The following is a 71,798-nucleotide window of genomic DNA, read 5'->3' as shown; positions in this document are numbered from 1 at the left end:
TTGCTGATGTAACAAATCATCATATACTTTATGGCTTAAACCAACACACATTTATTATCTTGTAATGAATGTTCAGAAACTCAGAAATCCAGTATGGATTGGTGGGGCTGTGTTCCCTTCTGGAGGCTGTATGGGAGAATCAGGGGTGGTTCTGTTTGTTTGTTTGTTTGTTTGTTGCCTTTTCCAGCTTCTAGAGGCATCCTCATTCCTTGACTGGCGGCCTCTTCCTCCATCTTTGAAGCCAGCAGCAAAGCATCTTCACATCTCTCTCTGACTCTGAATCTGCTTCTCTCATCACATCTCTCTTCCTGACTCACTGCCTCCCTCTTACAATTACACTGAGCCCATCCAGATAATCCAGGATTATCTCCCTATCTCCAGATCCTTAAGTTAGTCACCTGCACATATTGTCAGGGCCCAGGGATCAGAATGTGGACATTTGGGGGTGGGGGGAATTAGTGCCTACTATGACATGGCTCTAGAGGCTCAAAACTGCCCAAGAGCTCCCTGTCAAAGAGCAGCGAACGCCCCGACAAGACCTGTACAATCAGGCTCCCAGTTATCTCTTTGATGTCAAGATCTACTACTCTCCTTTGCACACTTGATTGCAGCCACACGAGCTTACTTAGGATTCCTCAGGCATGTCAGGTTTCTGCTCATCTCAGGAGCAATGCTTGGAAAACCCTTCTCTCACATGCGCCTGCTACTCCCTCGCCTTCAAGGCTTTGAATATCATATTCTCAGTAAGAACTTTCCTGCCCACCCTTTTTAACCTTGCCACTTCCTCCCTCCCCACCTTTGCCCTAGCATTTCCTACACCCCCCATTTTATTGCCCTTATCACCCTCCAGCATACTATATATTCTCCTTTTTCATTTCTTTGCAGTCCATCTCCTCTGACTAATAAGCTCCACAAAGGATCTTTTGTCTATCTTAGTCAAATTAACCCCAGAGCCTACCATGGTCCCTAAAAATGAACAGGCACTCAATAAGCATCTGTAGAATTCCATCATTCATGCAAAATAGTTTTTTAAGCACGTACTATCAGGGCCCCTGCATTACACGGTTCCTGAGGGACCATCCACATCAGAGTCTATGTACCAGGCTCTCTGGTGGGAAAGGCCCTGGGCACTGTGCTTAAGGCAGGAAACATGGAGATAAAGGACAATCTCTGCCCTCAAGGAACAGGACATCTAGTGGGGGTTGATACAAAAGCAAATAATAACAATGTGGTGAGGTAGGCACTCATCCAAGAATGTACAAAGCATCATGAGATGACACTTCATCTCATGTACATGGTGGCATCATGAGCCACCGTGCATGTCCTCAGCCCTGACAGCCACATGCAGTTAACTGCGGGCCTCCTCCACAAGAACCAGAAAGCAGGTGTGTGATGCTTCAGAGGGGCTTTTCCAATAGCAGTTCCAATAGCAGGGGGTTTCATAAAGCAGCCCAGCATTGCCTTGTCACAGAGGGTCAGCCCATCACAAGCTGTCAGTCACATGTCACATCAACTAGGAGCTGAAGCCCCATGTTCCCTTATCCCAGCTCACCAGGAGCCAGTAGAAGAGAGCCAGAGCCTGAGCCTGGTGGTGGCTGCCACCAGTGTAACTGAGCAGACCCAGCTTGATGAGAAGAAGGCTATTTATCACTTTTTATGAGGGTGTATCTCCTCTTGTCTTCAACACCAACATTCCCTCTCTCTTATCTCCTTCAGGAGATGCAGTAAACAGCTAAAATGAAAACAATTAATCGAGACTTTTTACTAACACCAAAGCTTTTTTCTCTGTATAGTATCAAGTTAATTATTTCATGGCATGGAAAGCAGACCAGCTACACCAGCTTCCTCTTAATGACCCCTCAAAGGTCAAACACTCTGGATCAGGCTGCCGTTGCCATTGGAAGTCCAGAAGCCAAGTCCAAAACTGTAGATGCATGTGCCTCTGCCTCTGTACTGCCAAGGAGGGCTGTTATCTCTGCCTGAAATAACTGTCCACTTTTCCCTCCACTACATGGACTAGTCAGGACTTCTCCCTCCTTAATTCAGGAGAACACACTGGGCTCTGCTCCTTCTGATCCTGCCCTAAATGGATTGCTTTTGGGGGCACTAGTGAGAGAAAAATGCAGAGCCAATATCAAGCTTGTGACGTTTTCAGACCCCTAGTCCCCGTGCCTACGAGGAATGCATTAGACAAAATTCACAGAGTACTTATGATCATGCCGTATTCTGCAGGGTCAAGAAGGAATCTAAATAGAATTCATACACTCAAGAATATATGGACATAGTCCCACTCATGTATTTAGCTTTTACTTTCCTTGCCTTTGAGGTCTATATCAAACTTAAAAGCTTCTACACAGCAAAAGAAACCATCGACAAAATAAAGAGGCAACCAAGGGAATGAGAGAAAAATTTTGCAAACCACACCTTTAATAAGGGGCTAATATCCAAAATATATAAGAAACTCATACAACTCAACAACAACAAAACAAAAATAAACAATCCAATTAAAAACTGGGCAGAGGAAACAAACAATCCAATTAAAAACTGGGCAGAGGACTTGAAGAGACATTTTTCTAAAAAGGACATACGGATGGCAAACAGACATATGAAGAAATGCTCAACCTCACTAACCATCAGAGAAATGCATATAAAAACCACAATGAGCTACCACCTTACCCCAGTCAAAATGGCTATCATCAATAAATCAACAAACAACAAGTGCTGGCGCAGATGTGGAGAAAAGGGAACGCTTGTGCACTATTGGTGGCATTGCAGATTGGTGCAGCCACTATGGAAAACAGTATGGAGGTATCTCAAAAATCTGAAAATGGAACTACCCTACGATCCAATAGTTCCACTCCTAGGTATCTATCTGGAGAAACCCAAAACTCCAATTCAAAAATCTTTATGGACTCCTATGTTTATTGCAGCACTATACACAATAGCCAAGAAATGGAAACAACCGAAATGCCCATCGGTAGATGACTGGATTAAGAAACTGTGGTACATTTATACAATGGAGTATTATGCAGCTATAAAGAAGAAAGAAATCTTACCATTTGCAATAACATGGATGGACCTAGAGAACATTATGTTAAGTGAAATAAGACAGAGAAAGACAAGTACATATGATCTCACTTATATGCGGAATCTAAAGAAGAGAATAAGTGAATGAACTAATCAGAAACAGTTTTGGAGACAAAGAGGAAAAACTGAGGGTTGTTAGATGGTCAGGGGGCTGGGGATAAGGGGGAAGGTGAGGGGATTAGAAAACAGTTGGTAACCACAAGATGGCCACGGAGTTTCCAACTATAATTTTATATGTGTGTGTGTGTGTGTGTGTGTGTGTGTGTATTTTTATATATTTCCAACTATATATATATATATGTAGTTATGGGGATGTTGGGTATAGCATAAAGAATATAATCAATAATATTGTAATAAATATGTATGGTGTCAGAGGGATACTAGATTTGTTGGGGTAAAAGATGGGAGAGGGGCTAGCGGCAGGGTGAAAAAGGTGAAGGGATTAAGAAGTACAAATTTGTAGTTACAAAATAGTTATGGGGATGAAGGGTATAGCATAAGGAATATAGTTAGTAATATTGTAATAACTATATATGGTATCAGATGGGTACTAGATTTATTGGGGTGATCAATTCATAAGTTATACAAATATCTAATTACTGTTATACACCTGAAACTAATATACTATTGTATATCAACTGTAATTGAAAAATAAAACAATTATTTAATTTAAAAAAACTTAGAAAAAATACTCCAGTCCCACTCAACTAAGAAGCCAGTTCTATAATCACTGCTAAAAAGGCTTCTTTTCCCCAGGAACAAACTAGAAATACCATTTCTCCTATCCTGTAAAAGTGAGGCTTTTAGTGTCTAGTTAGATGTGACATAGGCTTTAGAGTGTTAAATCTCTTTTGAAGATGATTAGTCACTGTATTTCAAAGGCACTATACTTTTATTTTTCTAATGAACTGGGATAGAAATTATTCTGTATCAAAAATAATAAATTTGGGGGTGATAGATGAGGGTAAAGGGGATCAAATATATGGTGATGAAAGGAGAACTGACTCTGGGTGGTGAACACACAATGGGATTTATAGATGATGTAATACAGAATTGTACACCTGAAATCTATGTAATTTTACTAACAATTGCCACCCCAATAAACTTTAATTGATTAAAAAAAAAACTGGGCAGAGGACCTGAATAAACATTTCTCCAAAACGGACATACAGATGGCCAATAGACATATGAAAAGATGCTCCACATCACTAATCATCAGAGAAATGCAAATAAAAACCACAATGAGACATCACCTCACCCCAGTCAGAATGGCTATCATCAACAAGACAATTAATAACAAGTGTTGGAGAGGCTGTGGAGAAACAGGGACCCTCATACACTGTTGGTGGGAATGCAGACTGGTGCCGCCTCTATGGAAGGCAGTGTGGAGGATCCTCAAAAAATTAAGAATAGAATTTAGAATTACCATATGACCCAGCAATCCCTCTCCTGAGTATCCCAAAAAATCTGAAGACATTTATCCATAAAAATATATGTGCTCCGATGTTCATTGCAGCTTTATTTACAGTGGCCAAGACATGGGAACGGTGTTCTTCGACAGATGATTGGATAAAGAAGTTGTGGTATATATACACAATGGAATACTATTTGGCAGTAAGAAAAGACGAAACAGTGCCATTTGGATGGACCTTGAGATTATTATGCTAAGTGAAATAAGTCACACAGAAAAAGTCAAGAACCATATGATTTCACTGATATGTGGGATATAAAACTGAAAGCAACAAAGGAATAAGACAAACAAATAAAGAAACAAAAACTCATAGACACAGACAATAGTTTAGTTGTTACCAGAAGGTAAGGGGGGTGGGGTGGTAGATGAGGGTAAGGGGATCAAATACATGGTGATGGAAGGAGAACTGACTCTGGGTGGTGAACACACAATGTGATATATAGATAGCATATTACAGAATCATACACTTGAAACCTGTGTAATTTTACTAACCATTGTCACCCCAATAAACTTTAATTTTAAAAAAAGAATATATAGACAAACTAATCGGGAAAACAAGCCCTACTCATGTGAACACATACTCAAGTCTGGGTATCACATCCAAATACCAAGTGGGCGTTTCAAAGAGTGAGTCCTTGAGGACGAGAAGACACAGAGGCCATGGTGAGCTGAGGTGGTCAGACGAGGCCTCCCGGGGGAAATGGCAACGGGGATGGGTTTGCTGGATAATCAGGATTTGGCAAAGCACTCCAGTGTGTGGATGGAGAGGCATGACATGTGCATAGGTGGGACACAAATGTGGTATGTCAAGGGGACGACCAGCAGACCCCTCTGCCTAGGACAGCAGACTCATGCAAGCAAAATACAGGAGGCACATTTAGAACAAACCAGAAGGTCAGCCGATCATCATTCCAACCCAGACCATCCCCTCCAACATCAGTGTGCCCACAATACCCTACTATCTCCATACCTAACCACTCTGGAAGATTAACTGTGTCCATGCACTGCCTAGTACTTTCCAGTCCTAAGTCATTTATTCAAACCAACAACCGCATGTAGTAGGTACTATTTTATACCTATTTTACAAATGAGAAAACTAAAACCAAGAAAGGGTAAGTGACTGGGCCAAGGTCATACAGACAATAACTACTGGAGCTCGGTTTTGAACTCAGGGAGCCTGGTTCCAGAACCCACCAGATTGTTTTTATTGTCAGTGCCTTTATTTCTTCACAAGTGTTGTTTTGTTGTTGTTGTTTTATTTTGTTTACAGTACATGGCAGCAACATCAAAAGGTCTTTAACAGAAAACAACCACCCATAAATCAAAAACCACCCAAACAACCACCCAAACCCCATAAATCAAAATGGTAGGTCCTGCTTCCTATTTCCTTCTAGTCCTTATCACTGAATTGGCATGCTTCCATACTGGTTGGATAATAGCTGCCGCTGAAGCCTGACTACTCTGCCCATCCTAGCACCTCCCTAGGATCCCAAGACTTGCCTCCCGCTTCAGCAACCAGAACATTAATACCTGACAGCCCACATTTGTAACTGCTGTGATGTATTGCCTCTGGCAGACAAGGGCTGATCATGTCCAGAGGGAGTGATTACTTATCCCTTTTGAGTAAACTAAGCAGGAGGCAACCTCAAGCTCCAGGTGGTTCCCAGGAGAAAATGGGCCTAAGCAATGCCCATGTGGGATCAGACCTGAGAGAGGACATCTTCCAAAGTTCCAGCTCAGCACCCTCCACTTCCCGGTGCCTGTTAACTCCTACCACAGGCAGTACTATCATGGGCACTATAAATATGGAACTTTAAGGACCGATGACAATTTTGATGGGCTGCACTAAAAAATCTGTAAAGATGGTTAAGAGTTAACATGACTGGCTGCTTAAATCCTTTTTTTCATATGTCTATAAAAGTGATATTATCAAAGCCCAGCCTTGGGACGATTAATCTGCCTGCAGTCTACAGAGAGACCAGGCAGGGATTATGGGCTGGGCCTGGAGGTGCTGGGTCAGGACCGTAGACCTGGCAGCAAGGATGTGGGCAGGAAGTGAGAAGGAAGTGTCAGCAGGACATGGAGACTGTGTGGGGTTTGAGATGTAATCAGGAGAATGGAGAGGCCAGAAATCAATGGGAAAGTTAGAAGACAATGGGTTTTATTTTGAATATGATGAGATGAAGGTATAGGCCAGTCCGGAATTTAGCAGAGAAAGAAGCTTAGCGTCTGACGTTAGTTTCAGAGTGGGGTCATGCCTTGTTCACTGTGGTATTCTCAGTGCACGAGGCTCCGTGCTAAGGAAAGGGGTCTTTGAAGTGCAGAGTAAGGGATGAGCTCTCTGTGGGAATATACATAGAAAAGAGAAGGGCAGGAAGGAGAGGTTTGCTGGGGCTCCTCACCCCGGGAAGACAGAAAGGAAAAGGAAGCCAAAGAGAGAAGTACCCAGGGAACCAAGATCTGCAGCAAGCTCCAAATTCCATGAGCTCCTCAAAGGACAAACCCAGCCCCACCTGAGCACTGCTGGTGGATTTCCGACCTGCCAACTCTGCAGAGGCATCAGGTATGCCCCAACACAGAAGCAATCCTTTCAAGGCAGATATAAATGGATTAACTCATTCTTTCTCTCTGATTCTCCACCCAAGGGTGGGAAGATGGGCAGTGGACCTGTGGGCTGCCCAGAAACTAGAACAGGGTTGGGGCCTGTGCTCTCTCTGGGCAACTTTATCATCTACGCTCAGGCCCTGGGTCTTTCCTCTTCTGTGGACTGTGATGGGGTCTGCCTGTGGGGTATACTTTCTCTGTTTCTTTCTTAAATTCATCCTCAGGGCAGACAAATCTGTCATCACTCCTCCGCATACCTCTTAGAAAGAAAAGCAAGAGTGGCTGGCAAACCATGGAGCTGGGAAGGGTGCTGGTGGGTGTGGGGAAGCCCACCTGGATAGTCACTCATTTCTGTATCACAAGGGCTTAAACGTTTCCTGACTGTGCCCATTGAGTCCGATCTTGAGATTCATCCAGGTTTGCGAGGACGAGGGACAGAAAGCCGTGACTCTTAGGACCCATCCAGACAACTGTGCAGCTTTCCGTTCTCAGATCATGAATATGAGCTGTCTAATGTAATGCCTGGAGTACGGGGGCTGAAAGCACATACAGTCTCATCAGGAATTTTCCTGAAGTTTACAACATGTCCCCTCCACCCATTACCTCCCTATAGATGGCTCCATCAGAGGGCAGACCTCTGGAGTCACAGCCGTTTAAAGAGGAGCTTTGGTACTCACTCATGCAGCTTTGGTGCTATAGCAGAGCAGCAGAAGCCTCAGGGAAAATGCAGACAGAGATTATTAGATCCAGGCTTTCTTATCTCTGGGTGATTTCAGAAGCCTGCTGTTACCCAGAGGACTGGCTCACAGTCAAAACTTTAAATTCCCAGAACTGCAGAATCTGGATCTCTCTAGCCAAATGCATGCAGAGAAATCCTCTGACTTACTGGGTGTGATTGTGGAGACACTGCTTCCCATCCAGATGCACAATGCAGTGCCCAGCCTGTCCCAATCGCCAAAGGCAGGGTTCTATATTTTACATTCTCTCAGCATCACAGAAGTGGTTCAGAAGGTACAAGACAGAAACGTCATTCCAGAGGCTACACTGACTTCTCCAGAACCAGTGGAGTGCCCCACTCACTAACTGGGAAGAAGGCACCCATTCAGTGATGTCAGTGCTCTGGGAAGATGTCCTATACACCTCCAGGCTGCATGACCCATCAGGGAAAGAGGCTGCAGAGGGCTTCACCCAAGTTACCTGACTGGACCCTCAAACTCTGCTCTCATTTAATAGGTAAGGAAACTGAACCTCAGAGAGGTTGAATGAGTTGTCCAGGAAATAAGGGGCAAGCCCATGTTCTCAGCCAGATTTGTGTGCCCCTAAAGTCTGAGGAAAAGGGGAAGATCTAGGAATAAAGAAAGGGGGAGTCCCAGCCAAAGGGATCCAGAAAAGTTAGCCCTGACTCAGAACCATGACAGAGGCTACAGACTTCTATCCCCACAGAAATGGCCCTTCCCAGGCAGTTCCCCATCAGGATGGAGGAAAGTCCAGACCCCTTACCATAAACCCAGCTCAGGAATCATCCTGGCATACCCAACAAAGAATAGGGATCCATGTTCCGTCTGGACCTCCCAGAGTCTTACCTGACCCAAAATGGACGTATGTGATTCATTTCTCTCTCCACAATGGTGGGTTTGATAAAAGGAGGAATTGTGTGGGCTGAGAAACCCAATTCCATCCCACCCACTGCCTTAGGGCTTGCTTTCTTATTTAATCAGAAGAATCTCCCTCTACTTCTCTCTTGCATTCTCCCATCATCTGGCGACTGCTGTTTCCTATTCTCACCTGTCCCAACAACCCTGAGTCCCTTTTCTGAGTGGCCCTGGATCTACCCCAGGTCCTTTACAACTTAGTCACCCAACAACGCTGTCTGCCAGAACAGCATAACCCAAACCTATTACAGGAGGGTTTCCTCAGACCCAGGACAGGCGGTGGGCTGGGACCACCCCAGAGGCACCTGTGCCACCTCACTTTTGCCTATGACCAGGCACACAGCCAAGGGTCCATGCAGCAAGGATGGAGAAGAAAGCCTGGGAGACTTTGTCCCTACAGAATCTGTTCTTAGAGAGGCGGGGCTCTGTATGGGTATGATGCCTCAGCAACTTTGTAAGATAATTATCTCTGTGCCATGCTTTTCTCTGATAGTTATTGGGATCAAAAGAACAGCTTTACTCGTGGGGGGAAAAAACAAGGGACAGAAATTGTCAGGATAAATACAGCTAGTCGGACAGAGTGGCTCTGCTGAGCTGGAGTTTTGAGGGTTTGTTTTGTTTTTCCTTTTTCTTTGTTAAGATGCTTAGTGGAACTGCTGTGGGGCACAGACCGCTCCTATCACTAAGACGCTCTGCAGGAGAAAGGAGAGAAGAATCACGGGCTTCTAAAAGTGTCTGTATAAACCACTTACGTTGATATCAGACCCGGAGCTCAGACCCCTGTCTTAACCGGCAAGTCAGAAGAGTTGAATTGGGATTCCCAACTGGTACCCTGTTCTATGGGCCCTAGAATTGTTTAGGCATTTTGATCGTTCTTCTAATCCTGTCTCCACAGTCCACAGTTGAATGTGTCATACAGACAAGCTGGAAGCAGACCCAGACATCTGCTCCTGCCACCTGAGGCTGTGGCAAGGCAGGGCATGATGGGATTGAATGGAAGTCGTGTTTCCTGTGGGGGAGCTTCATAAAAGCACCTCGCCTGGGGGCAGCAGCTGAACACTAATAAGAAGACCCTTCCCCGGATGCAGACAAGAGTTGGGTTTCAATTTGACTGCCTTATTTACTGGCCCCTCTGAATAGGAACAGTTCCAAAAGAAAGTTCTCCTACCCACGAAGGAGAGGGATATGGATCAAACACATATCTCTTTTTGACAGACTTCTGTCTGCTCTGGCAGTATTGACTAACAATGTTAATAATAAAGTTATCAATATATATACAGTCACGTGCCGCAGAATGAGGTTCTGGTCAACAACAAACTGCATATTCAACCATGACCCAATAAGATAATGGAGCTGAATTTCCTATAAGAAATGGAAGGATATGTGGATAGGAACTTTTTTTTTCTCTGACAGGAGCAATATCTGTGGGGCTTGGCAACAGATTTCCTCTCACTCACAGCACCTTAATTTTGAGTGTACAAGTTACATCTCAGTCAGCCACTGACCTGTTTCAGCACAGAGGATCCTATCCCCCCAGTGCTACATATTCAGAGAGTGCTACAGCTCTCCCAGATCTAGCTTGATGGTCTTCAGAGTACACTGCTGTAAATTATTTCTTGAGGACCTGAGACACTGCACAAGGACACAGATCCACAGGAGCTACTTAACAAGTACTAAGTGCCACTGCCATTTTAGTAAATGCTTTCTGGGAGTCTGGAACCAGTCTGTCCTGTACTTCAGAAATATTTTCAAGTTTAATGATGTAAAGCATAGATAAGTTTTACTTCTTCCATCATTTCAATGCCAGAGAGAGCCCTGTATGCCAGATAGGGTCAATGGAACCAAAAACAAATTTACAAAGTCAAAAGTATTGATTCCTCATTTCTACATCCTCTCTACATTAAACTCCCTCATTTTCTTTTCTTGTCTTTTCTTTTATTTTTTTTTTGTGAATACCACAATGTTCCTTAATCTGACCACTGCTCAAATATGCGATAGTCAAAACCACATTGCCATAACAATCCTATGTTCCTTTATCTCTCCATCTTGATTTCTTTTTTTTTTAATTTATCGGGGTGACAATTGTTAGTAAAGCTGCATAGCTTTCAGGTGTACAATTCTGTATTACATCATCTATAAATCCCATTGTGTGTTCACCACCCAGAGTCAGTTCTCCTTCCATCACCATATATTTGATCCCCCTTACCCTCATCTCCCACCCCCCTCCCCCTTTACCCTCTGGTAACCACTAAACTATTGTCTGTGTCTACCATCTTGATTTTCTTATTCTCAGGCCACCTTTCATTCCCTCCTGACAGTCACTATGGTGATATACACCTTACCCAGCCAGTTTCTCCTCAAAATTTCCAATCAATCCAGCCCACATACCTGTTCCTGGAACAGCATCGACAGCTCTGATGTTCTATTTCTAACCCAGGACACAGGGAGAAGGCTTGTGGGACAGTTTTTATAAAGTCTATAGTAGTGCACAGTATGTCCTCGGCCTTCACATTTACCCACCCCTTGCTCCCTGATTCAACCAGAGCAACTTCCAGTCCTATAAAGTCCATTCATGGTAAGTGCCCTGTACAGGCATACCATTTTTCATCTTTTATACCATATTTTTACTGTACCTTTTCTTTGTTAGATACGTTTAGATGCAACCACTGTATTACAGCTTCAGTCCTGCTTGTATTCCTTCAGCAGGACTGAAGCAGGAATTACACTGTATTACACTTACCACTGTATTATAGCTGCCTGCAGTATTTAGTACAGTCACATGCTGTACAGGCTTGTTGCCCAAGAGCAATAGGCTATAGCATATAGCCTAGGTGTCTAGTAGGCGATACCATCTAGGTTTGCGTAAGTGCACTCTGATGTTCACACAATGACAGAACTATGAATTTCTCAGAACATATCCCATCATTAATCGATGCATGACTGTATTGCAATTAATAAAGCATTTCATACTCATTAAAAACCTGTTATATACATAGTGCTTTCTATGCAACATGAAAAAAAAACATAACACAGCCAACCTATAACACAAAACAAAACTGTCCTCTAAACACTCTGAACTCATTTCCATTTATTCACTCAGCATTTAATCACATCGCCCATTTAGGCTCCAGCACTGAGGTAGGCACCTCAGGAAATGCTAGGGTAAGTCAGATATAGTTTCTGGCCTTATAGGGAATCGATTGTTGTGGATAAAAATGAATTATGATTCACAAAAGCCAGAGAGGAAGGCAAGGGCTGGGTGACTTTAAGCTGGGCCTGGGAGTATTCAGGAGGAGTTCAACAGATGGGAAAGGGAATGGATCTCCTTCTCAGTAAAGAGAACAGTATTACACAATGTGGAGGAGAGTCGCAAACACAGTCACGAATAACTGCCAATAAAGGGCAGAATGTAATAATGTCAAATGAGTGTTTCTGACTGTAAATGCCAGACAAGCTAGAGAAAAACATCTGTTCGAATTGGGGTGGTCAGGAAAGACTGTACAGAGAAGTATGGTTTATAATAGTATCTAACAAAATGATTAGGCTTTCCTTGAGCAGCTGGAGAGAAAGAAGTACATTCCAGATAGGGGCCAACGTCAAGTAGGGCCACATTTCAGGACATTGGAAAACCGTGGTCTCTGAGTTGGGAGTTTGTTCTTGGAAACATGCAGTGGTGAAATGTTAGACCAGAGGAGGGGCTTGAGGAGAGGTGTGCTTTCCCCATTTAGAAGCAGAAGATCCCAAAGCTGTCGTGGTATAACTTCTGGAGCAAGCTCAGAGGGGCAGAGGGAAGGCCAGACAAGCACCTGTTTCCGCAGGAAGTGCTCCTTGACCTTCAGCTACTTAGAAATCACCCTCCTTCACACAGTCCTCCAACATCACTCACACCATATGGGGAACTGTAGTCTTTATTCAGAGAGAGGATTTTCTATCAAAAACAAAATGGAAACATTAAGGTCTCCTGAACAAAGCTTATCTCAAAAATATAATTTCCCACTTTCTCTCTGTAGGTGGTGAGGGTTCTCTTCTTCTTCCCTTATTGCTCTGGGCATTTTCCTAACAAGATACGCCATTCATTTCTCTTCAAACCTTTGGAGCCCAGATGGCCACCGCTTGTGCTCTGTGTTACCACCGCAGCCTAGTAGCTAAGCCTGAGGACTTACCAGTGGTCACTGGGAAGGATAAAGCAGTGTTCAAACAATCTGTGGCCTGACTTCTGTATAAAGGACTGAAGCAGGAAACAAAGATCACATATAACCCAACCAGCCACTGCTAACATTTCAGTGTACTTTCTACTGCTATGATTTTACAGATTTTTATACCACTGATATCACGTTATATGTATAATGGTATACTATGCCTTTTTGTTAGGCACTTCCCGATGTCTGTTTGTAACACTATTCTCTTCCAATCTCTTGATCTGGTTAAGTGCCTCCCATCCATTCTTTGTGACCCACCTTAAATGGCATTTCTTCCAGGAAGATTTCTCTGACCACTGGCCACTCACATCTCAGGTAATAACGTCTCTTAGGGGAGCCCTTAGATTTGTACTTCTTCTACCGGGGTCCTTATCAATAATGTTATCATTTCCTGGTAATATGGGAGCCATGAGGGCAGAAAATGTATTTATTTTGACAATTGTATTCTCTATACTTAGCATAGTTCCTGGTGCATATTAGGTATTCAAAGATATTTGTTGGATGGATGGATAGATGATGTCAATACTTATAGACATCACATTTAATGGTACATAAAATTTTATTGTAAGGATATATCATACTATACGATAATTGTTGAACAGTTCCTTCTTTTCCTTTTTTTCCAGTTTTATTGAGAAACAATTGACATATAACATTGTGTTGGTTTTAGGTGTACAACATAGTGATTTGATATATGCATATATTTTGAAAAGATTACCACAATAAGTTTAGTCAACATTCATCACCTCACAAGTACATTTTTTTCTTGTGATGATGAACGTTAATTGTTAACTTCTTTTCTTCCCCAGTAAATTATAAGTTTCACAAAGTGCATCCACCATGTACTTTCTATTCATCAACATGTCCCCAATATCTAATACAGTATTTAGAACATAACAGATCTTTATATTTGTTGATTAAATGATTTAAAGAATGAATGGCCATTTTGGGTTGAGATTCTAATAAACAACACTGTGATGAACACCCTTATCATTAAACTCAAACACAAAGGAGAATTATTTAATCAAATTGTTTGAACATATGTATATAAAGAGTTCTATTACATGTATTCATACTGTTTTAGGTTAAGGTAGTACCATTTATTCTCCCATCAGCAATCAGCATATGAGAAGTCTACTAGTAGTATGCCTTCACCTCCTTGAAGTACATCAAAAGTATTTTTGAAATCTTCGCTAATTTGGTAGGTAAAATTAATACATCATTTTTGTTAATTTTCATTTATCTGATTCCTAGGAGAATTAACATTTTTATATGTTTTAGTCATTGGTATTTCAACCGACTCATTTATGATCTTTATCTATTTTCTTATTGAGGTTTTAATATTTTTTCTTACAAATATATGCATGGGCTCTTCAGATAACTCATTCTTTGTTTTTTATAGCCATAACTTTTTTTTTCTACATTTGCCTTTTTGTTATAGAATACTTTTGATATACAGAATTGTTTAATATAATGACATCAATTGTTATTTATCCCATCACACTTATGCCTAAAATACAAGTGCAGACTTAAATTTTCTTCTAATTTCAATATGGTTTGATTTTTTACATTAACATATATCCATTTTTAATATATTTGTATAAAGTGAGGTTCTAAACTGCTTATTTTTCCCAAATAGTAAGCCATTTTTCCCAAGAGTATTTATTTATTCTATTACCCACCCCTTCCCACACTGAGATGCCATACCTTCTATATTATATTAAGGGCCCTCATCTGGGTTATCTTGTGCTGTAAATCTTTCTTCTCTTCCTTAACTACTACTTGATTAATAATGATTTGTGATATGTTCTAATTTATAGTTAAACAAACCCCCTCATTCTACATCTTTATTATAATTCTTAGCTAGTTTCACCTGTAAGTTCCAAATGAACTTAAAAATTATTTTGTCAAGTCTTCCCCTCCCCCTGGAAAAAAATCAGAGTTTGAGGAAAACTTGAACCTATGAGTTAAATGTGGGAATAACTGATATCTTTATGATACCCAGTTTTCTCATTTTCTGTTTTTATTAAGGCTCTTCCTGTACGTGCTGTTTTGTTTGGTAGGACAGGAGGGCAGACAAGGGTGTGTGCTACCACTCCAGGGAGCACGCAACATTCCTGATGGGACCCTCTCCCCTGGAGGCAGAGGGCTCAGGGCAGGTTTCTTCCCATGCTGGCTTTAAGGGCTCTCTGTAGCTGAGGGGCTCTCTGAATGAGAACCACACAGCAATTATTCAGCTAATTTACAGCCCAAATGAACATTTCGATCTGAAATACTTTGGTAAATTGGCCAAAATGAAGATGAGAAATAAGATGTAGAAAGTAGCAACATCATGGCATAATTGAAAAAAAAAGCACCCGTAAACATGAATCCAATCTCAGTTCTGCTGCTTACCAGCTGCATAACCAGAGATATCCATCACTTCCCCCCTCCATGAGCCTTGGTTTTTGCATCTGTGCAGTGAATAGGTTGGATGAGGTAGTCCTGAAATTCCTTTTGTTCTCTGAGATGCTACTTACTAATTTGCAAACTACTGTGTCTCATTTGCTTACCGATTAGAAAAATTTGGAAGAACCCATTCACTGGCCCCTAACTCTAATTACACAAAATACAATTTAACTTCAGCAATACTCTCTATGACCTTTAGAGTCAAACCACCTACAAGGCACTAGATCCGATTCCTAGATCCTTTGTCCCCATACTGAAGCAGGGTGTGGGAAAAGGAGTCTGAGCATTCTTCCATTGGCCATTGGTCTTCAGGATCAAGGCTGGATAACAATGGTCTGGCCAGTCTCCTTTCCTCTATGGCCAGTGGAATGGGTACTGATGGGGGCCACAACCAAAGCCACAGGTTACAGGAGATTCTGGGAGGAGCAGGCAGAGACAGCTTATTACTGAAGGATGGCAGTAGTTGAGGGTGCAGAGTGCTGTGGACACTGTGGGCAGGCTCGCAGTTTCTGGGGTAACCCTGCAGACCCCCAAAGACTACAGTCAGATCCTCAGTGACTTTTGGTGACATCTAGGACAAGGGCCCATTCTCCAGGTCCTCACTGCTGCCGAGTTGAGTTCTAATTCTGAGACACCCACCAATCCAACCAGACAAGGTTTTGCAGAAAGCCCACCAAACGTGGCCCCGGCTTAAACAAACTGTGGGGACAGAGCCAGGAATGCAGTTTCCAGGCTCTTGGCCTCATGTGGAAAGGTGGTGGCTCGGGTAGTAGATGGCCGTCGGCTGTGGCTAGTTGGCCGTCAGCTGTAACCATTGAGCCATTGTCCACTAATATAACTGCCGTGGCTGTGTTGGAGAGTGGAGTCGAGTCAAGGGGAGTCGGTCGGTTGGCAGAAAAACAGACAGCAGGTCGCACGTCGTGTGAATCCAGCCTGCAGTGAGACTATAGTGGTGTGACTCCCCTACCTGTGGCTCCTTGGGTGTTCCTTTTTGGCCTAGCCACATCCTGCATCCTTATGCGGGGAGCGGAAGCAGAGACCTCGCAGGCCACCCCCCCACGACACATGGCACAGAGAGCAGGGTGTGGTGTTGGCTGAAACTCTCCGGAATGTACTGGAGCAGTTTATATATATATATATATATATATATATATATATATATATATATATATATATATATATATATATATATATATATATATATATATATAAGCTCAGTTTCGTAAGCAGGGTACGGTGCCGGCCACAACCTACTGAAGCATGGTGGAGTGGTTTGTGCATGTGAGAGCCCAGCTTCGGGAGGCCCATGAGGAGCGACACCAGGAACGGGAGGTGCAGTCTGCCTGGGAGACTCAAGCCTCCAGCTGGCACACCACCCTCTTGGCCATGGAAGGCATTGCCTTCATTTTGGTGATCTGCTGTAGCCTTAAGCTCCGAGGGTTGTAGACATCTTACACGGAGGCCTCCACCCACTCAGACACCTGGCACGATGAGCAAGATTCCGACCAGGTAGGAATGGAGGCTGACTCTGGGCAGGAGGACGTGTGGCCCCCACACGGTGTGTGGTGTCCAGTGGCCACTGTTCTCAGGAGATGGACCCCCCCAGGTAGGGGGACAGCTCTCCGGCCAGCGTGGAGAGGGCCCTGCAGGCTCTGGCTGAGCGGTTGCCGGAGGAGGTGAAGGCTACAGCCGGCCGTGTGGGCTGGATGTTCCTCACGGCCTTGAGTCTCAACACGGAAAGTGCGCTTAATGAAATGGCACAGGTGCCGGACCAGGTGCCCCGGTTAGAGGCGCTGGAAGCCCGGGTCCGCCTGTTAGAAGAGGGGCCCCACAGAGGAGACTCTGAAGCAGAGGCGGAGGAAGCGAGTGGAGACAATGTAGCTCCCAACCCCCAAGCCCGGCCAGTCTTGAAGCAAAGGGTAAAATGTGAGCAACCTTTGGGCCCTGGGGGCGTTGCTGCAGGCAACCCAGCTGTGACTGAGTTCACAACCTACACCCCTTACACTCCCACTGAGTTGCAGGAGCTGGGGAGGTGGTGCTGACAGCGCCCTGGAGAGCCAGTCTCAGCTTGGCTACTACGTTTATGGGATGAGGGAGCAGACAACATTCTCTGCTCCCCAGGTGAGATGGAAAAGCTAGCCTTTGTGACAGTGCATCCGTCCCTGAGACAAATGTTACAGAACTGCCATAGTTGCCCCAAAACCAGGGCAACCATTCTCTAATGGAGTGGCTCACGGCTGCGGTACGCACAGTATGGGGACAGGCTGGTGAGCTGCCAGACACTGTGAGTCAATGGCAGTCATATATGGAACTTACTCAAATCATCTGTGAAAGGGGTGTAAGACATGCTGTCTTTAACCCTAATATGCAGGGGCCAGATGATGAGCTTTTTACAGCCAGCATGAGCGATCTGGTTTTGGATACTGCACCTGGAGTGCTTTTGGATCCTTGGTTGCCATTCTTACGCCCTATGTGGGGCGGCGGATCCATGAAGTTACAACTGCCATGGCCACCCTAGGGGATGTTGAAAGCCTGAGGCGAAGGAAGATAAGACAGGAGGTCCACACAGTTGAGACCAGGAAGCACAAATCAAAAGTAAAGGGGCGAGGTCGTGGGCCTCAGAGAGTAACACACGCACAGATGTGGTGTGATCACGTGACAGCAGGGGTCGATCGGGAGAAGATAGACCGACAACCCAATGCACTCTTGTTGGAACTTCGGAAACAGTTGCGTCCGAACAGCAATTCCAGAGAAGCCTGAAGGAGAAGTCGGGGAAAGCGTGACCTGTATCCCTCCAGGACTTCATGCAGCCACTTGAGGCTGACTCCTTTCAGCTTGATTAAGGGTGGGACCAAGGTACCTACCTGGTCAGAGGGAAGGAGCAGGGACCGGAGGCCCCATGTGGAACTGTCCATACATTGGTTCCCTTCTAAAGTGCAGAGGGTTTTGGCCCTAATTGACACTGGTGAACACTGCAGTCTTGTTTATGGGAACCCAGAACTGTTCCCCGGACCAGCAATCTGCATTGATGGCTACAGGGGAAAGACTGTGACTGTGAACGCTGTGTCCTTACCACTGGGTACAGGAAGGCTTCCCCCTCGTACCTACAAGGTTATGTCTCCCCCATTCTGGAGTATATTCTAGAAGTGGACGTGTTACATGGCCTCAACTTACAGACGTCGGTAGGAGAGTTCCGTCTCTGGATCCGGGTAGTGAAAACGGTGACACGCGGCCATGCTCACCACCCTCCTCAAGTGTTGCCACAGCCCCGGTGCGTGGTTACAGTGCGACAGTACCGCCTGCCAGGAGGGCAGGAGGAGATTGGTCGTACAATATTGGAGTTGGAGAAGGCACATATTGTGAGGCCAACGCACAGTCCCTTTAACTCCCCAGTATGGCCTGTCAAGAAGCCAGATGGGACCTGGCGAATGACTATAGACTATAGGGAGTTAAATAAGGTGACACCACCCTTGCACGCTTCAATACATAATTTGATGGATCATCTGTCCACCTGGGAATGTATCACTATGTAGTGGACTTGGCCAGTGCTTTGTTCTCCATTGACATTGCACCCGAGTGTCAAGAGCAGTTTGCTTTTACTTGGGACGGGCGGCAGTGGACTTTTCAAGTCCTTCCGCAAGGATACTTGCACAGCCACACTATCTGCCACGGGCTCGTGCCCCAGGATTTGGCACAGTGGGATCACCCGTCCTCTGTGGCCTTGTTTCACTATGTCGATGATATTTTATTAACATCTGATTCTCTTTCAGATTTAGAGCAAGCAGCTCCCTCTCTTCTCCGCCACCTGAAGTCACATGGCTGGGTGGTGAATGAGGAAAAGGTCCAAGGTCCTGGCTTATCCATCAAGATTTTGGGTGTTGTGTGGTTGGGTAAGACAAAGGTCACACCTGAGGTGATTATGGACAAAATACAAGTCTTTCCCCAGCCGACCAAGGTCTCCCAACTGCAGATGTATTTGGGTCTGTTAGGATATTGGCAGGCGTTTGTACACCATTTAGCACAAATGGCAAGGCCCTTGTATAGCATGATTAAAAAAGCGGGCCTCACAGGAGTGGACAGAAGCTACAGAGCAAGGCTTTGTTGCCACAAAACGGGCAGTGCAGCAGGCACAGGCTCTGAAGTAGTGGACCCCGGTCGCCTGTTTGAACTTGATGTTCACGTAACCAAAGAAGGGTACGGATGGGGCCTCTGGCAATGGCAGAAGCATCTCCGGTTGCCAGTGGGATTTTGGTCCCAATTGTGGAAAGGAGCTGAGTTCCGCTACTCTCTAATAGAGAAACAGCTGGCTGCTGTGTATGCAGCCCTAGTGGCCACAGAAGCCATCACAGAAATTGCACAGGTGTTGGTTCGAACAACCTATTCCGTCCAGGGGTAGGTCCATACGTGGACCCAGGGACCCAAAACGGGGTAGCACAGACCACCACCCTCGCGAAGTGGGGTGCCTACTTAGAGCAATGTAGCACCCTTAGTTCAAGCCCTTTGAGCACAGAGCTACAACAGGTCCTGGGGCCTGTGGAGCTTGTAACCCAGGTTGAGCAAAGTGCTCTACCCAGAGGGGAGGACTTGGAGCCGTCATCCTACAAAGAAGGACAGCCCCCAGTACCTGAGGATGCCTGGTTTACCGATGGCTCTAGCCGAGGAGCTACAGCCGTTTGGACGGCTATTGGTGTGCAGCCCAAAACAGACACCATTTGGTTTGATACTGGGACGGGCCAGAGTAGCCAGTGGGCTGAGCTACGAGCTGTGTGGATGATAATCAGCCACGAGCCTGGGACCCTAGTTATTTGTACTGACAGCTGGGCAGTGTTCCGGGGCCTAACGTTGTGGCTCCCTACATGGAAACACCAAAACTCGTTGGTAGACACCATCCGTTGTGGGGTCAAGCCATGTGGCAGGAGCTCTGGGACGTAGAGCAGAGAAAGGAGGTGACCCTAATGCATGTCACAGGTCACTCCCCCTTAGAGTCCCCAGGTAATGATGAAGCAGATGCCCTAGCATGGGTCCGATGGTTAGAACAGGTCCCTGCCACTGATGTGGCCCATTGGCTGCACAGGAAATTGCAGCACGTTGGAAGCAGAACCATGTGGCAGGTGAGCAGACGCTGGGGCCTGCCTTTGAAATGGCAGGAGATAGCAGATGCCTGCTATGACTGTGCCGTCTGTGCCCAGGACAGCCCCCAAAGGTGGAGGCTCCCCTGGGAGACACAGCAGATTACGTGAGGGAGGATGCCCCTCACTCGCTGGCAGGTGGATTACATTGGACCCCTACCTAAGGCCCGCAATGCTATGTATGTGTTCACAGCAGTGGACACTGCTACAGGGTTGATGTTTGCTTGGCCGTGTCCAGCTGAGAATCAGCGGCATACAGTGGTCACTCTTACACGGCTATGTACCCTCTATCATAAACTCCCCCAAGTCATTGAAACTGACAGGGGTACCCATTTTACGGGGCAAAAAGTGCAGCGCTGGGCTGCCAGGATGGACATGCAATGGTTGTTTCATGCTCCGTATAACCCACAAGCAGCTGGCATGATTGAACGCTATAATGGCCTTTTGAAGCAAGGCCTCCGAGTGTCAAAACACCCTCCCACGATGCGTGACTGGGCCTCGCGTCTATGGGACATCCTGAGAGTCCTGAATGAGAGACCACGGAAGGGAGGGCCTGCACAAGTAGAAGCTCTGCTACATCGAACGGCCGCTCCCATTCAATTACAAGTTACCACAAGTGAGACTCTGTTAAAGCCAGGCTACGGCAGAAATGAAAACATTTTGCTGCCAGCACCCACATGCTTGAAAGCAGGGGAACAGCAGCAACGGACTTGGCCCTGGCAGGTCAAAAGCCCCCACTCTCAGTGGTTGGGCCTGATAGCCCCATGGGGGGCTGGTTTGACTCATGATTTGCAAGTGACGCCAGGGGTGGTGGCCAAATGGCCACTGCAAGTGACTGTAGTATACGGAGGTCCCGATACTGGGATGATTTTGCGGGGAACCTATGTACTCTCACTATGGCCTATTATGGGGTCCCCTGTTCTGTTACATGTTGAAACTACGCAAGCGACCCCAAGCACTGCCATAAAAGTCTGGTACCACAAACCGGGAAAGGTGCCAGTGGCAGCGACCCTCCTTTCCCAGGACAAAAAACTAGAGTGTATCCTCCCAGATGGAAGGGATTTGCCATTGTTGGTTCCTAAGAATACTGTTTCTTTTCATCCATAGGCGCCTGTAGGTTAATATGGCACAAGGACCCTCGCGGAAGACACTTGTTGCGTAGATGGTGACGCGAGACCCTGTAGGGGTGGAGTGTGGGGACACAGCCAGGAGTGCAGTTTCTCGGCCTCGTGGAAAGGTGCTGGCTCGGGTAGCAGATGGCCGTCAGCTGTGGCTAGTTGGCCGTCAGCTGTAACCGTTGAGCCATTGGCCACTAATATAACTGCTGTGGCTGCACTGGGGAGTCGAGTCGAGTGGAGTTGGTCGGTTGGCAGAAAAACTGACAGCAGGTTGCACATCGCGTGAATCCAGCCTCCAGTGAGACTATAGTGGTATGACTCCCCTACCTATGGCTCCGTGGGTGTTCCTTTTTGGCCTCACCATGTCCTGCGTTCTTATGTGGGGAGCGGGACTAGAGACCCCACAGGCGCCCCGCATGACACACAGTGTCTGAACCCACAGAGGTACAATAAATAAGGAACCCAGCCCTGTCCCAGGGCCAGAAGTAACTGGGTCATCACTGTGAAAGTGCAGTTCTGAAGCCAAATATCAGCAGCTGTGTAACTGGGGGCACACTGTTTAACTTCTCTGAGCCTTAGTTTCTTCACATACGAGTATAGCATGGGTATTATTGAGTTAGCGTAATAGGCCATCAATAAATGTTATTTTCTTCCTTTCCTTCCCCCAACGCAGAAGCAGAGATAAACTAGAAAGAGATGTGGCCAAAAAAAAAAAAAAAAAAAAAAAAAAAAAAGATTCAAACCCCAGCTCTCCACGTAGTAACAATGTAAATTTGATCTTCTCTTGAATCTTCCTTCCCTTCCTCCCCAGTGTAATGGAAATGACAATGTCCACAGCAGATAAGGGATTAGTAGAATGTTCTGTATCCACTGAAAAAATTCCACAGAAAGGTTAGATAATACTCCAGATTTTAAAGAATGGAGAAGAAGGGCACTGCTGTAATAATCCCACGGAGCCTGCAATTGCAGTGTGGCTGCATGTGGGGCAGCTTCATGGTAATTAGCACACAATTCCCATCATTAGCGAAGATCCAGCAGGCAGCCTGGGTCTCAGAGAGGAGCCTTCTGCCTGCTGAAGCTAATGATGATGTTCTGTGTTAACCTTCCCCGGGGGTGTTCTCCATCACTGGGCAGCCAGAAGATAAGCTATTTTCTGGCTTGACTTTACCTCTCACAGCTGGACATATGCCTCTGGGCTGGAACCACAGGACTCTTCTACAGTGGTTTTCCTTCACTGCAATGTTATTTTCCAAGAAAATAGGATCAAAGGATTCAGATACACTCCCTGACTCTCTGAGAAAAATTAAATGTGGACAACATGCTCCTTAGGTCCCTGGGCACCTGCCATTCTTTGTGCGTAGGATGCCTTCTCCCAGTGCCTCTTCCACAGAGCTCCTTGTTCTCCTTCAAGACTCAGCTTGAGGTGTCCAGAACCCTGTCCCGCAGAAGTTACCACATCGTGTTGTTTGCATGTTCTCTTCATCACAGGAATGTAAGCTCTTCTAGGCCATACTGTGTCTCATTCATGTCTGGGCCTCCGGTGCCCGGCTCATAACAGGCACTCAGCGAGAAACTAATTTAAACAGACCTGAACTCCGCCACAGGTCCACGCGCTGAGGTCTGCGGCAGGCTGACTTCAGGGGGAGGAAGAAGGGGGGAGTGAAGCTTAGTGGCACTGAGAACAGGAAAAAAGAACTACCAGGAAAGTGGGCACTTCAGCATGAAGACACCCCCTGACCCTGGAATACCATCCCACAGTGGGGGCAGAGGCCCTGCTTTTGCCTAAATTTTGACTACTACCTAAAGCAACTATATTTTCTAAAACAAAATCTGGAAAATAAGGATAAAAATTAAATAACATATGGTAGCCCATTTAAGGAATCCATTTTATTAAAATGAATATAATCATGAGGAATCAACAGAGTTATAAAACCCAGCACCTATAATACCAGGAAAAGGCTTCTTGTGGGGGCGGAGTGGGGGTGGTGTCAATTAGCTTCATTGTGCTTTGGGTTGGGTTGTAAAGGACCAATCCTAAGCGAAGCTGATAAAGCTCTTTGCAAGTTCATGTGCTGGCAGCTAATTCTAAATTCTGGGCAATCCTGCTGCAGGCTACAAATTCAGATTTGCCTGCCCAGTGCCCCAGGGGCTCTGAAGAGAAAAGGAAGTTCCTCATATCCCATCTCAGATGGCCAGACTTACTAGTTTGACCCACTAAAAGACAGAGAACTGGAAGCCAGGAGATTTGCAATCTGTTCAGAACTCTCAGACACTGGGAAACCTTGGGCAAATCACCTCGAGCCTCAGTCGCTACATCCACAAAATGGGGTCATTGGGCATGTTGACAGATTTTTCAGCATGTTCTGAGGAGCCCTAGAGCTCCCCTTAGTGCTTAGGAAGTCACATGTGGGGTCTTCAAGCCCTGTACCCAACCCATCCTGCCTTGCTCCACCAGCCCCCAAGGCTTCACTTCCCCCGAAGCAAGAAGAGCAACTCTTTTATCTACTCTAAGTACTGGAGCTCATCATACAGTTTTGTTGGGAAAAATCAAGCGTGTAAACCACTGGACTGGATGATCTCTAAGAATCTTTCTGGCTCTTATACCCACATCTGGTCTCCTCAGTGGAACTGGAGAGCCAAGCAGAGCTCCACGCAAGGGGACATGTTGCAGAAAGAGGAAGACTTCTGGTGGAATGAAAGGGCCAGGATGTGAGATAATGTTTTCCAACTGAGCCAGATGGCTTGGACCAGAAAGACATGGGACCTATTGCCCTCCCACCGTAGCTGTGTGTCCTCAAGCAAGTTCTTTAGTTTCTCTGACCCTCGGTTTCCTTATCCATTGTTAACCAGTAAGAAAATGCCTACCTGAAAGGTCGTGCTGACACTTGGAAGCACAGAGCACCTGGGAGAGCCTCCCTGGGTGTATGTCTCCTTCCTTTCCTACTGGAAAAAGAGAACACTTCTTTGCTGCTTCTCAGAAATGACATGCCTTTGTTTAGAATTCAAGTGTGGGTTTAATTTCTTTATAGGGGTTTAATTGGGAAGAAAACATAAAATCTTCTTGCATTATTATTAAAAGCATCAGTTAATCCGGCTATGAAGAGCTGCAGTTTACTTGGGCTGGGCTCAGGAACAGCTGGTCGGATGTCCAGAACAGAGTTGTGATTGGTCCATAAGCCCTCCGGGCTCCTGGCTTATAGCTGCACGCCACTGTCCCTCCTGATGTGCTGCATGCGGGGAAAGGCAGGGACCAGAGTGTCCACTGCCCCCTGCTGAGCCTCACCCAACAGGACTACTGCCTAATCAGCATCCAGGAAAAACAAAGTGAGCTTGTCCTTCCCGGGTGGAGTGTGAGAGGTGCCGTAGCTAAACATGCTTACATCACACAAGCAGCCCTGGGGAGGGGCGTGTGAGAACCTGCATGCCCTGTGCGATAACTACTCAGCAGTAGCTCAGGCTTCATGCTGCCTGTCTGTTCCCTACTCAGCACTTACTTTCTCTAGAGCTGGCACCCCTGCTCTTTACCCCGTCCCTTCCACAGTCTAGGAAACTTCAGTCCATATGGTCCCCTTCTCCGGTTACCAGACCTTTCTGTATCAGCGGCCTGCCAGCCTGACCTTCTGGGCTTCTCCATGCCAAGCTCCCTGACCTGCCAAGCTTTTAGTCTGCCTTAACTTCCCATGGCCTCTGCAACCCATGTGGCTGGCTTGCCACTTCTACAACCTGCTCTGATTGCTGCCCTCGGCTGCCTGGCTCTGTCCAGTCTCTTGACCCCACCATCTCCAGGTGTACTCACTGCCAAGTAAACCTCAGGCCTGAGAAACCTCAGGTCCAGAGTCTGCCCAGTTCCCGTTGAGTGTTATCAAGGCCATTACCATGCCTAATTTATCTGAGGTTCAAGGTTCTTTCTCACTATTGAGCTATCTGACAATGAAACTAATTCACTGCAGAATTACTAAGAAATAACTAAGTTTAGACATAGCCATACATGCAAATCAAAGACATTTAGAATTAACAAAATCTTAGACCTAACTCATCTAGCTCAACCACCCCATTTCAGAGCAACAAAGACTCAAGTTCATGGAGGGGAAGTGATTGCTAGTGGTCATACAGCAATGCAATCACTTACAAAGGTAATAATGATCCCTCTAGACCCACTGGGGAGATGGAGACGGTCTAAGTGTGATCCTGCTTGGAGACAGGAGCAGGTCTAAAGAGCAGGGGCTCAGCGGTAGGAAAATGGGAGGGACATTTGACCAATGGTGACATTCACTGGTCTTTTCAAGGTCATTGTGCATAGAACCTGAGTCCCACGAGATAAAAGGAAGTTTCTGAAGACGTTCTTTCCATGCCACTGCCTCCAGTCATTTCTGTGGGTTCACAGGCTCTCTTGTAAAGTTGTTTCCATTCTCTCTCCCTTGTACTCAAGTCAGCAAACATGGGCCAAAGCACTGTGGCCACTGGGTACATAAGCAAAGGCAAACCAGGTCTGGTCCCCGCCTTCCTGCATACTCACAGAATGTGGGCCTGAGGACATGTGTGGAAGAGAGAATATGAACCTCTCAGCAACCCTGGCTTCCTGCCTGGTCCTAGGTCCAGAGCTGCACCCCCAGTGAGGTAAAAAGATGAGGAATGCCAGGCTTAGCCAAAGGCACACCTTGTACTTCCGGTCTTTTCCTTGTGAGAGGCGGCAGAGTCTCAGTGTGTGGTGGCTCCGCTGGTCTAATTGGATTGTAGAGAAGAAACTGAAAACCCCACATGACAGACAGATCCCGCACACTCTGCAGTTTGCACTGAAGAGCTAAATGACACGTAATTCAGTTAAAGGAAAAGGAAGCAAACCTCATCACAACAGTTGAAAACAAGAAAACAACAAATAAACATCTGCTATGAGCTGGCAACCAGGAGGCCAATTTGATCTCTGCTGAAAGAAAAGTACCATCTTGCATGTGTGTGTGTGTGTGCGTGTGTGTGCGCGCGCACACACGTGTGTGCCTGTGTAGGGAAGGGCAGCTCTTTTCAAGAAGCCTGCAGCTGCCAGCAATTCAGAGCGCAGCATTAACCAAGTTCCTGGAACACTTTGCTAGATTAGAACTACACCATTCACAGCTCACAGAGTAGGGTCCCAAGTTGCAAGAAGAATAGCCTGCACCACATACATGCCTTCAACACACACACATACACACATACCACATATCTTTGAAGCTGAGCTTTAGGGGGAAATATTTGGACTGAGAACCAAAAGTCCTGGGTTTGAAAACATGTTCTGACACTCCCACCTGCCAGCCTCTGGTGAACTGAGACAAATAGCATCACTTTTCCGTTCAATGTGTAATAGGCAAACAATCTGTCACAGAACCACGAAGCACAAATTTAAAATGAAGGTTCCTGGGGCCCTCTCTAGAATTAGTAAATCAAAATATCCTGGGGTCCTAGGAGACTGTTTTCGCAGGAACCTCAGTGATTCTTTTATACACAAAAGTTGAGGAAGTGCTTAGAACACATCATCTCTAAGAGCATCAGTAAGCTTTTGCAATAATAATTCTGCATAATGAAAACAACCCCATATGTAATTTCATTAACAATTGTCACCCCAATAAATTAAAAAAAAAAAAGAATTAAAAACTGGAAAACAAAATTTTTTTAAAGAAAAAAAAAAGAAAACAACCCCATAAAACCTCAGTGGCTTAAAACAACAGACCAGCAGGCCAACGGAGGCTATTCAGGTTCAAGCTGTAGGTCTGCAAGTGTTGGGGGTCTGTTCCACAAGTATTTATTCTGGGGTTCACGCTGAGGGGCAAAACTCATCTCATAGCCATGGCAAAGGTGGGAAAAGACAAAGATCTACAAGGTCCCTTAAGGCCTGGCCTCAGAATGGCTTGCTGTTACTTCCATCACATTCCAATATCCAAAGTTACATAGACAGGCCCAGAGTCAAAGAATAGGGAACTACACACTGCCTACAATAAGACTATGACAGGGTATAGATTCAGGGAGGGATGACAAAGAGGGGCCAACTGATCCTCACAGTTTCTTATTTTCTTCATCTGTAAAAGAGCCTCAATTCTCAATTGTTCTATCTACACAGTGGGCACATAGTAATCCTTGCCCCTACCTATCTCATGGAAGTATAGCAAGAATACAACATAATCATAATAAGTAGATAACGTGTTTTGCAGTGATTTCAAAACTACATGAGATGATGTGCACATTAGTGAACATGACTATTACTCAACACGAGTCCAAAAGATGGAGGAGACTGGTAGACCAGATGACCTCTACATTCTAACAGGTTCTCCAAATCAGTGTCATGAGCTGGATTGTGTGACACTGCTTCTACTTATCCATCTACTCCCTGCTTGCTGTCCTGCTCTCAAAACTACAGAACACAACAGGGAGCCACCCTTTGGCAGACCCAAGTCTTCCTGCTGAAGAGATCACATCGAGATATCTCACTGTCCCAGCCACATGGGCCCTGTGCCTCCAAAACCTATCACTGTGGCACACAGTTCCAACATCCCATCCCCAGTTAACATCACACCCTGCTCCTAAATACTCTTAATCATTTGGGCTGCGAGAATGTATCGATCCGGGCTGGTCAGCAGTTATATCACTCTCAGGTGTCCCAAGTCCCAGTGCTTTCTGTAAGGGCCTGTTCTGTTTGATGAATTTGTCGTAGTCTCCACACATTTTGTTCCAAAGAGCTCTTTCTGGTTCCTTAATCTTGGGGAAGACATAAATTGATGCTGATGCAATACTTTAATCATGCTAGGCAAGTGGTATGGAATCATGGCTCCACTCTTAACCAAGCCTTCCCTGTAGCACTGTGCCCTCTTACCTGGCCACTCAGAGATGCTGGCACCCATGCATATGAGGGTGAGTGTGCAGGATAGCTGAAGAGAAGCCCAAGTGTCCGTAATGTGCCCATTTCCCTCAGGCCGCCAAGCCTAGGCCTAAACCCAGACACTGGTTTCTAGTCTACTTTCTTCATTGTGCACCTGGGATTTGATTCCTTACATGTTTCTGTGGATATAGGGATGTGGTCACAACAGGAGTGTGGTCTAAAGCCATTCCCTTTTCCCATCACATTGCCCTCCTAATGATGAGACCTGTTGAACTAGAGTCCCCCAAATTTCTTCTGAGGACCAGTGTTAAGGGTGATGACATTTAGATAAAAACACTCATCGCTCTAGAATGAGGGAGATGTCGTGAAGATGAAGACATATTTTTTGACTCTTCCCAATATATGCCTGGATGGGAGATTTCTGTCAGTTTCACCTAGAACCCAATGAGTTTTTCAATCTCTAGACACAAGTTTTTTGACAAACCAAGAAATTTTTCCTGTATTATTTCTTTATTTATTGCTTCTCCATCTGTTCCCTTTTCACCTTCCAGACTTCTCGCTATTTACATGTGAAGTCTCCAGAATATGTCCTCCAAATATCTTATCTCTTTTCTCCTCATAATTTCCAATTTTTAATTTTTTGCTCCATATTTGAGATTGTTTTTCCACTTTATCTTCTAAGCCACTAATTTACTTCTCAGGAGTTGCTATTTTCTTTTTTAATTCAGCTACTGAATCTTTAACCTCACAGGCCTTTTAATTCCAGAAAGTTTCCATTATGCTGTGGTTTCATCGCCCTCAGTGCTCTGGTTTTGTAGTTACACTTGCTAGTTTTCCTCTGTGTCCTCTAATAGAGCCACCTACTTTGGGTGTTCTGATTTATCTTTCTCTCATGCTGAAGGGTTCCCTTAGGTGTGTTTCAGTTTTCCATTTCCAAGGCCCCATATTTACCCTGTGGGCCTTTCAAGCCCTTGGGGGTCCCTGTGCAGTGGCCCCTGTTGAGTCGTGGTAGTGAGCTATCAGTCCTCCATTGAGGCTCCAGAAGGAAAGCTCTGTGCTTCCACCTCCGTGATCCTGGGGTAGTACTCTCTCACTGTATGGGGTGGCATGAGTCCTTCTCCATCCCTGTAGTCCCCAACAGCTTCTCTGGATCCAGGGAGATGAGCCATATCCAACTGTCTACTCAGAATCTTCCCTCAAATATCTAATATTCATCTCAAACTTAAGGTCCAAAACAGACCTCGTGGTTTCTTCCAAAAAATCTGATTCTCCACCCATTATTCCCCTACTTCTTTGATATGCAAACCTAGGAGTTATCCTTGATTCCTCAGTTTCTTCATCAAACATACCCAAAAGCTATGAAGCCTTCTTGATTACCCTAGGTCTAATTACCACCTTTTCTATCTAGATATTTTTTCGTATGTCTATAGTAATCAAATTTTCTTTTTTAGGCTATCTATTCCTAGAGTTTGACTTTCTACTTCTAATTATTTATTCAATTATTCAATTTTATGCATTCAAAAAATATGTATTAACTACCTACTGTATGCCAGGCCCTGAGTTAGGTTTGGAAAGTAATGGTTAGCACATCATGGTTTTCATCCTCAAGATATTTGTTGTATCAATAAATAGAAAATATTGCACAAAGGGCTAACTACTATGTAGGGAGAAGAGACAAGTATTGTGGGAATGGGAAGGAAGGGTGCCCATGTTCTGGTATAGGTTAAGGGATCCAATCCTTTCTTTCTTCCCTCTGCCTTCAGTATTTTTACTTATTCAACAGGAGTCCCTAATAGCCTGGGATTCTTCTCATCTTGTCTCTCCATGGGTATTTGCCCACTCTCTTAATTGTTGACTTCTCCCTTACACACATCTCTCCTGCTCCATCCTGCTTTTTCTGGCAGGTGGTTTAGTAGCTACTAAACGCTATACTATTCTGAACCCCATCGGGCGTCAGTGAGAGGACCACCTTTTCTGGGCTTCTGCTTCCCACGCAGCTGGGGACCACATTTGATCACCTTCTTTTATCTGCTCCTCTCACTTCCAATATCTACAGACAGCACAGTTTAAGAGAAAAAGATCCTGGCTCAGTAAACCTTAATTCCAGCTATTCTCAGCTCTGCCAACCTTGTGGTGTTAGACAAATCTCTGGCTCTTCTTAGGCTTCAGTTTCCCCATTTGTAAACTGAAAAAAAAAAAAAAAGGACAAGATCTCTTTTGAAAGGAGAGGGTGTCTTCCAGACTTGACAGTCTATGAATTTATAAAACATGTTTACTATTAATTTAATGGTACATCAGAGTTTTATCTTGGTGAAGAAAAATCGGACGATGAACATTACTTCAAACCTTTATCCTGTCTTGTGTCCATGAGCCTTCACTACTCAAAGTGAGCTTAGTGGACCCAGGGCATCAGCATAACCTTAGAACTTTTTAGAAATGCAGTATCTAGGGCTGACTGAATCAGAACCTACATTTTAATCAGCTCCTAATCAGAATCAGGAAATTCCTAAGTACTTTAAAGTTTGAGGGGCTCTGCTCAAAGTTTGAAAGAACATAGCTCAAAGAGTTAAAGGGAAGCAGTTTTCAGTTTCAAAACAAAGAACTTTCTAATTTAGGGAACAAAGCAAAGATAGAATAGGATGTTTTAAAAGGCAAAGGGGCCACTGTTTTAAAAGGCAAACAGAAATAACAGAAATAGGATAGGCACCACTGAGGGTGCGTCTGCAGTATCCTGTAGGGGATTGGATGGATGATCTCTGGTTCCTTGTAACTCTGAGGTACATGGTTATTAAATTCTACCCCTGCTCATTACCAGATGGTCAGTAGAGGCAGAATGCAAGCCCACTACTCTGCTTAGCTGATTTTGAGATACCACTACCAAATACAACTGTGATGGTGGAAGGGTGCACAGCTGGGCAGAGAAAAGTGACAGAGGCCCACCCTGATTGTACGTTAGTTGCTCCTCACGCAGAGACATTTTCTGGGAGAGCCACTGAGCCTATCTCAGGCCTATAAACCTCCTTTCCTCCTGGACTGCACAAAGACCTTTTTTCCCCTTCGTCTTCAAGGGCTTGGATTCTCAATTTAGAAGCTAATTCTGGTTCAAATTAGTCCATCTCATAGATAGAATTAGAAGCTGTGTGATGATTTGGAAAATACAATCAATTTAGTCTAATTGTTCTTGCATGTCAACTCTATCCAATAATAGAGAATTTGCTCCTCAGGTTCTTGTGCTGATGAAGAGCCATTATCCATGGGAGTGAGGTTAGTCTGATAGAACACAGGAACAAAATGGGTTAAGGGCTGCATTCAGCCCCCAGCAAAGGCACCAGCCAGGGCCAAAGGGGAGGCAGGGGCAGGGAAGCAGGTGATCAGATTCTATCCAAGGAGGAAAACTGATCACAGCAGGACAATCACCTCTGTGAAATCAGACCTCAAAACAGGGCTAGGTCAAGACAAGGCACCCATCTCTACTTCAGTTTCCTTAAATATAATTGGGATTATACCCCCACTCATCTCATGGGGTTATATTTAGGAACAAACAACATAATTTATGTGAAACATCATTTACTCAATTCATTCATTTTAATAAACATTTATAACGTCTGATATTCATTAGGCATCAGCATGTACCAAACACTGCACTAGGTGAAAGAGCTGATTTAATAAACAAGATAGTCTGATGGTGATGATGATGATGACAGGCCTTCACCCCAGAAGATATTGTTGGCCGGTACCTGACTTTAATGTGCAGTGAAAGATTGTTCCTCCCACTGCTCATCTTGGCTATGAGCTAAGAAAGATTAAAATGCTTCTGTACAAAGCAAACAATATACATATTTTATGAAATACATTTCTCTGCCTGTTTAATTGTGGGAACTTCAAGAGAGGCAGAGAGATTTGCTGTTTACCACTGGGATGAATCGATAGAGTTTCAGCCTCAACCTCAGGAGACCCCCTGACCATTGCAATGTCCTGGCTCTCCAGGCTTGCAGAGGATCAGAGCATGCACGAGGGCCAGTGGCCATACAATGGACCTCCGTGTGCTCAGCTATAAAGCTAAAAGGTCCACTTTCCCATTGCCTAAGTTTATCACAAACAAATATGCTGAGATTCACAAAGATGAGAGTGACTTACCAGAGAATAAAGAGAAAGATCATTACAAATGGCCTGTCTTAGTACCTCTGGTGGTCCTCCCAAGTTTTTCATTGCCAAAACACTCATACTTTCCCTTAATCTTTAATCTAGAATGTGGATATTCTAACATCTCCCTCTGTCATGCGGGGGACCCTGCTCACTGCGCCATGTGTCGCGCAGGGTGTCAGGTGGGGTGTCAGCTCCCACTCCCCACATAAGAACGCAGGACACGGTAAGGCCAAACAGGAACACCCACGGAGTCATAGATAGGGGAATCAAATCACTATATTCTCACCGGCGGCATCGCCTCTCTGCAATCCGCTCTTGCTAGCCCCATTTTTTTTCTGCTAGCGTAGCCACAGCAGTTATATTAGTGGCCAGTGGCTCACTGGTTACAACTGACGGCCAACTAGCCACAGCTGATGGCCATCCAATCACAGTTGATGGCCATTTACTACCCGAGCCAGCACCTTTCCATGTGAGGCCGAAAGCCTGGAAACTGCTTTCTGGGGCTCTGTCCCCACACCCTGCAAAAAAAACAGTAGGTGCTTTAACGTTGGTTTCAAATTGGGGATATCTTGAGCCTTCCTGTACAGCAACCACGGAGTTCTACTATGTTTTCCTGAAAATAATACGTAGCCAGACAATCCACTGTAATGCGTCTTTTGGAGCAAAAATTAATATAAGACCCGTCGTTATACTATATCATATTTATTATATTATATTATATTATATTATGTTAATTACCCGGTTTTAAATTATAGTAAAATAAGACCCGGTCTTATATTAATTTTTGCTCCAAAAGACACATTAGAGCTGATTGTCCAGCAAAGTCTTATTTTCAGGGAAACATGGTATCAGGTGGCCTGTGTGTGACCACAGCCAGGCCCGGCCTAGCAGAGGGCTCTGAGATTGCCCTAGCTACATCAATAGGCAAATGTCACTTAACAAGCTGCAGTTGCCAGCGAACTGATGATCCATACTTCAGAGCTAAGTCATGGAAAGCTAACTTGTAAGTTCTGCTAGTTGGGCCATAAACATGTAGAGACAGTTGTAATTTTATTTGGGTGGCCCATTGTGCCAGGACTTCATCATACCTTCATTACACCAAGAACATGTCATCAATTCCACAGAACACTGCTTCTATCCCACTCTATTGTACCTCTTTAGTTGTCCCTTTTCCTTATTAGACTGTAAGTTTATTGAAAGTAGGGTAAGTAAAATGTACTGCCCAGTAACAATGTACTGCCTAGTAGGCACTTGGTAAATGTCGGATGAATGAGTGAACAAATGAATGGATTTGAAGAAAGAAATGAACTGGAAGAAGAGATCACGTGGAACCACTAATTTTTAAAGACATAATCCTAGAAGTTAAAAGGATCTCCGATATCACCTAGTTAGCAGAAATCACTATCCTCCCTCCCACTCAAGGCAAATATCACTAATGGGTCATGACACTCTGTCCTGCTCACCATAGATATGGCTTCAGAACACTTCACACATCACTTCACACCTCCACAATTTACTGAAATTAGCATGCAAAATAAAATTGATTTGCTCTCCCTGACCTAGCTCAAACCCCTCATTTCATTTTAACCTTCTCCAGTCCTCCCCTGAATACCTGCCCCTACTCCTATGCCTTATCTAGCTGTCACTTTAAAGAATATCCTGTCTTTTTCAAAGACACAGAGCTACAGGGCCTGGAAGCAGGGATCTATGTGGGTGTCAGCGTGGCGGACACAATAGGATGCCCTCCTGCCAACCGCAAGCTGGGCTTCCAGAGTCCTGATACTGCTTATGTCCAAATGCGAGAACATACGCCACGCATGCGTGGCGCTGGCCTCGGTGCTGAAACATAGACATGTATATATGAGACTGTAAAACCTATATTACCGAGGATTTAGGGTGTTTGCTTTGCTGAATGAGGGATTAGAGACCAAAAACCCCAAATTGACCATCCATTTGCAGAAAACAGAGCTGGAGAATTAGAACTGTCAGATGTGTGCTCTAACCCAAAGGGTCCTATTAGAGCTCTCCCTAACTCCTTAGAACCTTTATCCATCACTAGACAATGGGAGGACGGATCACCAGCTCCTTTACAGAGACCCTGAATGCATGCAGCCAGGAAGTAGCCTTAAGCTAAAATGTAGTTTTCCCAGTTTCAGGCCAGGGCGCAGCCATCTCTAGGGCACGGCAACTGGTGAGCAACCACATTGACCTGGGGCGAATTATCTGGACAGGAGCTCAGGACTGCCATCTTTGGGATCTCACCAGAGGGCCTGATGCTGAGCAGTGAGTGTCCAGGCTTTCAAGTGGCCTTGCTGTTGAAAGATCAGCAGGAGCCTGATCTTTCATTTTTTTTCTCCCCAAAGTCTGAGGCGAATCTTGGTCCTTAACATTCAACACCTGTTCATATGTCCATACCTCCTCCTTCTCACTTCCTGGAAATCTGACAGACTCTTGCTTGTTTCATAAAGTCAGTAGGGAAATGTTCCTAAACCCTTCAGTTTCCCATGATCCATGGGGCTGTCAGGGAGGGTTCAGTATGCGTTTTCCCTTTTCCATTCTGCCAAAACACATCGATCAGGCCACATGCAGACTGGGAAAATCACATCAAGGCCCACTGATTTTGAGTACACCCCTTACCAACTTCTGTCATCTTCTTGGCTCCAGGAAAAAAGAGAGAGGGGGGAGAGGGAGAGAGAGAGAGAGAAAGAGGGAGAGAGAGAGAGAGAGAGAGAGAGAGAGAGAGAGAGAGAGAGAGAGAAAGGGAAGTTCACAGGCCTGAAGACTCTTGGGAAGGAGGAGAGAGATCTGCTTCTGATACACTGAGCACAAAAAAAGATTTCTCAAACTTTTTAACACAAAACTTTTCCTACTCTAAGTCTGAAATTTAGCTGCAACTGTTATAGTCTCCTCTTCTTCCTCTCCCACCCCCAAAAAGTCATTATATCCAGCATATTGGGTGATGACAAAGAGCATTCAGAGGCCACTATCCACTGCTTCCCGTCCTCCTCTCCTGGTTTTTGGCATCTGCAGTAGCCCTTGCCAAAGTCTCTGTCTCCCCGAAGATAACCCACCCCTCTGCCCATCTCTTCTTTCTTTCAGAAGAATCCAGTAGAGCACATGGGAAAAAGCAGATGGTGAAAATGAAACACAGAAACCTCAAGCTTGACAGGACCACTGGCCTGAAAGCAGGACACTGATCTTTCATTTCTCTATTTTAGCATATAGCAAAGCTCCTGGCACAGAGTAGGCTCCCAGAAATCAGGCGGAATGAGTGAATGAATGCATGAAATCAAAGCCCCATTTAAGGAAGACTCCTAGCTTCTTCTTTATATCTTCCAAATTCCAAAAACAAAGGTTGAAAGTGGCTCAGGGGCACGAAGTCACTTCTGCAGAAACTCTGCTAACACCCAAAAGTCTAAGATATGTGCCCAGCATCCTGGTCGTGGAGGGGAGTCTAGGCAGGAAATTAAGTGACTACATCCATCATATTTATTGAACAGCTCCCCTCTAGAAGACACTAGTGTGGGAGGTCAGTGAGGCACACGAATCCTCAAACTCCAAAAGAGAATGTTCATCTTACTTCACACCACTTTGTCCTTGCTCTTCACAGTCCAGCCTCACTTGCCTCATGTTTGTTTCTCAAATACACAGAGCATTTTGCTGTTTCCCAACTTTGCCTATTGCTGTTCCCTCAGCTTGGGCTCCTGTTCTCCAACTCTGTACACAGCTGGCCCTTCTTATCCTGCAAATCATAGCTCAAAAGTTATCTCTTCACAGAAGCTTTTCCTGTTCTTCCCCTGTAAAGAGCCCCTCCCAGGATTCTCCCTAGCTCTTCACCCTGTTGATTTCTTTCTATATCTCATTCAATATCTGTGTTTATGCTGTTTATTTGCTTGCCTATTACACATATGAGCACATAAGCTCCTGAGGTATACTCAGAATGGTGACTACCATGAGTCCTGGATCAAATGACAACTTTGTCACTTACTACACATGTGACCTTTGATTAAATTACCTAAATACTATGCCCCAGATTCCTGACCTATAAAATGGAATTTGTAATAGAATCTTATCATAAACAGTACCTCATGAACACCCTATGACATGAAATTAGTTAACGCATATGACTTAGAACATAAAGGGCCTAATCAAAATTAGCTTTTCTAATTGCTGTTATTTACTGCTATATTTGTTACTATTATTACTGCTGCTATAGCTCTAGTACCCAAGACAGTGCCTGGCTTATAACAGGAACTCATATACCCAGCATAATATTAACTAGCTGAATTGGTAAAAAGCATGCACGCATGAATATCAGCCTCCAGAGAAAGTGCGATGGAACTGAGAGGAAGGGCAGTTCACTTCCTGAGGTGCCTGGGAATCAGGAGAGGCCACAGGAATAGGGCAGCAGAGCCAGAACAGGGTCTCAGAGGAACTGAGGGAGCCCGTGGGGTTTGCTCCACAACTGACCCAGGCCCAGATTATAAGGGACTCCAAAGGGACTTGGGGAGAATGGGCTCTGGGGAATAGTTGGGGAGTAGTTATGAAGGTCAAGGGGTAACCTGGATTGTTTTCACTTCCCCAAGAGGACAGAGAATGGTCTCAGGTTTGCCTCAGACAGATGTTCCCCAAGTCACAAAGCTCTACTCTCATTGCGTCTCTCAGCTACAGGAAAAACAAAGCAAAACAAAAATTATATGACTTACATGATCTAAAGCCATGCAGCTGAGACCTTCCTGTGTATGAAGAGTTTTGAGAGGGGCAGGATCAGCCTTCTTACTGCAGCTCAGTAAGAGCTCTCCCCTGCTGGAGAGGGAGGGAGGAAGAAGAGAGGGGGAGCTGAGGGTCTTGGTGACCAAAGGACCATTTCCAATTTGTTAAGGAGAAACAAGAATGTTCGAGATCTAAATCTCTGACCAGACACCTCGTAATGAAGGGGCCGTGAGCTCAACCACCCAAAACAACACACGCACACACAGCCAGTGAGAATCATTGCAGGAGAATTTCATGCGTGCCTGTCAAACACTGCAAAGCTTGACTGGGCCCTGGGGAATTTACCCTGCTTGCCCTCCTTCAGCTCTCCAGCCACTGTCTGGTGAGAGAGAGGCCTATGTGCTGTGTGTGTTTGTTGGGGGTGGGGGGCTGTCTTCATGGACTTTACATTCAACATCAGAAAAGCCACTCCTGTGCATTCCAAGGGGCAGGAAATGGCTCCCTAGAAGTGGTGGGGCGCCTAGAAATGGCCCCAGCAATTAGACAGCTAAAACAGGCAATGGATCCCAGACAGGCAGGGAACAGCTTAGCTGAGTTCAGGTCACCTCTCTGGGGTGGTGAGCTGAGAAGCAAGGGCTGGTCAGAAAAGGAAGCATCATTACAAATCAAGAGCAGACCAAAGGTCCTGCTGAAAGAGAGGCCCAGGCAGAGGGAACCTACAAGGGGAACAATTAACTGATGCGTAAACTAATTGTTATTCATATTAAATTAGGGCACAGGTGATTTGGAAAAAACCTACAGACCCTCTCAGATATCCTGTGGGTTTTGCATTGCAGATGATAGGTTTATGGAACCCTTATGGGAGTCAGATTATAGGAGCTGGGCCAGGATAAGAGTGGGGGCAGGGCTCCTGTCCTGCTTAACTACACAATAAACACATAACGGCTTGTCCTAGAGGACAGTATGCTTTGCATACTAAACATTTTGGTGCGAGGCTTTGGGGGCCTCTGAGAAGAGGGGCTCACCCCTGGCAGGGAAAGAGAGAGGAAGGGAAGATCAGTCATTTACAGAGAGCCAGGGCTGCTCCAGATGTTTGAAGCAGGAGATAAATTGTGGGTATGTATTAAATACAGAATGTGGAAGGAAAGATTTTCACAGACCTGCAAAGGCCAACAGGAAGACAGAGAAAAGGAAGGCAGTCGTTATGGCCCACCACTTTGGGGGATTGTTGTTCGTGTGCATATGCGTGTCTGTAGTGTGCAGGTAGGTGCAGGTATGCACACATGCATGCGTGCATATGTACACGCAAGGCATAAGAAGGTACAATTGTGTGTGTTTGTATGTGCATCTGCTTCTGATTGCATGTTTTGTGTTTACATAGCTATTTAAGTGTCTGTGTTAGTTCATGTGCTTGGGGTGATGCCAAAGCTTCCCATTGAAACTAATAGCAGGCTGTTCTCTCTTCACTGAGCCTTATCATGCTAATTTTAATCCCACATTATTGTTTTAAGTTGGCTTTAAAAATTAATATTTAAAAATTTGGTAATCAGAGCCTGGACTTAAATTGCAAGTTGGGTCCCTAGAAAGGGGTTTGATTATCACTATTGTTCTTATAAGAATAGTAAGGGTGAAGCTTGTCACCCTTCCTGTTCCATCTGGTTAGCCTTCCATCAGCTAAAGGGAGAGCACTAAAAGGGAGAAGCACCAGAGAACACCTGAAGAGAGGGTTCAACTGGCCACAGCCTGTCAGGACCAGACAGGACTCAAGACTATTCGGTCTAACCCCTGGTTTTATTACTACTGAAGAGACTGGCCATGACAGAAGGTAATGCCTTCAGAATTCACCCCAAACCCAGGCCTACTCATTGTCTTCCCCCTGAGCTCACCACCCGATGTCATGCCCTGTCCTGGGGAAACGGATGGAGAAGTGGGAATGATCCCATCATACCTTACACACATACTCCATCATACCCTTACACACATACACTGCTGATGGTCCCTCTGAGGGTCTGTTTCTTTGTTTGTAAAATGAGGGGTTACAACTAGAAACTCTTCAAGGTCATTTCTGCCCTACCATTTGGTGATTTTTGACCTGGAGTGGCTGGCTCAGCTAGAGAGAGAGGCAGTTTGTACTCCATGAAAATTGATGACCAGGTCCCTCATCTGTGCTCTGTGCCCTACCCTTTCCTGCACCTGCCGTTCCCATCCCTCTAGTTGGTGTGGAGTCTTAGGGGGAAGCAGAATTTGAAGGCCAGGAAAACACAGTCTCAGGAAAGGTTCTTTTCGCACAGTCTAAAGGAACAAGGGTTATTCAAATAGGGGAAGGAAAAACCAGAGTAGGGCTTGCTGTAATTCATTCTTCATTCATTCTTCAGAGAATGAGGAAATGATCCTGCACTGTAGTAGGAGGTATTCAGGTTATGTTTGGGAGAACTTCCTTGCTGGCAAAGAGGTTTATTGAACACAGGAAAGGAAGAGGGAGTAAGAGGAAGGGACAGCTGTCTCTAGAAGCAGTAATTATTAATTATATTGTCAAATGTTTGTGGATGGTGGGGCTCCTTCCTCACTTCAAGGTATTTACCGAAGTGGCTGATTCTAAAGCCACCGCCCCTACCTTTACCCCATCCCCCACCCACCACACATACTCAGCTACTCAGTAGAAGGAGTAGGGCCTGGCTTGGTACTAAGCAGGGCAGAGAAGATAAAAGAAAAAGGGCTCCTGTGATTCTCAGCATCAGCTCACAGCACATAGAAACACAGTGCCTCGTGGTATTACTTTGATTCAGCAATACCTGACCGTGGGTCTAGACTTGGTCGCAGGGTAAGGGGAAAAGGCATCAGAACTTGTGGGATAGTTTCAGTTACTAAAAGACACTGACATCCTCCTGGCTGGCTGGAGCCAGAACCCCAGGTACAAGAGCTGGCCTCCTCCTGGGGATGTGAAGAGGACACAGGGTGGCCCTGACAATAGGTATCCAGGAAGAGGACCAGCCCGGGGTTGCAAACCCTTAAAACACCTATGAGGAAGGTTTCTAAGTCTCTAGCAACTTCACAAAAGAGCATTTGGAAGTATCTTCATAGATGGCTACATGCCACGGCTACATCTGCACCCTATATATACATATATGCATACACAGAGACTCCGGGTCACACAGCCCCCATCCCACCCAGCACATATAGGCAGGGAACATGTAGGGACTCCTTTGCTCAGTGCCCTGGGAAATTCCTGGATAGCCTGCTGGACTCTTTTGCTCCATCTCTGCGCCTCCATTGCCCTTTGCAGGTCCCTCTCCACCCCATTGCCTTCCTGCATTGCCTTCTTGCAGCTCTTTGGAATGTGCAGGGCACTATAGGAGGGGGCTGAGGGTGGCACTCAGCAGGTTGACATGCCCTTGGCAAGGCAGCGGTGCCTACAGGTGGGGCTGCCCTATTGTCCAGCGCCCAAGAACTCCCATCTCCACCCCCACACAGGTAACTCTGCATGCTGGCAGGTACCGTCTCCCACTAGCGATCTCCCACTGCGGGGTGCCTGAAGCCAAGGAGGGAGCTGAACCCTCCCTGCTCCCCAGCTATTCCTCTCATCTCAGAACCGCCCCCCACTGCCCAGCCCCGAAACAATCACCCTTTGAGAAAGGCTGCCAAGCTGGGCGCCAGGAACAGCCAGGATGGAGGCGGGGTGGGATGGGGGCGCAGGCAATGGGCCGGGCGAGCTTTAACTCTCGAGAGCCGGGTCCCGGGCTGCCTTTGGCCCCCGCCCGCAGGCCCTGCTGGCGCGCCTCACGCTGGAGCTGCCTCCGCCGGGGAGGGGGTTGAGGGGGTGGGGGAGGTGATGCCAATCCCAGGCTTGTGCTTACTGGCCTCCCTCCTCTCGCCCCCCGCCCGAGCTGGCGAGGTTGGTACCGACCATTAGCGGCGGGTCCCGCCGGCAGCTCGCGCGCGCTCGGGGGCGGGGAGTGGGGTGGAGGCGGGGCAGAAGGCGCTGTCAGAGCCGCGGCCGCTCGGGGGGACTCCGCGCGGGCCGGGTGGGCTCGGCTCCGGCCACGCGCCCGGGCCCCTCAGCGCCCTTCCCCGCGCCTCCCTCCCGGCTGCAGCCCCAGCCCCCGGAGGTCCCTGCCTGCGCCTCCGCGCTCCAGGCTCCGGCCACGGGCTCTCTGGGCCCAGGAGGAGCGGGGCCGGGCGGCGGGGCCGGGCCGGGCCGGGGCGGCGAGAGCGCGGGCGCGCGGACCCCGCGGCTATGAAGCGGCCCTCGGGGGCCAGCAGTCCGAGAGCCCCCGGGGAAGGTGGGGCGCGCGGCCCAGGGCAGCAGCCTGGAGGCGCCGGGGCCGGGATGTAGGGGCTGCCGCCCACGATGGACCGCGCCGGGGACGACTCGGACTCGCCGCCGCAGGTCAGTGCCCCCCGCGCCCCCCGCGGGCGCCGCCGCGGCGCACAGAGCCCCTTTATGCGTCCCCATCAGTACCCACGCCATGTCCTCCCATTTGTGTGTGTGTGTGTGTGTGTGTGTGTGTGCGCGCGCGCGCGCCCGCAGCGGGGACAGCTGGAAAGGGGGCCGGGAACGGACGGGACTGGGAGGTGCTGCCTGCCGCCGCCGCGGGGGGCTGCGAAATAAAACCAGGGCGATGCCTGCTCTCCTCAGGCCCAGCATCAAGGGGAGAACGGTTCTCAGCAGCTTGTGACAACTGGCCCAGCCTCTTAGCCGGCCTGTGCATTTCCACCTCAGCAGGTGGTTCCTGGTGGCCCGGAGGAGTCAGGGGCTGGCATCCTGTGCACCCCAACTGTCATCCCCAATGGCTCTGAGCCTCCAGACACTGACTAGTGAACTCCTCAGGGGACCCAAGCTCTGCAACTCTGTTGGGGAGGCAGAGGGACTGAGACGTGGCAAGGGTAGCCAAGGGTCCCTGGTACGTTCAATGTAGCAGGAGGCCGGAGGCATGAGCAAGTTCACCAGCCACCCCTCTGCACCAGGTTTCAGGCCTGAAGTCCTGATTCCCCCAAATTCAGAGCATACAACTTCCAAAAAGGAAGCTGAGAGGTGAGGCAGAAAAAGAGAAGGAAACCACGGGATCTAACAGTGCTAGGAAAAGGAGGTGACAGCCTGGTACCAACCAGATAAGGTCAAGAACCACACATACACACATACACACACACACACACACACACACACACACACAAAAATAATGTCTTGACTAGCCTTCCCTTCCCCTTCCTGGTCTGGCCAGGCCTAGTCTCAGCCACGCACTTTTTGCATGGGTTCTTATAGAAGCTGGAGCTGAGGGACTCTGGGGATTTCCATGCTGGTGGGGCAGTTCTACCTTCATGAGTATCAGTTGGATGGGGTGCCCTTGGGACCCTGAACTTGGGTTGTGTGCTATACACTGCTTAAAAGGATTGATTGGATGGAGATGTCCTTGTGCATATAGCACTGTGCAGTTATTGTATGTGTGTGTGTGGAAATGGGAGGCACACAGCTTCCTAAGTTACTGGGGTTGAGGGACCTGCAGCCTCACAGGACTGTTGCTCTAGGGTTTTTTGAGATGTCTTCTGTGTCTCTTGTGTGCCTCTCTACTTCTGCCAATAGCCATCACAGAGATAGAGACATTTCCTCCCAGAACCTGCTTAGTGTTGACAATTATTGGCTTTACTTGACTTACATCGTCCCCCTTTCTTTCATATGGAATGAAGACCCTTCCCCATAAGACCCTCGAAGAGATTGTTCATTCCGCCCTGTCCGTGCCCAGCACTCCCCAAGGTTCTGGAGCTGCATGCCTTTTCCCACTTGCCCTTTTGGTGGGAGCAAGAAGCCTTGCTAGGGCTAGTAGAACAGGGAGAGTTAATGGAATTGTGCCCCGTTAAGCCCAGGAGCCAAGTATCTTGTTATGCCCATTTCTGTACTTGACCCGGGAATCACTCCATGTTCAAGCATGTTGGAAGCTCATATGTGCCGGGCTGAATATGTACATATATGTTTCTAGATGAGCGTCACTAACTGGTCCACTTGAAGCATGGGACAGGTAAACCACTAAAGTGCGACAGCTCCAGTGACAGCCCATATCAGAGACCAGGGGCTCCAGAGAAAGATACCTGTGGGGCTAGCCCAGTTCCCTTCCTCTGGCCTCTTGATAGAACTGATTTTCCCACAGTAGTTTTTGAGGGGTGGAAGGACCAAGTCGGCATTACTTCTGGTTGTGGAGCACAGGGTGATGAAGTAGGTTGGGAGCTTTGCGAGATAGGGGGAGCATGTGGCTGGAAAAGAAGGATGAGCTGGCACAGAGATGGCTGAGAGCTCCCGTCTGCTGAGAAATGGAGGAGGAGAGAGGCAGGGTTCAGGAAGAGAAAGAATCTGGGAGAGTCTGAGGCAGGCAGAGAAGCCAGCATGAGACAACAGACAAAAGATACAGAAGCATGCTCGCAGAACAACACAATGGAGGAAGGCCCAAAGGCAAAAGTCCGGCTGGTTCCGTGGTAATGTTGGGGCCGGCCCAAGCATCCTCCTTCCCAAGCTTTCCAATATCAGCAGGCATCCACCAGGGCAAGAAGGCCCCTGGGTGGAGCAGTGAGACAGTCTCCTGAGGAAAGCTCTTTCTGTGGCTCTGATGAATGCCAGAGTAATTCAGAGGGAGTCCTGAAGGCAGAAAGGGGACAGACTGTGAGATCAGGCATCTTCAAGGAGACCTTCTCGCCTGGGTGAATCCCCCAGTGCTGAAGGCTCCCCCACCACCAATCTCCTAGCACCTGCCCCACCAACCTTCCTGATCCTGCGATAAAATGGGGGGGGGGGGTGGGGAGGAAGGGTGTGGACTCCGGGGAGACCTGGCATCTGGGGAGAAGGAAAAAGGAGAAACTCCTTCATGCAACCCCAGGCCTCCAGGCAAGAAGAGCTTTGGGGGTCCTGCTGAAGAGCATCCTGGTACAGGGAAGCAGTAGTGCAGAGCACCGGCTACGAGCCAGGCCAGGGGCCTGTCTCAGCTCCTTCAAGGACCAGCCCAGTGGCCTTTGAGAAAAACTGAGCCCTCTAAATCTTGGTTTCCTAAAGGCCTAGAAATTGAGGAACTTTCCTCTCACCAGGCTGGTTTTAGGTGAAGTGCTGGATAAATGTTAATTTAATGTATTTATTTTATATACCCTCTTGCCTATTCCTCCAGAATTTGGATGGCTCTAGAATTTGGAGTAGCAATTCTCTAGCCAACTCTGGAGCCCATCAACTTGAAATGATTGCAGTCTGTCCTAACTCCCATGACACCCCACCCCATCTGATTCGCCAACCTCCAGACTTTGATTCTTCTCCAGGCCCACCTGGGGTGTTCCTCTGTTGCAAGGAACAGAGGAACTCTCGGTGTCCCCTTACAGAACAATAGTAACAATAATATTTCCATGTCTAACTAGATTATTCCAATTTATTAGCCAATGGTTGTCTAAAAAACTCCATGCAACTTGCAAGAACTCCTCTTATTATCCATACTGAAAAATGTCAAGGTAGACAGAGATCACTCAAAATTCCATTACTTCCACAGACATTGACTGAGCACCTGCTTTGTTCCAGGCTCTGGGCCAGTGCCGGGAACTTAGTAAAGTATCAAATGATCCAAAGATCAGGATTTTCTGTTTAGCTTTGGAAGGGTTGTGTAGGTTGCTTTTTTTTTTTCCCCTGCAGCTACAGCAAATTTACTTTTCCAATGAGGTTTAGCTCCAGCCAATATTAAAATGAGTCTGCGTTCCCTACACACACAAGCTGACAGTAGGGCCAACAGCTTCCCAGCCAAGTGCCTGGCTGAGATTAGGCCTTTACCACCAATAAGTCCGAAAGTGGAGAGTCTCAGTCTCGATTACCAAGAGTTGATGGGATTCGGGGATAAACCTTGCCCGCAGGGCTATGGATCCCACAGCGCAGTATTAGAACGGTGGGCAGGGTTTCTCTCTTCTTGGGAAATGTGAGCCATTATTGTTGCTCCGTGAAGGAGGGAGGGATGGAAGGAGCAGAGCGAGCAGAGACAAGAAGGCATGGCCTTGGATATTAGGAGTGGACTGCACCTGAGGTTGAGGACCTGGTTCTGCCAGTCCTTCCTGACTGGCTGTGTGTGGCTGGGGACATTTCTTTACCTCTCTCCTTCGCTTCTCTCCATCTTGCTTCCTTCTTAATGAGGCAGTTGAGCAACGTGGCCTCTGAGGCCATGAATCTCTTTAGTGTGAAAACTCTGGGCTATTCATTTGCCCATGATTTAGTAACCCTTAGAGCCCTACACTAGATGTGAGATTGGGGGCTTCCCCCCCATGGTGGGCAGTCCCTCAGTCACAGCAGCCACATTTTAAGAGCTCAGTAGCCACATGTAGCTAGTGGGTGCAGATATTGGACAGCAGATACAGAATATTCCCAGCATCACAGAAAGGTCTACTGGCAAGTGCTGTGCTAGTCTTTACGTGGTTTTGCTAGGTGGCTGAGAGCATGAATTCTGGAGCCCAATTGGCTGGACTCAAATCCCAGCTCTGCCACTTATTACAGTGTGGCTGTGGAACATTACTTAACTTTCCTGGGCCTCAGATTTCTCATCTCTAAAATGGGGATAACATAGGATGTTTATGAGGAAGGAATGAGTTATTGCAGTTAATCATGATAATCACTCAGAACATGGAATAAATAGTAAGTGCTTTGCTTAGCAATTTTTATTATTCATTTATTTAATGATTCTGTTAACAAACACTTATTGAACAGCGTACTTTAGGTCTGGCATGATACCAGGTGCTGGAGCTGTCAGTAATCAGCATGTGACCTCATCCCTGACCCTTCCTGAGCTTCAATTTCCTCACCTGTGATGGGAACATGGCCATATAATAACCCCTGCACCACTGCTTCCCGCTGAAATAAAATATGAGAAATATGTCCTCCTTTGTATATGAACAGTGCCAGATAAAGAGGGATTAACATTTTTGGAAATGGATGCAATTCTATTTTATTGGAACCACTGTCACCAAAAAGCATTTCCCAAGCCCCTATATGTTCAAATTAAAAGAAGCAAATGAGGTCCCAGATGCTGCCAGCATCTTGCTGAGGGGGGATGGAGGGGGAACTTAAGGGGCTCTTGCCTGGGCTCACCCACTCCCTCGTCCTGAGGGAAAGAAAGCCACTGCCCTGAGCTCAGCAGAGGGAAGCAGCCAGGAGGCGGAAGGGCCCTTGGCCTGACAGGACTTAGAGATTAGCTGGCTGACCCCCAGGTTCTGGTCATACCTGTGTCAGTGACTCACTGTGTGGCAGAATCTCATAGAGTCTCAGTTTCCTCATCTAAAATATGAGGAGCATGAATTATGTGAGCATTTCCCCACCCAAATCATACCACATACCTTGGTAGACTCTCTACAAAATGCCCCAGAAGCAGGAGGCAAGAGAGAGAAGTGGATACCATCCAAGAAGGGGAGAGGAAATGAGTCTGAGGAGCAAGAATTTGACATCCATAGTCACAAACTAACAGGTGGACACAGGAGACTGTCTGGCCTGAAAGGCTTGTCCCAGAATTAGGAATCTGTGACTCTAGGTTGCTTCCTCCTTGTTATAGATAAGGAAACCAAGGCCCAGAGAAGTTCCACTCTTGCCTCAGGTCACACAGCACTTGAGTGCCTTGTCTTAGTATGTCATAAGTCTCCCAACTCCCTGCTCCTCCCTGTCAGGCTTCCTGTCCTCTTAATAGGACAAAGAGAGACAGAGGGCAGCAGGAGCAGCCTCCCTGAAGCTCAGGGGAAAGAGGCTCAGTGCCAACTGAGACCCCAGGGCCCCTTTCACCCAGGCTAGAACAGACCTCTCTCCTCCTCTGACAGCCGGCCCAAAAGAACCAACCCTAAACTCTCTCTGACAGGGCCCCAGGGAAAGTCAGATCCTTCAGACCACAGGCAACGCATTAAAAATACATGCAAAACTTTAATTAAATCACTGGATCATTAGCCTGCTACAGTATGTCCATGCACACTCTGACCAGAGGAATAAGGTCAGCCTGGAAATCATCAGGCTGGGTGAGCTGTCAGGGGCTTTCAGTGGCTTGAAACCTGGGTTCTGGGGCTGCCTGGCTTCTGCTCAGCCCAGGCCTGAAGCCCTCTGGGTCCCCATTAGTTGAACGAGGGTCCCGTCAGGGGTGTCCTCCTAAGCCTGAGGAAATCCAGGGAACATCCTTAGCCCAACTTCCCCCGACCAGTGTCCTGATGTCCTGGGAGCTAACAGCCAACTCCCAGAGGTATCAGCACTGTGTCCCCTGGGAGGTGCATGTAGTAGAATCGTGCAGCCTGAGCTAGCAGGCCACACCACGCTGCCTTCACGTGGCCACCTGGGTATAGATTTAGTCCCCCGAACTCAGTGCGGTGTGCTGACTTCCCCTGTGCGCCTCCATGAACGTAGCACAGAGCAGGAGGGACACGCCCTTGTTCCACAGGGAAGTCCTGGCCAGCACTCACGCAGGACTGACCATCATAGGCCAAGAAACCTTGTCACAGGCGGCAGGTGGCTCCTGCCACCAGCCTGCTTCAGTTGATGTACAGCCTCCGGGCATGTTATTTTCTTTTTCCATCGGTTTCTGAACTTAAACTGAAGTATTACTCTCCTAACTCATCATTGGTCAATATTAACTTCTTCTGCAACCCGTAAATCTTTTTCTCTGGGAACAAGGGTCCCAGCTGCTCCCAGTCTCCACCTCTCCCCAGGCCCCAGGACTAGGAGACACAGCAGGCTGCCGTGCACACACACGTGCATGCATGTGTGTAATGTGCACACACTCCTCCAGCCATGGCCAGCTCACTCTTAGCAGCACATCTGCAACCTCTGGGAGGTGCTCTTGCAGGCGTGCTCTGTGCCTGTTTCCTTATGGTGACAGCCAGCAGGAAGGTGCACCCAGCAGCCTCACCTGACGTCACACACGGGTGCCCACCCCAGCCCTACTACGGAGAAAGCTCTCTGACCCCCCAACTCCGCCTGGGAGTGTCATTGACAGACCTAACCAGACCTTCCAGATGACAGATTCTTTTTTTTTATTATTGTGGTAAAAAAAAACCACATAACATAAAATTTATCATCTTAACCATGTTGAAGTGTTCGGTGGTATTAAGTACAATCCGTATTGTTGTGCAACCATCCATAGCCAGAACTTTTTCATCTTACAAATTGAAACTATATTAGTTAAGCAACAACCCCCCACTTCCCCTTTACCCCAGTCTCAGGTAATCACCATTTCGCTTTCTATCCCTTTGAGTTTGACCATTTTAGGTACCCACCTAGAAGTGGTACCATCCAGTATTCGTCCTTTAGTGACCAGCTTATTTCACTTAGCATAATGTCTTCAGGTTTATCCACGTTGCAGCCTGTGTCAGGATTGTCTTCCTTTCTCCGGCCGAATAGTAGCTGTTTGTATGCATATCCCACATTTTGATTATCTGGTTGACAGGTTCATTGGTGCCACGCCACAAATTGAAAAGTGCTCAATAATAGTTGTTCTCCCCAATCACCCTTCCCACTCAGGGGCTATTTCAGGGTAGGGGCCCAGCAGATACCTGCACGCTCTGGGTTAACGTACATTCCAGGCGTCAGAACACAGAGAGGAAGGAGTAACATTTTGTTTGAGGAGAACTGTGTCTGGTTTGGGCGTCTGGTTGTTCCCTTCACCACCCAGTGCTGACTGAGCGTTCCTCAGTGTCCGGCCACTGCGTGACAGTCTCCAGAATGAGTGCACCTGCCAAGTTCTCCTCAGCTACTGGAGGTACAGTGAGGGGAAGAGCATTCCAGGTGAAGGTGTTGCCTGAATTCTGTTCCAGACCCCTCCCTGCCCTACCATCTTCCTTAGACCCTGAGAGATAAATCTTCCCTTTCCTCCCGAAACCCTCCCCTGGGGTCCAGAGGCCTGGGTGACCCCCAGGATCCCTATGGATGTGGTGAGCCTGCCTTAGTATGAACTTTGCAGTGTTCAGGCTCCATCTCAACAACCCATAGCTATCCCGCTGCTGGCTGTATAGTGCATGGCCTATAAAACATAGATAGTGTCAGTATAATCTACTAGCTGGGGGACTGAGATTTAGAGACCCTTGATTCATCATGTTCATGCCTGCTTGCTCACAGGGGGAGCGCACGCTTCCCAATCTAGGCTCACAGGCCTCCTTGGACTGAGCTCCCTCACCCACCCTCCTTCAATGCCTTTCGTTAACTATTTCTCATCCAGGCAATATGGTTAGCCGACTCCGCAGGAGGGACCTAAGGGATAGAGCCGAGGTAACAGATGGGGTGGAGAGCCGGGTAGAAAGGGCAGGAAATGATAGGGCCCAGGGGTCTATGGTCCTAGACCCCTGCTGATAGCCAACTCTCAGCCCCAGTGACGTGAGAGGAGAGTGCTCTGACAGTTCTGGAGGCAGAAGAGATGAAGAGGTGATGCCTGACTTTCTGAAATCCCCAGTCCTTCCCTGAGTGCTAGTCTCTGGACAGGGACACAGGACTAATTGTGTGTGTGCGTAGGGGGTCGGGGGCGGTCCCAACACCAGGGCAGGCCCAGGCTGTCTGCCTATAGCAAGGCTTCTCAGTCCCCAGGTTGGATTCCAGATCTGTAAAAGAGGGACATAGGCAGTGTCCGCCCAAGGGGCTGTGCTGAGGCCACAGTGGGAAATGTTGACAGTGCCAGCAACAGGGGGCCAGCTGGGCCTGGAGATCAGAGCAGGGCAAGGGGAGCTGGGCCAGAGTTCAGGTTTTGGGACCTTGGCCTCCCTACATGTGGCAAACCTCCCTTCTCCAGGTACTCCGGCCACCCCACCTACACCCCCATATATCACACTGACTCATGCCATCATGGCTGCTTTCCATGGAGTCCAACCTCGGCACGGCCTCATCCTTGGAGAGAGAAAAACTGCTAGAAAAACTGCCCCAGAGGCCTGTCAGTGCTGACCCATAAGGAAGGAGCTGCCCCTTTCTCTCGCCTTCTCTTCCAAGTACTTAGATTCAGCTGAATTTTAAAACAAGGTAGTAGTTGTTATAATTACTATTATATTTTACATTAGTGAACATTTTTAGTGCTAATTATGTGCCACGCCCCATGCTAGACGTTTTCTATGGATTCTCTCATTTCATCTTAAAAATGGCCTGGTAAGAGTTACAGATAAGGAAACTGAGTCACAGAGATATTGGTGCAGCTTCTGCTTTGTGTCAGGCTCTGGACATGGGTTCCAGAGGAGCTCATGGCCTGCGGGCTGGGGACAAAAATGAAAACCAACAGTTTACATGACTAGACAGTTGCTACATGGACCCCGTGAACGCACAGGCCTGGGGAGGAGACAGCCAGGGAAGGCTTCAGAGGGGCCACAAAGCTCGGGAGAGTCTCACCTAGTCAGCATCTTCACCAAGAACCACACAGATATCAGCACCAAGAGAAAGTGAGGCACAGAACAGCCTGGACAACATGAGGGTGGGAAGAATGGTGCTGTAGGCACAGACTGGCGTTGGCTGCTCACACCCTCCCTCCCTCTACGGCATCCGAGTCCCAGCTTCACCACAGCCTGGGAGGCTTTGCACAACTGTCGCAGTCCAGCCACGCTGCAGACCCTTAGTCCCAGGGCCACACCCACCAGGCTACCTGGACTTCTGGGTTCTGGTCCCCAGAACTTGTCAAGATCATATGCCTTGCCCCTGACCTGCTGGGGTCTAGTGGGTGCCCAGTCAGTCACCACCACCTGTGCCAGGCTCCACACTGCAGACTCATTACAACCAGCGCTTAGCACCCCAGCCCAGGTGGCACAGCCTTTCTAGGTCTCCTCTGTGGATGGGGATTGACCAGATGAGGGCTGTGCCCCTCCCAGCTCCCAGACGCCAGGATGCTAGGACGCCGCATTCTCCCCGCCCTCTCCTGCCCCAACCCCACCCACTCACGCTGGGCAGCCCCCAGTCACACACCCGTGTGGCTCTTGATCAGCTGCGGCCCCACTAGCAGCTGCTGATTGGCTTGCCTGGCTGCTGCTGTTCATTTTGTATCAGAATCTGCTGAGCCCTCCTCTCCTGCTCCCCTCACCCCTACCCAGGCAGGTGTCTGCGGTGGCCTGAGCCCATGAGCCTGTCCCACTTGGAGGTGGAGCTCCAACTGCAGATGTCCTGAGTTGCCCTGTAGCCCTCACAGGGCTCTCACTAGGCATTGCATCAAGCTGGGCACTGGGCGGGAAAGGGTGATGTGTTAAAGAGCGTTTTGCTGTAACTGTATGCAGAACGCAGGGCAGGACGGCATCCTGGCCTGGACTCTCCCTGTGCTGGGGGAAATGCACTGCCAGTTCTGCTCAGCCTGTTTCCAAGGGGATGCGGCCAGGCGAGGGCAGGCGGAGGATGCAGGGAAGTGTTCCTAACAGCAGTAAGCGCCCTACACTCCCAGGCCCGATGATGCAGGGTCACAGGAGCCGTTCTAGGTTTGCTTATAAAGGTTGACCCGCACGGCCTTCACATAGGCGCGAAGACCGAATGTGACAGTGGGCTGGAGAAGAAGCACCAGCTCTGTACTTGACACTCGCTCCCATAGCCAGGTGTCATACAGCGGGTGGCAGTGGGCTCTGGGTAGGGGGACCACTGCCTACTGAGCCCAGACCAGTCCCTGACCACGTCTGTTGCTGACGTGTTGTCTCCTGTCATTGTTTCATAGCTTAGCACGCTCTCAGAGGGCCCTAGTTTGGATAAAAAAATACATGGTCACAAACACTCTGATGAATAGGTCAGGAAGGCAACTTCAGCACAGACACCGGGTGCAGGCACCCAGGCTAGGAGGAGGAGCGTGTGTTCCCATCAAGCCCAGTGCAGAGGCAGGAGAGTAGCTCTGAGAGGGAGCCAGCAGGGAACTCGGGCCAGGAGAGGTGACGGTGGTGCTGCCAGGGCGCCTGGGAGGGTCACTGCTACCAGAGGAGGTAGCAAGTCTCAGGCAGGGGTGTCACCAGGCCTCTGTCTGACTGGACACTGTCCCACAGGGCTCAGAAGTAGTAACAGACCCAGCCGAGCGAGTGCATACTTGTGCCCATGAACACACATGTACTTATTCAGCTGGGGTGCTGCCTATGGGCACACACGTGTACACAAGTGCGTGAAGAAGTGAGCTGCTGCCCTATGAAATCACTCAGAAAGGGGCTCTGTAGTCGCTGACACATCCTCAGCAAGTTGTCACAAAGGAAGCCCCAGCCCCAGCCATTGTCCTAAGTGAAGCTGAGGGTGCCTCATTCACCTTTGGAAGGCTGACATCTTCCTAAATCAGATGGCTTTGAGAGGATAGTGAGTAAAAGGGCAGAAAGGCACAAACACCGAACTGATACTTAGACTTCCCCAGGGCAAAGACTTGTGACAGCCAGTAGGCCCAGGTACACACATGCCCCCATGCTGGGTGAGAGCAGAGGTTTGGCAAAGAGGAGCAGCAAGGGTCAGAGGGCAACGTGAAGAAATAAGGTTGCATCTGGAAGAAAATAAGGAGGATGCTAGCTTGTGAGGGCCAGGCCTGACTTGATCTTTGGGCATCCTGACTCTAAACTGAGTCCTCATCCCCTGGGGCTGGCCCAGACCCTGGCACTGGGTAGAGATGGGAAATTACTATCTGAATAGACAAAGCAGGTTGGCCTGCCTCCAGAGCTCTCACAAGCACTGCAGGGAGAGATGGTGGTGCGGTGCTGGACTGCAGAGGTCAGAGACTTCATGGATGGAAGTTAGATAGGAAACAGGAGAGGGTACATTTAGAGCAGTGGGGGGGTGGGCCATGGCAAAGAGCATTGAATGCCAAGCTGAGTAAGTTGCCATCAGGGGGAGGCACAGAAGGTTCTGAGCATGAGCAGGTCGATAAGGTAGCTCAGGCCGTGGGGTGGACTCTGAAGAAAGATCACGGTGGAAGGCTCTGGAAGCAGGACTGGAGGCATCTTCCCGGGGCCTTGGAGCAGAGCAGGCCAAGGGAGATGAGGCCCAGCTGATGCAAGGAGAAGGAAGAACTGAGGACAGCCCTGGGATTTCACGTTGGCTGCCAAGACAGATGACAGAAAGAAAGAAGCCTGATGGGGAGCTGCTCTGGGAAGAAAGATGATGGTTGGATCTTACTCATGTTGAATTTAAAGTCATAACGGAGTATGCCAGACGGTAAAGAAGGCATAGCAGCTCCACAGTGAATATGGGGAAAACGAGGTCAGGAGAAACCAAAGGGCCTCACACCCTTGAGCGTTAGCCCTTGAGACAGGGAGGTGTCCCTTCTGAGTATCCCAGCTACTCTTCCTTACTGCCTCTTCTTTTGGGGGTGAAATGGGGCACTCGGGGTCTGCAGCTTCCATCCTGCCTTCCAGCCACCAGAAGTTCAGCCAGAGGGACATAGAGGGACGCAATCCCAGGCAGACTCATTCCAGGCCCTTTCCAGGTTGATAATTACAATAGCTTCTGTTTATTGGTACCCATCATGTGTCAGATGGTTTGTATTGATTTTTTTCTAATCACCCTAAAAACCTAACAGGGAAAGCACTATTTTTATTCCCATTTTACAGATGGGAAACCCAAGGCTCAGTGAGGTTACTCTGCCCAAGTCATATAGCAGAGGAAGAGAGACTGTAGTGTGGTGCCTAGGGCTATCTGACTTCAGGGCCCAGAACCTCTCCATGTGCCACTCTTCCAAGCAGAGGAGAGCAAAAGAAGATGGGAAGAAGGGAACCAAAGGCTGTGACTGTGATTAGGTTCTGCCATTATCCTCAGAAGCTGTGGGGGCAAGACAGGAACTATGGGTCAGGAGATGACCTGGCCTCTTGTGGTGGATAGACTCTAAGGTGTCCCCCCCATAGCCCCTGACTCCTGCTGTCTATGCCTTTGTGTGAAGGCATCCCCTCCAGCATGGACGGCACCTGTAACTAGCCTCTGACCAACAGAACATGACAGAAGTGATGGGCCGTCACTCTCATGATTACATTCTGTTATGTAAGACTCTCTTGTTAGCATACTTGCTCTAGATTCCCCCTTGGTGGCTTGATGAAGTGAATGGCCATGTTGGAGAGACCCATGTGGCAAGGAACTTTGAGCAGCCTTGCTGAGGGCAGCCTCCAGCCAACAGCCAGCAGAAAGTGTGACCACTTTCTATGACCAGCAGACAGTGGACTCTGCCTACAACCTGAGAGAGCATGGAAGCAGGTTCTTCCCAGGTCAGCCCTCCAGAGGAAAGCGCAGGCCAACCAATACTTTGCTGCCTGTGAGACCCTGAGCAGAGGTCCCTGGTAAGCTATGCCTGGGCTCCTGACCCACAGAAACTGAAGACAACAGACGCATGTCTTTTTAAGCTGCTAAGTATATAGTAACTTGTTAGACAGCAGTAGAAAACTAATGCACTTGTCTTGGGAGCAGTGACAGTCTTTTCAAAAAGCTGGCACGGCCGATAGAATGTGCCTGGGGCAAGGATGGAAAGATAGCAAGGAAGGAGGGCAAAAGACATGGGGAGGTGACACTTCCCAAGACCAAACCTCTCCCCAGACACAGCCCTAGTGGAAGGACAGCTGGGTTGCAAAGTTCTCTGCAGGGACTGCTCTCCAGTCCTGAAAACTCCAAAGCCAGTCGGGACTGTCACTGCTTTCCCCCATCACTCAGGAAAGGACTGAACAGCCATGCTGTTCTCTGTCAGCATGATGGGGGCTGTCCACTGTCCTGTGGGTAATCAGCACCTTCCTGCTGAATGCCTTCTGTCACCCAGTCCTTCACAGCAACCACCCCATGACTTACCATGTGATGGCGCTCACAGAGGGTTCTCCATGGACGTGACTGACCATTGTGTGACTGTTTACAGTTCTCCATCAGGTCTATACCCTGCAGCTAGCTATCTCCCTGGCTGCTACACCCTCCCTCCGATCCCCACTCTTGAGGAGCTCAGCCATCGTGTGCTCAGGCCCCAGCTGAGAGCAGCAACAAGATTTCTCCACCAAACGAAGCACCTGATTTTTGCTCTAAAGGCCTCCTACATGGAAGCTTGGGGTGAATGGCACCCTTCTGCCTGAAGACCATTAGCTGCTTGATTCAGGGAGCTTCAGTAAAATCCACCAAAGCCAATATTTTATTCTGTTCAAGTTCCTGCAATGAACCAGAATGGACTTTCACTTGCACAGTACCACATGACCAAGCTCCAATTTTCCTTTTTTACTGAATCAGAATCTAAATCTAATCCAAAGGCTATATCTGAAAAAAAAGAAGAGATAGAGGAATGAAGGGAGGCAAGGAGGGAAGAAGGAAGGAAAGAAAGGAGAGAAGGAGAGAGGGAGGGAGGGAGACCTAAAATAAACGATGGATTGCATTTTCTGACATTTGGGCTCAAAGAAAACCAAGTATAAAAAGTGTTCTTTACACCAAGCCTAAACTGAACTAAAACTTATTTCTGCCCAAGCCCCTGGCTTGGTTTTCCCAATTAGAAGGGAACAAGATGGTGTAAGATCTGGAATCCACACTGCTGTCCCCCTTCCTATCAGAAGTATCCATGACTGAGTGCCAGCAGTGGCGAGGCCCGGAGTCAGGATGTGGACCTCCCCAGGTCTTGGGCCTTCCTCTCTTCCTCAGGGCTGTACCGTGAACGCAGGGTGGGGGAGCCCCTTCTTGCTGCACTTGGCCTGAGCACAGGCTGGCAGGGCAGTGTTGCCCCAGCAAGCTCAGGAAGGTCTGGCCTTGAGGGTGGCCCAAGAGACCAGAAATAAGTGCTGGGTCTGCAAGGGGGAGTCAGGGTGGGATGGGGGTGTGCTGGTTAAAGAGTCCAAAGGCCTGAGCTAGAGCAGTTCTGGTGGCAGTTAACCCTAGGACCTTGGGTGGATCACATGGGCCCTTCTAATCCTCATTTTCCTCATATGTGAAAAGGGGATGGCATCCCCTTGCCTATCTCATAGAGCTATTGTGAAAATCAAAGGATAGGGCGCAGGGTTGTTACTGGGAAGGCTTGCAATTCCAACCAGGCATCCCATTAGGGCCTCACTTAAAACTTCCTCGAGTGGAATGAGCTATAAGATTCTCATTCCCTCCTCTCCCTTCCCCTGCAGGTGATGGAGGCAGGGGAGGAGGAAAAGGAGCAGAAGGCCTGGGGGATGGTGAGGGGAGAGAGGCCAATGCCTGTGCCCTGCAGCCCCACCACACCACACCCCAGCAGGAGCTGATGGCTGGAAGCTAGGGAGAAGTTGGAGATGAGATGGGAGTGGACAGGGTAGCAGGAGGAGAGGGCTGGGTTAATGAACTATGGATTGAGTGGACCAGGAGCTGATTAGCTCTGGCACTGGGCTTTTCCTGAGCAGAGGCAGCAGAATCAATACTAATCCCTTGATCCATTTAGGGGTTCCTGCGGATCTCTGGGACAAATCCGTGCCTCCCTTCGATGGGGGAACTGCCTGGAGCTGGAGGGTAAAGCTGTAGCCTTGACTAGCATCCTTCCTGCTCTCTTAAAATTTCCCCCCTTCTGCCTCCTGTTGCCACATCCCTGCTGCCATGCTCAGAGGCTGGTACCTTCCCTAGCCCCCAACCTCCTCACCCTCACTCCAGCCGGGCCTGGCCAGTGGATCAGTGGACCTGACTATGTTCCTCCACGAGGAGGCTTGAGATCTGTTCATCAGCCTCAGGGGCACTCAGGCTCCTGAATGACAGAGGCTTGCTTTTTTTCCTTCTCACAGACAACAGAAGCTCTCTTAACCAGCCTCCACTTGATCCCTTGAGGGGCTGAGAACATTGACCGTTCTCTCTTCCACCCATCAAGCACCCTAACGGGTGCCTGTGCAGGTATAATGCCAGCTCTCGCCTCTGGGAGCCTGCTCCTGCTCACAGCAGTTGAGCCGCATGCTAGCCTACAGGCCAAGGGTCTGTAATGTTTATTTCCAACGTGTTTTCAAAGGCCATGCTTGTGATCCTCACCATGGAATATTATATAAAACCATGAAACATAAGCTGGAAAGAAAGAAATGTGTTGTTTCTATAAAAATTAAATTAAATGCTCTCAAAAAACTTTGTAAGGTGAATCTAGAGAAAAAGTTGTCCAAATTAGGTGAAGATTGGGAGGAAAAGCCATAAAAATTCTAAAAGATTCTGCACTCAGATTGCACATCAAGTGTCCTTCAGGTCTTGGATCACTTTAAAGAAATCAACAGGAGATCACAGGCATTGCTCTATGGCCAGGATGATGCCAGAAACACCAAGCAAAACTCCCCCAGCTGACTATTGGCCCAAGCAAAGGCCAAGGTCCTGTGTGGAGAAAGCAGAAGTGCTACAAGCTAGCCGGTGATGAGTGGTTTGGATTTGGGGAAAATGACCTCGTATTGTGCAATGATAGGGAAACATCATCCGCTGAGCTCTTGGCTCCTTAATTGTTACTTAAATTGAAACATGCATGGTATGCATGTGTAATTTTGAAGGATTCTTCACTTTAACAGACCCCCTTGGCTAACCAGTTAACTACTGTTGCCAGTCATATTGGGTAATACTCAGTATAGGATATGTATTGCCAGTGGTATCCTGCAGAGACAGTGACTTAGCTGGTTTCTGAGCTTGTTTTTGATTGACCTCCATCACACACACACACTCACATGCACGCACACACACACATGCACGCACACACACTCACATGCACGCACACACACATACTCACATGCACGCACACACACTCACATGCACGCACACACATGCACACACGCACACACATGCACTCACACACATGCATGCACACACATGCACGCACACACACTCATGCGCACACACACATGCACTCACACACACATGCACTCACACACACTCACATGCACTCACACACACACATGCACACACACACACACACTCACATGCACACACACAATCTTTGCCACATCACACATCAGCCTTAGCTGTATTGAGTCCCTCCTTCCCTCTGGGTCGGGAGGTGCTGGAAGGAAGCCCCTGCCCCTTCTCCCACACTGCCTGCTGCGTTGCCCATGGAATCTAACACAGTGCCTGCCCACTACAGATCCTGAATTACTATTTGTTGAATGGAATTAAATAAGCCTCCTCTTCAATAACTAGGGGCATTGAAAAGTTTGAACACATGTAGACCCAGAAGAAAGCCTTTCCATGCATTTGGAGTTGTCCAGTCTTGAAGCCAATCTCACGGGCCCAGCCTCTCTTGACAGGCTGATTGGCTCTGCCCCAGCCTTGGGTACATCAGAACCCTCCCATCTGAGTCCAGAGACTTTCTAGTTCTCATGTACAACTCATGACACCCTAAAGCCCTTAGACAAATTCCTATTACTGGGTCTTTCCAGTCATGGCCAATCTCTGTGAGTAATTGGCCATCAAATTATGACCGACTTCCATGGAAAACTGTCATTTTCAGCCTCTTGCCTTGACTTTGGCTTTGACTTGCCCACCTGACCCCCACTTTTCTCACAGAGGACATTTCTTCATCCTCATGGAGTCCTAACTGTTGCTAAACTGGCAGAACTGAAAATTCATTTGAACTTTCCCAATCCAGCTTCCATATTTTAAAGATGAAACTATAGGCCAAGGCAGACAAGCAGTGGGACCCCAGTCCCCAGGGGAGAGCCGGCCAGAATACTGCCCAGGCCACTTCATCCCCACCTCCTTACCACTGCCTCCCATTGCTCTGCTCCTGTTGCCAAATGACCATCCTGCCCTTGACCACACACGCTCCACCCACAGTGTAGCCTTCCTCTATGTCCAGTAGAGGCTTCTGAGAACACCCAGGGGAGTGGTAGCGCCTCCTCATGTCTGCACTTGCTGAGGGACAAATGATAGTTGAGGCTGGTCACAGACATGAGTGACCACAGCAGACCCTGGGACCCCACACTCATTCATGCCTGCAGTTTGCTGTGAGCCACGCCTGGCTGCCTCTACCCGACTTCCCCAAGCATCTCATTCTCCCTGAGCTTGCTCCTGCCCCTCTCCTGGCTTCTGGGTGTGGCCAAGCCCCTCCTCCATCTGGGTGTTGATTCTTCTGCCTGCTCTCACCAAAGGCCCAGGGCAATTCTGGGGTCTGTGGCAGATACAGCCCGCGACCATAGAGAAGGTGCTGCCATTCCTCCAAGGTCCAGGCAGAAGAAGTAGGCTGTGGCAAGGTAGGCACCCTCGTCTCGGACTTGAACCTCAAATCTGGAGTTGGGGTAGGTGCAGCCCCCTCTCTGCCCCAGGCCCTCCTCCAGGTCTCCCCAACCCAGCTCCCTCAGCCCCAAGCCCGATTTCCCCAAAACCCACCCCCTGATGGCCAGCTGCCTTTCTCCAAGGCTGGGGCCTCTCTCTGTTCTGCTTAATAACTGCCTGGTAATTAGCTTCACGATTTCGCTACTATGCTTATAATAGCCTCCATTAAAGTTATGGGATTTTCAAGCCGTAATGGCTTCCAGAGTAATTAATGCACAACTGGGTTTATTGCTAAGTTTATTTTTAAAGCTTTTCTCCCTCATTCCCTCCTCCCTTTCCTTTCTAGATGTTTTGAGCAAAAAACCAAAATGGGACACAACTGTTTCTCCATGGCCCCCTTCCAGCCTTGCCCCCATCTACTCCCACCACCTCTCCCCCCGCCTATCCCCCTTCCCGCTCCTGCCTCGATGGAGGTACTGGGACAGCAGTAGAGGCGGCTTTCATGGAGGAGGGTGGCTCTAAGCTGGGGCTTGTTTGTGTCCCTGTGATCACTCCACACCTGACCAGGTTCACGGCTCTGGGGTCTAGAACCTCCCTTCTGATGCACCTAACAGCAGCACTGGACCAAAGAGCCTGGATTTATGTCTGTCTCCACCATGTCCTGGCTGTGACCTCAGGCAAGCTACTGACCCGCACTGTCCTCAATGAATTCCCAGTGAAACAGTGACAAGGACAACACGTCCCACCCATCGTTGTTGTGATATTGAACATGAACTGTTGAGTGTCATCTTCGGACACAAGTGCTACCTAACAGCTATTATTACTAAGGACAGCCCAGCAGGCAAGCAGGAAGCCGACAGGTGCCAGAGGTAGAGGCATGGAATAGAGACCGTCCAGAGAAAAAGAGGGGAAGGCAGCTAAGTGAGTGCACAACAGTAGGCTGGATGTGCACACCCACTTGGCATGCAGCTCACCTTGCCATTGCTTTCTCCATCTGGGGCTTAGAACCGTCTCCAAGATGACGGGCATTTGAAAAAGCTCCATTGGGAGGCACCGAGAACCCACAGCACATCTCTCAGCCGGGCCCGTCAACAGCTCTCCTGTCCTCCATCAAACGTGGCCTAAGATCAGCGAACCAAGCCAAGGCCTTGATCAGCCCTTTGCCGCCCTGTCCGTGGCCTTGGAGTGGGGAGTAGGGCCAGAGCTAGAAGTGTGGCATGAGGTGACTCTGCTTCCCCACACTCAGCACATGAGACCCAGACAGGTATCCTGGGCTGGGACACTGGGCTCTGTCACCTATTGGGGCCATGGAAGAGGAGTTTGTAGGAGACAGCATACACTCCCCAGGCTTATTTTTCCTGCTGTGTACCCCTACTGTTGGTCTTTGCCTGTAACCTTTACCCCCAGTGGGCCTTGCATTCCCCTGTGGAGTGAGGGACAGCCTGACTACATCTGCCTACCAGGAGACTGTGGAGCCAGAGCAGGCCTTGGATGGTGGGGTGATGGGGGCTTGCTGGCTGACCCAGGAGACCACAGTGCTCTTGACTAGAATACCTGCTTCTTTCACAAAATGTCTGAATTCTCTGGTGAGAGGACTCAACAAGCAAAAGAGAACACATTGTTTCCAAATGTGGAGGAACAAAACTCCTCCTGGCCCATAGTTCTAGCCTGCCAGCAATGAGAAGCACGTACTACCTGGGGACAGCGGGACTCTGAGGGTTTCACTGTTGAGTGCTGGCATGTGCATCACGCATGGTGCTCAGCACAGAAGTAGAAATGAGGAGAATAGGATGTTACAATTTCCCTGGTGGTCACAGGGCTCTGTGCTACTCTCCTTGTCACATGAGAGAACAAGGCCCAGGGGAGGATGCTGCCTGCAGATCCTCTGCACAATTGAGGCAATTTGAGCAAATCCATCCTCTTCACAAAGGCTACCTCTCCTGGGGTCCGTGCTGCCACCACTTTGAATGCTGTCTCCCCAGGATGCGGCTGCCGCCATCAGAACCACCTCTTCTTGCTGACACCCAGCTCCGGTGACCAGTGCTCTGTCCTGCACGGAGTGGGTGTTCCACAAGAATCTCCTGTTGACATCAACAAAGGGAGGGCACTTGCAGCATTTCCTCCTCAGGCCTGTTCCCAAGGCATCTCTTGTTTGTCCTCAAAGGAACTTATCCCAATGCTGACCCCTTTATTCAGGCTATGAAAAAAACATCTGGGCCCACACATGTGGACAGCACAGTAGCTAACATGTCTTGAGCACTCAATATGTACACATCAAGTGCCATCCTAAGGGTTTTATGGGTGCTGACTTGCTTAATTCTCAGAACCACCTTGTAAAGTAGGTACTGCTAGTACTCCATTTCAGAGATGAGAAAACTGAGACATGGAGAGTTGCTGTAATTTGTCAAAAGCCGTATGCCTTGTTGGTGGCAGAGTTGGTGTTTAAACCAAGTCAGGTGTGTCTGAAGTCTGTGCCCTTAACCTCTGTGCCCTGCTGAACACACAGAGTGCGGCAGTGCCCCACGATTTCTGTGGGTGGCAGAGGTTCACTTCACCCAGGCAGACAGGGAGAAGTGGTCCTCAGGGAGATGGCAGTCTGGCTTCCGTTACAAAAATCCCAATGCTGTGTGTCCCAGAGCTGGGCCAGGCCCTTCTGTACGTCTGTCCCCCACCCAGGTCTCTGGCCATCCTCTTCTGCTCTCTCTTACAGGTGTGCACTTCGCAAGGTTCCTGACCGTGCTCCTGAACAGTCACCCCTTCTCTGACTCCGGTCAGGCTGGACTCCGCAAACCTGCTTCCGCAATGGGTGGGTTGTGAGCGCTGGTAAGACCTTCTAGCCAACATTGGGCTTCTCTGCTATCCCTGTGCCTAGCCTGTCCAGCCCATTCCTATTCTTTTCTCCCCTGTGCTTGTCACTGTCTGCTGCCACCACTTCTGGTGTCATCCCTCTCCTGACCTTGCTGCTGCTCAGGTAACGAGGAGCTGTGGACCCAGCCAGTCTTGGAGATGCCGAAAAGACGGGACATCCTTGCGATCGTCCTCATCGTGCTGCCCTGGACGCTGCTTGTCACTGTGTGGCACCAGAGCACCATTGCACCTCTCCTCACTGCACACAAGGGTGAGCCCCCACACCCAGCCCCAGCCCTGTCCCCAGCCAAGCTTCAGTAATAAGAGTGAGCACAGCCAATGCTGATGGAGCTCTTATTTTCATTTACCAGGCAGCTGCGAGGAACCATAAAGATGATCCAGGTCAATGACCTGACCCTTTTGGGAGTCTTAGCCCCTTTGGAAATCTGATGAATGCTACCACACACATGCACAACTCTGCGTCCAATTCCAGGACGTGCAAGAACTGGGAGCACTCAGCAGTGGTGGGAGGGATGGCTGGAGAGAATTCTTGGCCTATACTGGGAACAATATATTGTTTGCCCCTCTTTTCCTGGTTAGGCAGTCCTGATCTAGTCCTACCGGGTACAAATAGACCAAGCCAGAGGAAAAGTCCCATGAAGCACTTATGGGAGAACTGGGGTTAGAACCGGCTTCTCCTGGCTCTGGATCCCGAGCTTTCCCCTCCACCAAGCTGCCTTTCCCTCTCACTTCGGGACTCCCTACACCCCCAAAACCTGCCATGTGACCCACCTCTCGCCTGCGCCTTCATGCCTTAGTCTTTAGGCACTCCACACACATAAGTCACTCCACACTTAGAGCCTCTCTTCCTGACAGTTACCCTCTCCTCCCAACTCCAAAATCTCTCTTTGGTGCTTTTCACTTGTTGTTCTCCTACAACTACATCATCCCAGATGGGTTAAAGCTACCATGTATGAAAAGACGTGCTATCAGGTGGCTTCCATTCTTGGCAGCCCTCTAGAGTCAGAGATGTCAGGCTGTTTTGCTAAGCACTGATCTTACTGCCTTGGATGAGGAATTTGCATCTGTCTCCCCAGAGCATGCCAAGAGGGACTGAATGGAAGCTGCAGTGGAATAGTTAAGGGTCCCTGGGAGCCCTTTATGACTCGAAAGTTGAAGAAGCTCTGCAGCCGACGGAAGGGTTCAGCCCATCTGTGGCCAAGTCTAATGAATGGAGGACTTTCCCAGGGTGCAGATCCACCCGTGTGGCAGGATTTTAGTGGCAAAAAAGTGGGGAAAATGGCTGTAAATCTCCTCCCCAGGCCTCAGCTTCCAAAACTTTACTGACCTTAGGATAAATTAATCTTTATATATCTCAGAATCCTGATCACTCCTTCCTGTTTCCCCAAAGTTGTTCTCTTCTCACCTTTTGACCCAAAAGTTCTCCCAAAAGTCACCTTTGATCAACTGCATCTTTGCCAGTCTTCTGCCCTTGTACTTCCACACCCGTGACATCGTATCCACGGCCCGGGGAGCAGGCTCCTAGCTTGTACTGTGTGTCTTGTTGTGCCGCCAGCCTGTGTGAACTCCCTAGGGCCTTCTGGGTTCAACTGTGTCTCTTCCCAGAGCGCACATCAGACTTCACACAAGCACCCCACACACTCCACACGCGAACGGCAGCAGTGAGAAGGAAGAGAGGTGACTGGCTGATTCACAGCGTCCTCTCCATGATGGCACTGCAACCCTTCCATGTAATTGCTCATTTTGTCCGTAGTTGCATGAAGCCATGCAGAAGCGGGGCTGGCTACTGTCCTGTGGCCATTATCACTTCCTGCTGAGACGGTGTGAGAGCAGTGAGGAACACACAGCGCTTCGAACGGAAAGTGATAACTTGGAGAGAAGGGGCTTATTAAGAATGACTACCAATGGCCCTGATTTCTCCTCTTGATAGGACTCCTACTTCACTACATGGGAAAATGTCCAGCATGTAAGGAAAAGCTTCGTAATGAGAGTTGCCCCAATTGGAGCAGGCTGCCTTCAGGAAGAAATGGGTCCCCCTGCCTGGGAGTGTTTCACTATAGATCAGGCCCTGCAAGTTTTCACACAACATCCCTCATGGTGTCTTTGTGGAGCTATGGGTAAACATTAACTGAGTTCTAGAATAGTCAGGGTCGGGGGTGGTACACTTTGTCCCCCAGGTGGTCAAATGAGTATTTCCAGAAAGCGCAGTTTATTGACATCAAACCAGCAGAAGAGCTAAAACAGGTCTCCATCCTGTCCTTTTGTGTCTACCAAAATGTAGGAACATCTACAATCAGAAAGGACGGGTTCAGGATTCAAAATTATCTTGACAACTATGGCAAAACCCTGGAATAAAATGTAGCAGTTAAGTATCAAATTCTGCACCATGATTCAACGGACAGATTGCATAAGGCCATGAGGGGAGAGACCCCACTTGACTAGAGGGTTTGTGAAAAATCAGAGTGAGCTAACCTCACACTCTTCTGAGTCCAGTGTGCTGTGCCCAGGAAAGCACTAACCCTGCTCTTGGGCACAGCAGTGTCTACCCCACAGGATGGCAGTGCCACCGTGGTCTGAAAACTCAATGCCATGTAGAGCAGTGAGGTCAGCTCTGGCCAGATGAGGATTCACCAGGGTGATGAGGGTCACACATTTTGTCATATAAAACCCAACACAGTTAGGAACCGAGGATGCATCTTGGAATCTGGCCAGCTGCACTCAAGTAGCTACAGAGCTGTTCAACGGAGGAGGAGGCAGAGGTCATCTCTTTGTCAAATGGGGAGTCAGAACTAGAATTCCTGGGACGCAGCCATCACCATTAGCTCTAACAGAGAGAGCAGCAGGCAGGGATCCGATTACATTCCTGAGGAGGAGCAGAGGGCAGGTTTGCCTTGGCAGGGAGGGCGGTATCCTGCCCAGTCCCTGAGGCCAGAGAGCTGGTGGTGCTCGAGTCCCCACACTGCCTGTCTCCCAACCCACAGATGACAGCAGTGACCCCCGGCGCAGCACACCACTGGGCACGGACCCCAGGGAGTACTGCATGTCCGACCGCGACATCGTGGAGGTGGTGCGCACCGAGTACGTGTACACGCGGCCCCCACCGTGGTCTGACACGCTGCCCACCATCCACGTGGTGACGCCCACCTACAGCCGCCCCGTGCAGAAGGCCGAGCTCACACGCCTGGCCAACACGCTGTTGCACGTGCCCAACCTGCACTGGCTGGTGGTGGAGGACGCGCCGCGCCGCACGCCACTGACCACGCACCTGCTGCGCGACACGGGCCTCAACTACACCCATCTGCACGTGGAGACGCCCCGCAACTATAAGCTCCGTGGGGACGCCCGTGACCCGCGCATCCCACGGGGCACCATGCAGCGCAACCTGGCCCTGCGCTGGCTGCGCGAGACCTTCCCCCGCAACTCCAGCCAGCCCGGGGTGGTGTACTTCGCTGACGATGACAACACCTACAGTCTGGAGCTCTTTGAGGAGGTGAGAACAGGGCAGAAGGCAGGGGAAGGTGTGGGAGGACTGAGGGCCTGGGGTGTGGGAAATGGAGGTGCTCCTGTGGGGGGGCCTGTGGGTAGGGACACACAGGGACACTGTCACAGGAGGGGATGCCAGGCTGGGGTCAATATAGACTGCAGGGAACCAGGGACGGGATGGAAGGCCTGGCTGCAGGCCTCAGCAGCCCGCCTGGTGAAAACGAAGGAAGTGATGTTGGGGTTCCTGGACCACAGTCCTGGCCTTTGAGGCATGGTCTGAATGAGGTGTGGACCAGTTTCAGTGTCCTTGGAGTTTGTGAGTCAAGGGATTCTGGGGGAGGGAAAGGGGTTGTGTCAGACTCGACATTGGGAAGACCAAAAGATTTTGTACCAAGGGAGAAAGCGGCAGCAGGGCATGTGGAGAGGGGGGAGATGAGCTAGTTTGAGAGGTCAGGCTCCTCTGCAGACGCCCCCCACGGGAATGCATCTATAGGCAGGGTGGCCTGGGTCCCCTGGCAGGGCTTCAGATGTGTGCACACAGTTAACTGAAGATTCCATGCTCCGTGTGGACACGCATCGCTCCCTGTCAGCAGTCCCAGGTGTCCTCACTCCAGGTCCCCCTTGTAGATGCGCAGCACCAGGAGAGTGTCCGTGTGGCCTGTCGCCTTCGTCGGCGGCCTTCGGTACGAGGCCCCACGGGTCAACGGGGCAGGGAAGGTGGTCGGCTGGAAGACAGTGTTTGACCCCCACAGACCATTTGCAATAGATATGGCTGGATTTGCGGTCAACCTGCGCCTCATTCTACAGCGAAGTCAGGCCTACTTCAAGCTGCGTGGCGTGAAGGGAGGCTACCAGGAAAGCAGCCTCCTCCGAGAACTTGTCACCCTCAATGACCTAGAGCCCAAGGCAGCCAACTGCACCAAGGTAAGGCCTTCAGCAGAACTGAAAGCTGTAATGCAAGCATTTCCAAGCCCATTCAGACCCTCCCTGCAGATCAAGGAGCAGGAAATCAAAGTCTCAAAACAGACTTGCAAAGAAGATCCATGCTTCCTAGAACACCCTACTGGGAAGGCACTTTATCACCTGTCAGGCAGCCACACTAAAGACAAGCACGGAAATGGAGAAGGTAGTGATCAGAGAGACAGAGGCAAGGATTGAGTCCCCTCCGTCACCTCAAAACAGCTGGGCTCCATGACCTCCCTGCCAAACACATGTATGTGTGTACACGCACATGCACAAACACATACTGCTCCTAGTTTGAACTTCTCCAGCGAGGGCCTGGGCTATCAACCTGAAGGCTCCCGAACAACTTTCTCTGTCTCTGGAGAGAACTATTAAGAAATGCAGGGGAGGATGAGAAGCAAGGGGAAATCTTAGAATGTCTCTATTTTCCGTAACTGCAGACTTTGTTTCCAATAGTAATTTTTAATGAATCATATGTACAAACAGCAAGAGTGAGGGGATAGATAGAAATAAAGAACAATGGAAAAAAATTGATGGGAACAAGGGCAGAATGGGAGGGGGCAGGAGAAATACTTGCAGAGTATGGTGGGAGCAGGGAGGTGGCAGGGTAAGGTCAGAGCGACTGCCCCATATTGTTTTGTGTCTCTGGACGCACAGATCCTGGTCTGGCACACACGCACAGAGAAGCCAGTGCTGGTGAACGAGGGGAAAAAAGGCTTCACTGACCCCACTGTGGAGATCTGAGCCCCAGGATACAGGTACAGTGGGGACAAGGGCGGCGATGCATTGGGCAGGAGCACACCAAATTTGGACCCAGAATAAATCCGCCGAGGGATAATGCCAGGAAGCATCAAGGAGACATAGCTGAAGTCCCCTTCCCATTGTACTATGTGGAAGGTAACAGGAGCTAACTTTCCCCACACAGCTAGGTCCTTCTGCTACCAGCTCCTTGACAGGCCTCTCCTTCCAGACACCGCCTGATGACAACTTCCTATCATTGCTACTATTGTTCTGGCCATCATGCCTGTCCCATTGCAAGGCACTGTTATGTACATTCTCTCACAGGCGGTCTTGCCCTGTGGACTCCTCTGCAGTCATGCTGCTGTGAAAAGGACCCACCCCGCACTCACTGCCTCTACCTCATCCAGCATGTCCATGTGGCTCTCCGTAGTGACAGTGTAGTACAGTGAAGAAAGCATGGGCCCCAGAGCCTGATTCAGTTCCTGACCTAACACTTTTCACTGTTTGACGTTTTTTTCTCTAGGCCTCAGTTCCTTCATCTGTATAATGGGTTGTTGAGGGTACCAAGGACAATCTCTGACACATAATAAGTCCTACATATGTGTTACTGTTGTTATTTGATTCTTTAAAACCCTCTATTTACATGGTCCACAGGATCTATCTACATTTTAGAGGTAAAGAAATGATGTTCAGAAAAGTTAAATGAAATGAATTGTGCCAGCTGATTGGCAAAGCCAGGAATTTTCTCTGGGCATTTCTATGACCTTGTCACAGACGTGGGAACTCAGACAATGGGACACATGTGAACTCTGGCCCCGGAGTTTAGTGTCAGTTTCTGTGTCACGTTTGTCGATGCCCTGCCAAAAGGGGACAGCAGGGTGTCAGTCTACCTGTTTTGCCCCCTGAACTTAACAAATCAGCTGGGCCAGTGCCACAAAAATGCACCAGTACTGAGCCATATGCCCTGCCTCCTACCCTTACCGGGTCCCTGGAGGAATCTGCCTGCACCCACCCCTCATAAGGGGTCCACAGAGGACTCTGGGGGGTGGGTTCCTTGCAGCTCCTAGGTGACCCCTGTTAGGGGCTCAGAGTTGAGCGGCTTAACCAGACTGGGCACTCCCTCACCCACCTCACCCATTGCTCCTCTCCCCTTCACAGGAGCCTCCCTCTCAGACCCTGTTCCTGGCCTTCCATCCTCTCCCCACGGCTGATGGTCCCTCCAAGGCAAACTCCTAAGGAATGGCCATCACCCTCCTTTCTGTTCTGGGGCTTCAGAGAGAGCCCAGCCCGATGCCAGGACAAAGGACGGAGAACCTAAAGCACAGAAATCCCACACCTGTTGTTCTCTTCCATCCAGCGTGACCAGGGCCCAGCTGCTAGCCAAGCACCCCCAGCCCGTGCACCGGTGCCCCAGTACGCCTCCCCAGAGCTTCCTGTACCAACAGGCCTGCAGGAGCAGACTCATGGGCACCCAGGCCCCAGAGTGATGTCGAACTGGGAGGGAGGTGCAAAGACTCAGCAGTCAAGTAAAGGGTGGCCCTCCACACCACCCTGCTCCTGGGGCCTAGCACGGCCACACAGGCCAGCCAGCCAGAGAATCCTGAAGACCAGAGAGCAGTCCCCGCCCAGGAGCGCCCCTCCTCTCCTCAGAGAGTTGCTCCCAAGTACACATGCCTCTGTGGCTTTCCCCTAGTTCCTGTTTCCAGAGTATAAGGCTGTCTTTGATCCCAACGGGCGACCAGCCCTGCATGAGGGGAGCCTGGGTCTGCCAACAGGCTTTCCCTGTACCTCAGTACCTCATGCTGTGGTGGGAGCAGAGCCCCTTTCACCAGCCCACGCCTCTCAAGCCTGCTCCTTGCAGCACTGAGAAGCAGGTGGGCCCTCAAGCCAGCACAGGTCATGGACTGAACTGGACTAAGGCCACGTGGGTCCCTGTCCCCACATTGCCTCCCCACTGCCCACTGGGCTCTAGGACCCCTTGCCTGGGCTGGAGTAGGGAGGGCAGGAGCCCTCTTCCTGAAGCTCTTGAGAACCACAGACCTCAGTGGCTCGAGTGAGCAAGGGGCAGGCGAGGCAGAAAGAGGAGGGAGGCAGGGGCAACTCCAAGACTCTTTCCTGCCCCTGGTTTGAGGGCAAGGGACTTTGCATTAGCAGAGGGATTGATGGGAAAGGAGCAGAGATCATTTGGACACTGAGGAAAGGAGACCTGAGCACACACTACTTTGGAAATTATTCTATTTTAAACACAAAATGGGAAAGAAAATCTCCCTTTTCTCTAAGTGTGCAGCATGCAGGGCGAGCCTGCCTGAGGTCCAGCTGCACCCTTTCCCCAACAGAGAAAGAACAGTGCATGTGCTGCCCCCTCTACCAGCAGGAAAGTGTGTCCAGTGCTCTAGGGCACTGAAGAGGCCCCTGGCTTTCTGACAGGACAGGGCCTTCTGGTGATTATCTCTTATGCTCCTGAAAGTTGGAAGCACAATTTTCCTCCCAAGTGGAAGAAAAGGAAAGATCTGAGCCTACTGAAGAGGTGTTTATTTTTTAACCGCTAACAGCTCCCACTCCCTTTAAACTCACAGGACCTGTCTGAGGACCACTAAGAACCCACTCCTGGGTGGGAGGTGGGGTAGGACTCAGTCTGGCGACCTAACATGCAAAACATAGCATTGACTGCCTATTTTGAAATGGATTGAACTTCCCACAGTAGTCAGGAACCCATCCAATGGGATCATATCCCTGAGAACCCTGAGCCACCTTGCAGTGCGTTCCCCAACCTCTTAACGTTTTCGATGGTTGCTTTGGAAATCAATCCCTCAGAATCAAGTGGCATGGCATGAGAGAGAAGGGAGGAGGTGGACACAGGGCAATCATCAAATGAGTGAATTTAGGCTCAGGCATTCCACTGCCTCCTCACCAAAACCAGCCCTGAATGCTCAGGTCAGCTTGGCTGGTCTTAGGCCACCTTCTCAGCCAAATTACCCAGGGCTCATTTTCAGGAAATTGATAATGAACAACAAAATGGGGTATTCTCATTCTCTCTCTCTCTCTCTTTTTGGCAAATGCTAGTTGAGTTGTTTTCACCTAATATCCTCTCTTAGCTGCATGTGTATTTATTTATAATTATAACCCTGGTGGACTGCAGCTTCCATCTGTGTTGGGAATGAGTTTGTTATAAATCAGAATTGGGTCCATGACTACAATTTGCTTTCCAAACTCAGTCTGTTCCCTGCTCCCCACCATAGAGGAGTGAGGCGGGGGGCTAGGAGTCCCAAACAGAGTGGGGGGAGGATGGAGCCCATGCAGCTGCACCATCTGGTCTGTTTTAATTTAACTATTTAATTTGTTTTTGGAATTAAAAGTCAAATATGGTTTTTAACAGTCATAATCCTCCTCAGCCCTGCTTTATTTTATTCTCCTATATTGCTTTAACCAGCCAATAAGTATTTATTTGTCAGGTGCCTGCTATGAACAAGCATTATTCTAGGAGCAGCACGGAGCAGTGAAAAACCAGAGCATTTGTCTTCATGGAGCATGCCTTCTCTTGAGAGGACCTGGATGGACAATAAACAGATCTATAGTGTTTTAGATGTGATCTGGTCTAAGGACAAGAATGAGGCCAATGGGGGAGACAGAGGGAGAGGACCTGATCCCTACACAGGGTGGCCTCCCTACACAGAAAGGCCTCCCTGATAAGGTGACATTTGAGCCCATGAGCAGCATGCAGACATGTTGTTATCTGGGTCGGGGCATTCCAGAAAAGAGAAATCTGTCCCCAGTGGTGATGGGGGAGTGGTTAGCATGTTTAAAGACCAGCAAAAAGCCAGTATGAGTACAACAACTGACTGGGAAAGGTGGGAGGGCATCAGTGGTGGGAGATGGGATGGACATGGGATGGGGGTGGGCACGGAATATGTTGGTTGGCCCTGGGCACCAGGGTAAAGCTTTTGGCTTCTACTGTGAGTGAAAAGCGAAGTCATTGGAGGGTTTGAAGCAGAAGACCGATATAATCTAATTGGCCTTTTAAAAGAATACCTCCACTTTCTGTGCTGACAATAAACAAAGAGGGTGAGCAAAGGCAGGCTAGGGGTGGTGACTCTTGCAATAATCCAGGCATGGGATGACGGTGAGTTGGATGAAGGTGAAAGTTTTAGGGCAAAGAGAAGTGGTCAGGTTCTGGATGTGTTTAAGAGAGACAGCCAAGAGAATTTGCTGATGGATTGGATGTTGGATATGAAAGAAGAGAGCCAAAAGTCATCTGAAACACAGAAT

General features: G+C 48.5%; 1 protein-coding gene across 5 annotated transcripts; it reads left to right on the top strand.

Annotated features, from left to right (window-relative positions):
• Nucleotides 1–41,366: 41,366 nt before the first annotated feature.
• Nucleotides 41,367–70,675, top strand: B3GAT1 (beta-1,3-glucuronyltransferase 1). 5 transcript variants are annotated; one of them, XM_081037171.1, is made up of 8 exons: nucleotides 41,367–41,798; nucleotides 62,188–62,283; nucleotides 62,449–62,595; nucleotides 64,276–64,311; nucleotides 65,327–65,835; nucleotides 66,636–66,752; nucleotides 67,449–67,549; nucleotides 68,691–70,675. In XM_081037171.1, exons 2-7 carry the CDS (start codon nucleotides 62,280–62,282, stop codon nucleotides 67,533–67,535), a joined length of 900 nt encoding a protein of 299 aa, XP_080893297.1. In that variant the 5' UTR covers nucleotides 41,367–41,798; nucleotides 62,188–62,279; the 3' UTR covers nucleotides 67,536–67,549; nucleotides 68,691–70,675. The 5 variants fall into 5 exon arrangements, with proteins under 5 accessions (XP_080893297.1, XP_080893293.1, XP_080893294.1 ...); XM_081037167.1 differs by having other exon boundaries at nucleotides 41,369–41,798; nucleotides 66,456–66,752; XM_081037169.1 differs by having other exon boundaries at nucleotides 41,745–41,798; nucleotides 62,188–62,300; nucleotides 66,456–66,752.
• The last annotated feature ends 1,123 nt before the right edge of the window (nucleotides 70,676–71,798 follow it).

Source organism: Rhinolophus hipposideros, assembly GCF_964194185.1.
Source record: "Rhinolophus hipposideros genome assembly, chromosome: 24".
Classification (NCBI taxonomy): Eukaryota; Metazoa; Chordata; class Mammalia; order Chiroptera; family Rhinolophidae; genus Rhinolophus; species Rhinolophus hipposideros.
The sequence above is the reverse complement of the archived record's forward strand: the minus strand, read 5'-3'. Positions and strand labels throughout refer to the sequence as shown.

What these genes read in the sequence shown, in the direction of transcription:
- B3GAT1 (XM_081037167.1), top strand. An exon ending in TCTCCTCACTGCACACAAGG is followed by an intron (nt 62,596 to 64,275) that starts GTGAGCCCCCAC and finishes TCCTCTTGATAG; the next exon opens with GACTCCTACTTCACTACATG. An exon ending in CATGGGAAAATGTCCAGCAT is followed by an intron (nt 64,312 to 65,326) that starts GTAAGGAAAAGC and finishes CCCAACCCACAG; the next exon opens with ATGACAGCAGTGACCCCCGG.